This window comes from Dicentrarchus labrax, unplaced genomic scaffold, assembly GCF_905237075.1.
Source record: "Dicentrarchus labrax unplaced genomic scaffold, dlabrax2021, whole genome shotgun sequence".
Classification (NCBI taxonomy): Eukaryota; Metazoa; Chordata; class Actinopteri; family Moronidae; genus Dicentrarchus; species Dicentrarchus labrax.
The window spans coordinates 8,301,784-8,373,872 of NW_026136713.1; the positions used below are offsets into that span (position 1 = coordinate 8,301,784).

General features: G+C 40.2%; 1 protein-coding gene and 2 long non-coding RNA genes across 4 annotated transcripts; 2 read left to right on the top strand and 1 right to left on the bottom strand.

Moving 5' to 3' along the window:
- The first annotated feature begins 2,841 nt into the window (after positions 1-2,841).
- Positions 2,842-37,027, top strand: tsc22d3 (TSC22 domain family, member 3). Of its 2 annotated transcripts, none has more exons than XM_051419554.1 (3): positions 2,842-3,632; positions 34,527-34,578; positions 35,282-37,027. In XM_051419554.1, exons 1-3 carry the CDS (start codon positions 3,292-3,294, stop codon positions 35,549-35,551), a joined length of 663 nt encoding a protein of 220 aa, XP_051275514.1. In that variant the 5' UTR covers positions 2,842-3,291; the 3' UTR covers positions 35,552-37,027. The 2 variants fall into 2 exon arrangements, with proteins under 2 accessions (XP_051275514.1, XP_051275515.1); XM_051419555.1 differs by lacking the exon at positions 2,842-3,632 and adding an exon at positions 33,647-33,967.
- Positions 37,028-47,261: 10,234 nt separating this feature from the next.
- Positions 47,262-47,984, bottom strand: LOC127374353 (uncharacterized). The gene is made up of 2 exons (XR_007887026.1): positions 47,918-47,984; positions 47,262-47,559 (listed from the first exon to the last, which is right to left on the bottom strand). It is a non-coding gene; the product is annotated as an uncharacterized LOC127374353 (long non-coding RNA).
- A 2,669-nt stretch (positions 47,985-50,653) lies between these two features.
- LOC127374351 (uncharacterized) lies at positions 50,654-55,745 on the top strand. Its single transcript, XR_007887024.1, has 4 exons — positions 50,654-50,809; positions 53,303-53,532; positions 53,937-54,023; positions 54,108-55,745. It is a non-coding gene; the product is annotated as an uncharacterized LOC127374351 (long non-coding RNA).
- The last annotated feature ends 16,344 nt before the right edge of the window (positions 55,746-72,089 follow it).

The window sequence follows — 72,089 nt, forward strand, 5'->3', positions numbered from 1 at the left end:
TCATTTGTGTTGCTTCCGCCGCTGCAACGTTGATGTGTCCTCAGATCTCATCCTGACACCGGGAGAGTCAGCTAGTCAGTCGAATGTTCTGTTGCTCGTAGCAACCGCGGCTGGCACAGTTCCATAGCAGTTACAGTTTAACTAACAGTGCTGCATCCAGCCTTTTCTCTCATAGATGCCCTTGTTGGACCATTACCAATATAATATTACTGCTGTTTTGTGATTTGTGATAAGCATTAAGATTTCCTGTGATCAGGTTTATGCCAACCAAGGTAGCTGTTATGCTAGCTGTCTGAGGCTAATGTGTTGCATATACATTTAGTTGAGCTTCTTATGAGGAGGTATTGTTCAACATTTTGGGAAATATGTTTTTTGGTATAGAGAGTGCGACAAAAAGATTGATACCATGCTCATATCTGTTGTCAAAATGTGTTACAGCCTGGGGTTAACACTTTATATGTTATTCATTTAATCCGTACAAGAATGTAAAAACATTTTGCTGTTTTACAGGGCATTATGTGCAGGACTATTTCTTGGCTGCAGCCGTCGCTGCCTGGAGTCTCTGCTAACTGCTGGCTCTGGCCCCCAACTCTTATGTTTAACACAGAGATAGGAGAGAGGTATTGATCTTCTGATCTAACTCTTGGCAAGAAAGCAAATAAATGTATCTCCCAAATGTCAAACTATTGCTTTACTGTTGCTTTAATGTATTTCACTGGTGATACTTTGTTTCCTGGCATGAAAGACAATGTAACTAGAGTTGGAGGTAGAACAGTTAGATTGAATTTAGCACCCTTGTTACTGTACTAATTCATTCTCACAATGCCTGCAGTCTTTGGTCTTTTGGTTTGTGGTATCTAATTTTTTTTCTGATCTGTAATACCCATTATTGAATTTGCTGTCCAATAACTGTTTTCCCAGTTTCAAAAGTGCTTCCAGGAAAGGCCAACTCCTGTCTTCCACCTTTACTGGGCTCACTGCACAGCTGTACACTTCCATGCCTGTGTGAGTAAAATGTCTCCATTATTCAAAATAATTATAAAATAAATACAAATACGACTATATAAAAACAATCTTGAATTCTGAATGAAAACATGTAAATGCAATCAGTCATCATGTGTAGCATTTTTAAAAAGGTCGATGCAGCAATTCCATAACTCAGCTGTTCCTTTTGACTGCACAGAACCATTTTATTCTTCATTTTCACCAGATATGAACCCTCAAAAAAATCAGTTTATCCACCTTTGACAGGCTATGTATATAAATCAGCATAACTTGAATTCAGAGTTTACATTCCAGTGATATATTATACCATTGTCAGTAAAGATAAGAAATGTTTTATTTCGGAAAATGCTTTAAACCATGGCATTTTCAGGTCAAGGAATGGCATTTTTTTTTTTTACTGTTCTTGACCTCCACATCAATGACTATACTCACAGTTTACCACTAGAGGGCAGCCTCTACCTGAGTCAGTCCTCAATCCCATCCTTCCACCAACCAAACTGCAGCAGCCCTGCTGCCTGAGGACATCATTACACACTCAATAAAGCAATAGTCAGTCATTTTCTCTGCTTAATTGATCCCACTGCTAGCCAACAATGCGTGGTGTGACATTTTTTACTGCAGCAGAAACAGCAGCATGCCTTAGAGTAAGACATGCTATTTGTAATTATCTTGTTGTTGTGTTCTTGCATGACTGGCCATCTGTAGACAGCATGCAATACACTTGTTGGTCAATGGCCGAGGTCAGGGGCTCAGCAGCGCATTCCTCCTGGAGCCGTGTGTATGTAGCTTGAGAAACAGTCGTCTGGAGGACGAGAACACAGCACGCTTTTACCCAATCCAAAACAGTTTGGAAACAGATATGGAAATGTACCAGATTATAAACAAACACTGTGGAGGTCTGATAAGATGATGTTTATGTTTACTGTGCAAGTTGAGAGCACACAATCAGTCTCACTCTTCCATCCTCACACACATACACACTCGTACGCACATGCACACGCACAGTGACACAAATTACATAATTGTGCGTATGTTCATTCTATACTAATTGATATTTAATATGATATTAATTTACAATCTTCTTGCTGTAAGGTGGAAGTGCTAACCAATGCACCACCAAAAAGTATTTATTATTTATTCTTATTATTATAGTAAGATCTTTTATTTTATAGTTATAGTTTTTGGGTCTTTTAAGGGATAGCGACAGCAGAGGAGGGAGAGAAAGAGGGGATGACATGCAGCAAAGGGCCACAGGTCCGACTTAAACCTTGGGCCACCGCAGCAAGGACTCGGTTTTGGGACATGGGGCACCAGTTCTACCAGTTGAGCTTTCCAGGGTACCAGGGTAAAGTATGATTTTAATTTTTTTATTATTTAATATTTACTGTGTCTCCTTTCAATACCTGGGCAAAGATATCTATGCCTAGGCTATTACTGACTACTATATAAAAACGAATCAAATCCAATTTGTCTTCTTTTCACAGATTAGCATGACAGACGTGTTATGGTGTCTTTGTGTGTGTGTTCCTGCAGCCTCCCTCACTCAGCCACTCCTTGTGCTGTCAGCATAGCAGGGTGGAGCTGGCAGAACTACACATGCTTCAAGCATGCTCTGAAGCTTCACTCCCTCTCTGTCTATTTCTCTTCCCCTGTGCACAGCTAAGAGGAGGGCCCAGTGCATGTAACCGATGATGCTTTATACCAATCACAGGGGTTTCCCCACCCTCTCCCTCCCTCCCTCCCTCCCTCCCTTTTTTTTCGCTCCCTCCCACTGTCTCTAGGCACACCAACCAAAGAAAAAAAAGTGCAGGAAAAAAAAAAAGTGATAAGCAGCAAGCAGCTTCTGGGTTTTGCTTTCAAGCGCACTCCTGCTGAATCGGTGTGAGTGAGTGTGTATGTGTGTGTGTGTGGGGCGTTCACTCTCTCTCCTGCCACAGTAGCAACACATTGCAGCAGCGTCGGCCCCGAACAAAAGGCTAAACGCAGCAGAGCCACAGGAGGAGAAACTCAGGGATAGAATCAGGCTGAGTGGCCCAGCGTGACTGCACTTCTCAGGGAGGAACTCAACCTGCCATTTAGCCCTCCTGGTCCCGGCGTGGATACACTAGACCAGCCCTGGCTGCCTGCGTGTCTCTCTGAGCTGAGGAAAACACCCTGTTACTGACTGATTTCTCTTTCACTTTGTCTTTCATTCATCCACCTCAGTCTCTCTCATTGTTACTGAGATTCCTGCACCTGCCCTTCTACACCTGGGCGTCTTTCCTCTTCATCCACCTGTCCTTCAAGATGTCAGACGATGACTGCCGCTCGCCCATCGGCCTCGACTGTTGCAGTTGCTGCCTGGACCTGGCCAATGGCTGTGATGACTCCTTGTCCAGCAGTCCAGCTCAGGGCCTCAGTACGACCGGGGGCCTGCCAGCAAGCCCTACCAGCCCCAGTGTCAGTCACTTCCGCCAGCTCCGCAACCAGCTGGTGTACCAGAACCTGAACACGGACAAGCTGAACAACATCATGAGGCAGGACTCCCTGGAGTCGGTGGTGAGGGACCCATGCTTCCTGCTCAATGAAGGGATCTGCAACAGCAACATTGACCAGACCATGTTATCTATCCTGCTCTTCTTTCACAGGTATGTGTGTTGTTCACTTATCAGATGTGCTTAACTGGTGAGGTAATGACTGAATATAAAGCTTCTTTCATTAGGACATGAAACCTGAACTTTAACTTAAAGTTATTCTCTATTCTCTCAAGGACATTCAGTACAAAGTCCACCATTTTTCTTCTGGATCTATATTTGTCAAATTATTAGATGAGTGCTGCTTAAGAACCATATTTTGCTTAAATGAACCAGATGGCTAATGTTTACTAATCAGGTTTCTTGGATCAGCACTTCTTCTAAAAAGGCTGACATCAGCATTTACAGTCATGGATTAAGTATAGGCTAGGACGAGGGCATTCATTTTGATTGCGTTCCAGAAAAGAGTTTCACGTATGAGTCAAAAAGCACATTATTAGTTACTTCTTAAGAAATCTTAGGGATGGTTGACATGTTGAATTTGGTTGTCTTTGTCTATTATACATGTATACACTTAAACTTTGTATTACTTAACATCTAAAGTCATTGGAATGTGGATTCAAAACACTCAACACTGTCCAAATATTTATGCAGCTCACAGTGACTATTTACATCTACCATCCATGGTTTTTATGCAACATATTTCATATGTGACGTGACACTGACAATGATATGTGCATGTGCTGTACCGTATTAACAATATAATGTGATTTCTTTAGTGAGGCTGTTTAGTTTAAGGGCAATTGTTGGTATTTGAAAGACATATTTGAACTCTTAGAAAGAACTGGAGACTCCTAGAGAGATTTACTTGAAAACAACAAAACATGACACAGAGAAAAAAAAAACAGAGGACAGAGGTGAACAAAATCTAACCTAGAAAGAACTCCATACAAAAACACAAGGTTATTCTAAATCAACAGTCTGTTTTCATATTGATTCAATTAAAATGATCTTTTATTGCTGAAGGTCAATTAAAGCTGGCCTGACACCTTCTCTGTCGCTGCCAAACACTGTTTATAAAACAGTGTTTGGCAGTTCACCTCGTAGTGTTTGTGAGAAAGAGAATGTCCTGCTACGAAGTTGCTGCCAGTTGGAGAGTTTGTTTGGCAGCTACTGTCGAATGACTTCAGCCTCAAATTAACAGTTACCATCTTTCCAGGCAGCTACAGTTTTGACCATCGATGAACTCCTGAACCTGAGCCAGCAGTCGATGTACAGTGCTGTAAAGCTGTAATAACATATGGCCGGTCTGGTTATCGGAGCAGTAAAATGTAGAGATCTGTAGGGAAATAGCAGTAAACACTAAAACAACACAAAGGTGTTATCATCTTCGGAGCCACCTTTGAATGTCATATACTCTCTAAGTTGTCGTCCATTGTGTCAGTAAAACAGGGATACGTGTTAAAGCATCATGACATGTTTTAGACATATACGTCATACGATAACATTAGTATGATAATTTGGCTATAAAAGAGGGGGTTTCTTCTTTGTTTATTGTGGTGTATGAGAGGAATCTTGATATCAGTACTGACCTTTGGCCCCACTTATATCACTTCTCATCTTGTTTCTTGAAGTTCTTGAGTTTTTCTTTTTTTTTCTTGTTCCATAAACATTTTACGGTAATTACATGTTTTTTTTCAAATAAATACTAGAGGAGAAAACCTTATGTAACAAAAACGGATTAAATTATATTTTCTAATATAAGTTTTTATTTTAAAAGGCAGTATTTACTATATATAACTTTTCAATCCCTCAAAATAATATTTTAAGTTGAGAATCATCAGAGGTAAAACCAGAGTTTTTTCCAAATTAAGTCTGATAAACTATCTGTGATAATATTTATCCTGATAAAATGTGCCTGGAATGAATATGGCAATGGCATTTGTTATCGCGAGTTCAGTTATTTGCAGACGTTATCATATCTGTAATGTTCTCTGGCCAAGAAGCATTATCAGTATTTTATCAAATTTCTCCAGAAGCTGAGCTGCCCCAGCATATCCCAGAAGGTTAAATTTTAACCTGTCTCAACATTGTAACTATATGCTATGGCTATTAAAGTCTGTTCTTATCTCCTGTGGGGATGATTGATACTGCAAAAGTACAGACAGCACAATGGAGGTAAAACCATTTACTGTGAACTGCAGCTGATGGGGCTGATGACAGCGATGATTAGACCTTACCGCCAAACTCAGAGGAAGTTGGGGAAAAAGTAACAGCTTTTTTTTATTCATTGTTTTTTATTCCTGACACACTACAGTATACAGCATGGGTTACTTCTGTCTGAATACAACATCACATCCAGAATTTCCACACACGCTTTACTTTTCAATCTGTTAAGTTACATAACAGCTGTTTAAATGCTCATTCATTTGACAGCTTTTTAGGCAATATTGATTCAATGAAAGAACACCCAATTCTCAATTAATTTATGATAGCAAGGGTGTGTCATTATGATACTGTGGGATGAAGAACAAGGGGTGAAGAAACTTTGGGTTGAGGAATTAGACTCTAGCTCTAGCTTTGGCAACGAGAGCTCACGAAAATCAGAGAACAAATAGTACTTTTCAAACAAAATGTTTTTATTTCAGGACAATACTTTCAACGTGTCCTTAGACTTACACTTGGATATGCTCAGGTGATTTATTTTTCACTGAATTCAGTGTTTACAGTATCTTAGCTTGAATAATGCCTGCTGGCAGGGCTTTGTTAAAAGTCTTACACAAGAGTTTTTCCTTTTCTGCTATTCAAACTTAGTCATAATGCCACAGCTATTTTTGCAGCCCCATGCGTTTCTTCACTAACCAAAGATTAATTCCATCAATTAAACATTAATTTTGTCAAAAGAAAAAGATTCAGTATTGATCTCCTACTCTCTATCTATTTATGTGAAAAATTATTGACAGAGTAGATGACACACAGGACTGGCATCTCCTTGGAAATGAGAAAGATCTTGTTATAAATGCCAATATTTCTGATATTCCTGACTCAGAGGCAATGTGCTCACCCGTGTCATTGGTCAGTGTGACCATGCGTCTGTCTGTGCCAGCTCAACTGTTTGCCTGACAAACAGAGTCTTTAGCCAGAACACTTTGTTCCTGAACCTTTCCTTCTCAAGAGGGAATCGCAGACTCGGATCATGTGGCTTTTTGTGGCTTTCTCGCAGGATTAAAACACTGATTTCAAATGTGTACCATTATGGTTTTTCATGCAGAAAGACAAATGCACCCATTCATTCAAACATGTACTCACAGTCTAATCCTGTCAATCTAAATAAGAAAGCTGCCTTGCTGAGCTGAGTTTTGCAGAAGTTCGTACTCACTTCGGGAAGGCTTCTGATGAAAGCCTGGCTGAGGTTTAGACTGTGACCTCATCCTGGGTGGTCAGTCTGCTGAGCAGCCATCACTCTCATTTGCCACTTGTTAACAGAATAAAATGTCCAGCATAGCTCAAGGACGCCTGCCAGGACATATTTTGGACTTGTTGAATATCAGTAGGCAGTGGCCAGCAAACTTGTTATGTAAATGATTTAAAGGTCACAGAAATTAGCTGAGAGGAAAATTTGAACTCATAAGTCTTGTTTGATGTTTGAGGCAGAGCCAGAGAGCCCCGAGGGGGGCAGGATTTGTGATTTCCCCAGGATAAAACCAGAGGAAATATGCTGATTTACTTTGAGGCTTAGAGAGCTACACTTGACTGGAGTGAGAGGGGTATACTCTTGCACACCTTCACCCTAGGAAGTCAGTCAGTACTCAGCAGCCACTAAACACCATCACATGGCAGGGTGAAGAGGGGTGAAGAGTCTGTAGTGATGACACAAACGTTTATCACAGGACTTGAGGTCTGTGACCGGTCAGTCAGTCAGGAAGCAGTCAAAATACAAAGGGAAAAGAAGTTAGCGGCAGCACAAAAGATGTCTCCAGGTGTCAAAGACCTCATAAAAGAGGTTTTCTCTGCGGCAGCCAGGACAGGGCCGAAGAAGAGTCTGCACACTTCAGCCTACAGAGCTCCATTTCAGGTTTATAGACAAGATAACAATGATCTAATAGTTCTTTGAGAAAAAGAAAATGTTGTTTTAAGTAATGTAATTGTGCAGATTTTCAGGTGTCCCTATATGTAGCCCATAGTTGCGAAAGAGATTAAACTTTAAAACCCGTTGAAAAAGTCTGTTAGTAATGTATTTAAAAGGCCAAGAAGCTGCTGAAGTGCAGGCAAGAATCTGCCTGGCGTGTGTATGGATGAAATAACTTTAATTTCTTGGTTCAGGTCTCTTGACTGAAAAAGAAAAAGAAAAGTAATTTTTCAGCCTAGCTGGGAAAGACAGGGAGGTTTTTTCAGATAAAACATCTCTGACTGTCTGGAGGTTAACTTTGTGTACACAGACTCCAGCTTTGTATGAAAAACTGTACAAGAAAAATGTCAGTAAAAGGATTCTGACAGAAGAGTTACAACCTCTGACTAGGTTTGATTTTGTTCTCTGGCACAACTATTTATCCTTCTAACATTTTGTGGCCTTGCCAATCTAGGCCTCATTACAGTAGTAAAAGGTCCTCACTGTGGCCTCAGTTGATCATTGGCCTTTGACATTTGTTCCACTGGGCTACTGAACATGACCTAGCCCTCCCACAATGGAATGGAGACAGGATCCAGCTGTGTCAGAGACCCCACTGAGCTCCACTCTGTGATCAAAATATAAACCACAAAATAGCTTTGCTACAAGTCCAAGACTTGTATTTAGTGATCCATTGTGAAGGTTTTAGAAAGTGTCTTTGCCATGTGTATATTTAAACAGTTCTTTTTTTTTTTTGTGAAACTACTGGAGCTTTTTCAGTCTGCATAATGAGTTGGTTTCATATTTTAGTTTTAATTCAAAACAGTGGATCACTTCTCTGTAATACAATAAGAAGTAAACACCTTCTTTATCTTGGATATTAGCATGGAGGCCACGCCTGTAAAATTATCTCTTATAGTCAAAGTAAAGTTGAACAGGGCCGTTCTGCCTGCTCAGTCCTTGAGGGAAAATAATTTGCATAGAAGAACGATACACACTTTTGGACAACTTGTACAGGGATCATAGTTCATCCTGTGTCATCCCTGCATCTAGACAATGTTGTTGTGTATACATGCTTCACAGGCTTTATGCTTTATTATTGGAACTTGTGATACAATATGTAGAAAAGAGAGGAGAAACTTGTGACAATGTGAGTGAATGATATTTCCCCCGTGGCGATAAGGTAGCACAAACATCAACCACGTCAAGATGTAAGGATAAGGTAAACATAACACTGTTTACTCTGTAGTCTCTGTTGCTGTCAAATTGGCCCCATTTGCAAGACAAAGGCCACACAATGAAAAAAAACATCCCCGGAGCATATAGGACATACTCATTACAAACATGCAGCACAATTACAGAACAGCTTATGAATTATTATATGCACGCTGCTACAAGCTGTAACAGGCACAGGGATCGGAGTGAAACTAACTGCTGCAACAGTGTTTCCTGGGAGAGAGCGGTATAATCTGCATAGACACAATACATCACGAGGGAGGCGAAGCATGCTGAGTTATTCTTATCATTGCTGTTTTTTGCCCACATAAAAGGCTTATACATGTAAAATACATCCTTGCTGACGACAGAGCCTGTATCCCATTTCATTTTCTTCTGATCCAAACTCTTTTTTTTGTAAGAAAGCTGTTTTGATTTGGCATCTCTTGTAAAAAGGACAAAAGTACGTGCCCTAAAGAGAGTTACATAACTTCAACTCTGTGGGTTCCAGGTGGCAGGGGAGACAAATATAAACAAAAAACAGAGATTAGTGGCGAGAAGGCTGCGGGAAGGATGTTGGGGTGGAAGAACAGATTCATGGCCAGACAAGTCTTAAGAGCCAATCCCTAACAAACAAAGGCCACGGAGGCAAGGTCTGAGCAATGTCAGGAGAGAGAGAGAGAGAGAGAGAGAGAGAGAGAGAGAGAGAGAGAGGGAGAGCTACAGGGAGAGATAGCTAGAAAGAGTCAGACGTAGACAAACAGCCAGACAGGAGGCCGGTGCAAAGACAAAACATAGACAGGACTTGCTAAAAATAGTGTGCTGTTGACACAGGGTGGGACTATAAGATATAGGTAGACTGCAGACGTCTGTGTTAAAAACCTTTTTCTATAGCTAAAGGAAGTCATTCTTTAGAGGCAGTAGGAAGTTAAAAAGCCATGACAAGTGTTTATTTTACAGTTGTTTTTATGAGTTTCCTCAATAACACAGGCTCTGTGTTGAAGAGAGACATTCAGAGAGCCAGGGGTGGATGCACATTATTAGGAACCTCTGGATTTCCAAACACATGTTGGCATATATTTGGTGTTTGGACCACAATTCGGCCCTGTGCTTGATTTTATCACTCAGGGACCAATTTAAAGGGGGATGTACAATAATGGCTTTTTAATGGACCTCTTGAGTTACTGCCTTGTTGTGTTGTGACTGTGTGAATAGCCTGCCCTGGTGTTGTGCCAGTGGATGCCTGGAACCACTGTTGAATGTGCAAGTGTGTGTGTGTGTATATATGTGTGTTGTATATGTGTCTGTAGAATACTCTTCGGTACCTATTACTGGACTGGAAACTGTCTGCTCTCATTAAAGTCGTGATCAAGTTGTTGGTAATCTTTGTGGAGAATACACACAGTTCCGCATGCATACATGTACTTTCTAAACACACAACATCCATCACAGCAGACAGAGATGTGAGTTGAGTGTGTGTCAACTCAGAAATCCACAGACACACCCTGTACCATATTGATGTAACCTCCTGTGTACAGACCGCTCTTTACCAACACCGCTGTGGTTCCATGTTCAGTTGCGCCTAGCAACATGACAAACATAACATGCTTATCAGATGGTATCTCTTTCTGTGCTTTCTCTTCATCTATTCTATATAATCAGAATAACTTTATTCATATGGAACTTTTAAAACACAGTTTACAAAGTGCCACAAAGGTTGTAAGGCCAAACAAAAGCAAGACAAAATGAAGGTTAAGTTAAAACAAGAAGAAAACAGACAGAGAAAGTAGATAGAAGACAGAATGAATGATAGTAAAAGCGATAAAGAGAACAAAAAAACTTCTGATATAAAGTAGATAAATATATAAAAAAAGAATAAACACAACAATAAAGCAATAAATAAATGACATCATATGAAAGCAAGTCTATAAAAAGGGTTTTAGGAAATATTTAAAAGAAGTCACTGATTCTGCAAGCTTTATATCCACAACTTTAGATTCAAGCTTCCACTTTAGAACAGGGGCCCACCTGAGGATCTAAGGCTGCTCATACAACATTTCTGCTATGTAGCTTGGAGCCAGACCCAGACGTGTTTTAAGAGTAATCAGTAAAATCTGAAAATCAAATCAGGCTAAATAACTTAATAGTTACCTCTCTCCTTTGCTTTTTTAATGGATTTATCTGCATTCATAGGCAGATATCTGTTTAAAGAGATTAGCTGAAATGTGTCATTCTTATCATTCTCGTGTATCAAATTGATGAGACTGACACAGAAAGGTTGGGGAAGTCAAGAACCTATTTAAAGATGGACTAATGGGTTTTTCATTTTGGTCTTTTCATGGGAATTGTTGGTAATAACTTATATAACCAGCCTTATTGTTAAGAACCGGTTAGACAAACTGTGATAGCCTTGATAGCAAATGTCTTTTTCTAAATATGCAAGGGTCAGGAATGAGTGATTAATCTGTCTCGAAAACATACCAACTAACTAAGCAACGCTAACACACACACTCTCACGAATATCCATGGACTTACAGTATACAGCACACACAGGTGACCCACAGCATTATGACTTTCTTGACACAGCAGAATCCAGCTAAGCTCTTTTGTCCTGACTGACAGAGAGCGGAGATACAGTTTGTACTCGAGGTGGATTATAAACCTGTAAGCAACACATCAAGTTTGCCATCTGAGTCAAATCCTCAACATCAGAGTGTGCTGGAAAACTCTTTAAGAAGGGATTTACCCCATACATCTGCTAAACGTATTTGTCACTATCAAATTATGGGAAATGAGTCTTTTTGACGAGTAATTAAATGCATTAAAAAGAAACACTGTCTGATAACAGCCGTTTAAAGCACCAAAACTGACTCATTTTACACTTAGGTTATTGCTAATAAAATACACTAAACATACACTTAATAGATCTTGAAAACCAACTTTATGTGGCATTTGTGGCAAGCTTGACACACACAAAACAAATTAAATGAAAGTGAAAATAAGATCTGCACTTTGTGAAACATCACAGGGTAATTTTCTGATTGCTTCACGCCTCTTTTATGATTGTGATCATGCAGTTATAAATCATAAACATCCAACTTCCAAGTGTCAAGGAAATACTGAGTTCTTTGTGTTGTGGTTATGGAGCAAAATTTGTCCAGAGCTGCGGTTTCTGTTGAAAACTCTTTGTACCGAAGCCCACGAGGCTCAGCTTTGCCACAAAATGGTGAAGAATTCCTAAAACAACTCCACGGAAAATAACTACGTAGTCAAAATAAATACAGGGATCTCAACCCCACTACAGCACAGCCGAGCACAGACACCTGTAAGATGGCTTTGGAAAGTGCAAATTGGGCAATATTACAGAACAACAAAAAGAAGGAAACATTCTTTAAAAGTGATTTCACAAATACTTCAAAACAGGAAAGCAGTACCACCCATCCATTAAAGTCCTTTTCTTCTTTGCTTCATGTTTACGCAACTCTCTTTGTCCTTCCCTCTTATTTGCCACATTTCTTCCCTCTCTATCCTTGTTTTTTCCTCCCTCCCTCTCTCTCTTTCTTCTTCTTCTTTTTTTCTCCATTTCAGTTGATTTAGCTGGCAGCTACTTGACTTATATAAGTCTGATTCAAGGAAGGGTGGTTGGAGTGACCATGCCTTGCGCTCTCTGCCTTATCTGTTTGGACCATGGCTATGGCGCCTATTTAGATAATAAGGAGGCCTGTCAACACTTGCCATCACTCCCACTCCCACACACACGCAGCCCTGTACTTGAGAGTGAGTAATAGTGTCACATACAGTCAATATGTCAGAATTACACTCTTTAAATAGGCATTAGACAGTAATATTCTTGCATAACGCTTGATATTAGAGGTTAGTGGACTATGATTTACTGCAGCTCGTACACGACAACCAGCCGTGCCAAAGCAAGTCATGCAATGGAAAATAGTTGGATTGTCTCCAGTATAGTTCATGGTGTAGATGCTGAAATTATGGACTTACTTGCACTCTCCATACCACCCAAGCTGATGGCTGCAGGGCATTAAAATATTCATTCTGTGCTATTTTCATTAGCATGGGATTCCCACTCAGACTTTTTCTAACTCTGCATGAGAAGTGAGAATGTGTAACCCGCACTGCTACTAGAGTTTGGCTGAGGTGAGGAACAGTAGATCTGGAGTGGAAACAAATGCTTTTCATGAGCATGCTGTGTCCTTTTTCGGGATCCCTGGGGGAGAAGTACTTCAGCCATGTGGATGACTGAATTTTTTAAAAATTGATCCAAAAAGAGTTTGTGTGAAAACTCAGATAACACTCTTCTTTTTTTACAGCATCCCTTAAAAGGACTGGCAAAACCCGACTTCATTTCAGCTTCATTCTGAAGCGTATTCCATCTGTTTCTCTCTGGACGCCTATTTCATAATCCCAAGTGTTGTTGTCCCACACTGACTCCGTTTTTTTCTTACCACAATAGTCTTCCACACAATGCAGCCAGACAGTGCTTTTGTGGAGCGAGCCTGAGCCAGGCCCATCATTAGCCTATCTTATTCCTCCCTGGGCACTATTCACACGCAGGTTGGATACATGATGTACCCTGGGTGCGCACACACACACACACACACACACACACACGCACAACTGAACACACACATACAAGTAGCTAAGAGAAAAAGACTAAAATGAAGGAAAAATAGGATGCAGATCAGAGCTCTCTGTTTCTCATCTCAAAGCATACACATACCACCACCACCTTGGATGCTACTGTATTTTATTGCATTTTTTCCAGTAAAACGTCTACAGCCTTATCAAAAATCTATGTGCACCACACACACACACACACACACACAGGCACATACACACTTACACACACTCTTACGTTATACCCCCCCCTGCAGGGCACAGAGCTAGCATTAGACATACTTTAGCAATGTTGTTGCCACAGCCGATTACTGAGAAGTGCTCCTTGAGTCTCTGGGAAAGAAAACAATTACTTCTCTGGACTTCTGCAGGTCATGAAGACATGCTTTCCAGAACACAGGAAAGGTTACCACACCGGTCCTTGTGTGAATCGCATGTTCTATTTTTGAAGTTACTGGACATCTGCTGTTTGGCAACATATTGTGTTTTTCTTTCCTGACTTCAACTTCTGTGTTTTCTAGTAAACAAGTTTTAGCTCTTGGGTGTTTTGGATGTGTAATTTAAGAGTCAAAACTAAGTGTCCCAAACCTGACTAGCCTGTCATGCAATGGGCAAAATGGTAATGAGCTTGGCAGTAATAAGCACAGTTTTGGTCAGGGAGCATATGTCAAGCTCAGTTAAGGTTATTTTGGCCCAATAAACAATTATGTAATGTTGGTGTTTAAAGGTAAACGTGTAATTGGATTTATACTGGAGTCTCTGACATCTGCTCCCCATCACACAATCCTATCCTTAATTAATCCTACAGTACCTGAGTGGCGTTTCTGAATTGTTTACCTTACTGTACCCCCATCCCGACTCCTGTGTTCAACTGTCATCCATAATTGCATCATTTAATTGGGCCTTTGCAAAACATTGAGAGGATGAGGAAAAATAAACAAGCGAGAGACTTAACACAGCTGTCAAACTTGGAAAAATTAGTTGAGAACATGTTGGGCAACCTGCTCACGCCTCGGTGCAATGAGTTGGTTTCATCAGACGTATCTAAGTATGTAATAAACTTCTTTGCTAAGTCGAGAAAACACTTTTTTTTTTTCTCTGTGAGGGCAAGAGCAGAGCTTGGCAGAAATTGAATGTAATATAACTGTCAGTCTGAATTACAGTTTACAGTATACATGCTCTGAAAAGGCCAAATGACTGGCAAATCCCCACGAACCATAATCAGACTCTGACTTTAGTGTAATGAATATGGTTTCCTGTTTGTTACTGGTGAGTCCAAATTTCCAAACTCTCACTGGCTTCAAGTGTTCCTGCACAACTGAAGAAAGGAAAGAAAGAGAGAACTGAAAGATAAAACCAAACAAAAAGACAGACACCTCCAAACACACAATTTTTCTCTTTTGATGACAATGCAGTTTTCATGGTGACTCACAGACCATGAAAAAACAAAGCAGATTATATCCGCATTTTATTGCCCACAACCTTGGCTCTTAAAATCAAGTCAGTTCTGCTCAATGTAACTTCAACAGAAAAAAGGAGAGGCTTGCCGGACCGGACCGAGGACCAGTTTGGTCTCGCTGGCAGACATCAGTGGCTGAATGAAAAGGTTGACCTGTTCTGCCAAGCGCCTTTTTTTCTCTCTCTCTGGATGCATTTTCTGGCAGACAAGAGCCAGCGAGAGAAAGAGAAAGAGAGAGAGAGAGGAGAAAAATTAATGTACGGGTATGTGCCAAGTTTCAGTGTGTCTGTGATTTTTTCTCTGGCCATTTCTCAGCAGAGAGAGAGAGAGAGAGAGAGAGAGAGGGAGAGAGAGAGAGTGAGGCACCAGCACACTCAAATGAGCGAAAATAACAAGATGCATCCTGTCCAAGGCCTCACTCCTGTCTTTGTGTGACTATGTTTAAAAGAGGCGGTCGTACCATGGAGAGGCCCGGGCCGGTCGTATCTGATGGTGCATTATGCCCCCCTGCCATCTTACTGTGCCATCATGAGGAGCAATTAGCACCAGTGACATTAAACGACCTCTTTCTGCATTCCTTCCAGTGTGCTGTCATGGAGAGGAATGAGCCATAGATCATCATTATGTATGCATGCTGTGGTGTTTACACAGTGTGGGATTAGGCTAAACAGCAGTCCTCTGAAAACATGTAGCTGCTTCTGGAGCAAGGTAATAGGGCTCTGATGCTGGGCTTAGGAACCAGTGAGGCCACTGCCAAGAAAGTGTGGAACTCTGGGAGGAATGCAGAAAACTCTCTTTCCCTGCCTTTCTTCAAATGTCTCCCTCTCTTGTGCATACACTGGTGCATGCCACACATATAGGCAGGCCCTGCACAGATTCCATCCAGGCTGCCATCCACATCCCTGACACAAGTCTTTCAATGCAGACAAAGATCTATTTATCACTGAATGCAAGGTGTCGTACCAGTGGAAGCGGAGCCTGTGCTGCTCTGGCAGAGAGAGAGAAAAGAGATGGATTTATGTAACACTCGAGGTCACAACCTTTCAGTACTTGTGCGCCAGCAGGGTGGAAGTTTGTTTGGGTCGGGAGGTTTGTCTTGCATCAGAAGGGTTGCCTTTTGGTGTGGAAGAGCTTGTGGTGAACAGGAAGACAGCTGCCCTTTTTTTCACCTATAAAGTCACAGCTCTGTGCTCAGCAAAGGTCATGCTAAACAATTCAAGAGAAAAACATGGATCTACTTTAAGCAACTAATGGGTTAAATGTTGGTGCCATTTTTAGTTAAAGGGATTTCATTTCGAGAGCTTTTTAAAACAACAGTTCACACATGAATCCTGTTCCATGCTGCTAAAGCAGTGGCTCACATCTTTAGGAATTCGACAGGAAGCCATCTGTGAGGTGCATGACTCTTCTCTCTCCTTCTCCTACACGTTTTCCATCTGGGAGTTTCACACACACTCTCTAATGTTTTTACTGATGCATCAACAGGCTTGTTTAGCATAATTTAAGCATTGCTTTGCTATAGGCTCATATGCCAGGTCAAGGTGTGTGGGAGGACAAACAGTGCACAGAGAGAATACTGTTACAAAACCTCGCTTTTTCTTTCGAGTGTTAATGAGTTGTGAGGATTCTTGGGTTAGAATGTAAAGTTAAAACAAACATTGTTATTTAGCATTTAGTGGCTTTGAGGTTCATTGTATTCATCAGAATAAACTGCTGAGCTGCATGCAAGAAAGATGTATCTATCCAAGTTAAGTAAATTTACACAGAATAAAACAAAGAGTAAGTATCAAAGTATATGCCACATAATGCATCATCTAAAATGGAACAAACCACAGCACCGTGTAACACCTACGTGCATGAAAGTAAATCCAGTTTTCTGTTAACATATGGGTGATGAGGGTTGTCCTGGGTCGGAGCGGTCAATAGGTGAAGGTTCTGACACACCAACCATGAATAATCTGTACGTCCACTGTAATGGCCTAGCGCTCCTTCTGATTCACACTCCCGTTCTCATCAGAGGTTACGTAACAAACGGACAGACATAACAGTGTGGAAGTGTTGGCAAAACACTCGCAATCCTTCCGTGCTTTCTTTCAGGATTTTACCAGAAGAATCATCAGTTTAAATAAGAATGAACGCGCTGTCATCTAATCCATCTAGTTGTTTGAGTGAGAGGTATGGTGTGTTTTTAGTGCTCTTTTTGTTCATGGGCCTACTTCCCAGCCCTCTAGAGGGAAAGGATGCTATTGTAGCTCGTATCAGTGGGAAATTCAGAGAAACACCCTGATAAAAAACAAAGTCCCTTGCTGTTCCAGCCAGCAAGAGGTGAATATAAAAGAAAAAAATGAAAAGCAAGCAGGATACTTCCTTCAATTCATACTGAAATAAGCTTTCTAGAAGGAGATATCAGATTCAGACAAGGCAGTACTTGTCCCCCTCCGTGTTTTCTACAATAATATCTAGGCCATTGCATTGAAAGCAGCATCACTAAGCACCTCTCCCGGGGCCTGCGTTTTTGGGAGAGTCTCTCATTTTCCCTCTCATTTTGGCATCTTAACTAAAACTGGCATTTTTTTTAAACAGATGGAAACAAATGCAATGACTCAAATTAGATGATCAACATGCAGTGAGCATTTTGAAGTGCTCCAAGATTTGTGATGTAAAATATTTGATAAGATTCTTTTGCATATTTCTTGAAATGAACATTTTGTAACTACCATGATTATCATATTTTTTTCTTTGGACTGTGTGAGTGTGCAACCAGTTCATTAAGCCAAGTTTATAGCATCTTGCATACATGTTTGTGTATTTGTTCTGTGCAAACTTTATTTATTCAAAACAGGTTTCCACATTGTAGAAGGCCATAACAGTAATAACAATATAATAATTTTAAAATCTGTGGTCCTGCAGTGTTAAAACTACAACAGTCAAAGACACCTGCTGTCACAGACAAATGAGACGTGCAGTAGGACAGATTTAAGACTTAAATTCTGCTTATCGTCTTGATCCCACGATAAGAGGCTAACACGTTTTGCAGATGTCTGCACTGTTCCTTCTGCACAACATTGACTGAACAAACTCTAAGCTGTGTCACCTTATAAACACAGACGGGTGTTTGATCTGGCATAATAACTATTACTTATGTGGAGTTATAATACAATGCTTAATGACAGTGTCATTAGTATCCTGTATATTGTTACTATTAAATAAAAATGTTTCAAAATTAGTGTTTAAACTTGACAACAGTCTATGTCTGAGGTTTTCCGGTGGATTTCACCTGATCATTTGTGATTCACTAACCCGCCAGAGGAACAGGTCAAATAAAATGTTAAGTAAAACCTTTTACTGACAGTGTCATTTTAGCATTTAGATTTTATGTCTTATCGTATTAAGACTCAATCTTTCTTCTGTTTTGCAAACACACCAGCATGCCCCTCTCATATCTCAAGGTAACCATGTTTTTTTGACAGTTTATCTGAAGAACTGGGAGTACAGCCAAAGCCTCCTATCAGAGGAAACACTGCCTAACAACAGCTGTGAAAGCCCTCTCCTCCCTCCCTCTTTGTCCTCCTCTCCTTTTCTCTTCCTCATTTTTGCATTTTCCTGTTTTGGTGTTTGGTAGCTCTCTGCTCAGTCTTTGATACAAAGAAAGGGGCTGTCCTCAGGGTGCAGGGCACAGACACAGTATCTGGTGAACTGATGAAAGCTGATACGATGGATTCTTGTTATTGCGCTAATTTGCGTGTCTGTCTGCGGCACGGTTCTGCATCTTTGTCCTGACTTTTTTTTCCTTCCATACAGGCAGACAGCTTTGACAGAGGAGCTGAGAGACAATAGAAACCAAAACAAATGCTATGGGTAATATTGTGTCACACAATTACACAGTGTCCTTATAGCCAAATTGAGGAAACATTGCCTCAAAATGTGCTTCACTGTATCTTCATATTACACATGCATATCTGACAGCACTTCCTTGACTTCCATGGGCTGGTCAAGAAGTGTTAAATCTGCTTGGTCATGATACATGCTCATTCACATATATAAATATGTGTATATGTATATGTGTGTATACATGAAATATGTCATACAAAAGCACATCCTGTGCACTTTCTTTTAAGCAGTCTAAATAAGAAAACACCTCAAGTTCCTGCATAGTGTGTGTGTGTGTGTGTGTGTGTGTGTGTGTGTGTGTGTGTGTGTGTGTGTGTGTGTGTGTGTGCTTGGTTTGTACTTTGCTGTCAGCACTGAAACTGCTCCGAAATTATTTGTTTTATTTTTTACACAACAGCATGAAGGGCATGACCGGGCAGCATCCCTGTGTTCACCCTTTATTCAGGGATACAGCCCGAATATACACTAGCAGAGTATATAACTATCTAAGTTCATTGCGCACCTTTACCCCTCCTACCTTATGCAGTTCACACCTGTGCCATAAATAAGTGTACCAGACAATGACTAGGAATATGGCGAGACAGGTCAGAGACAGGATAATTACCTCGAGTCAGGGTTAGGCTGTCCTGAAGCATGTCAGTCAGATAGGATTTACTGCTCAGAGACGGTGTGAAAGAACAAGAATAACAATAGCTGTTAGAGGAGGAGATGTGCTGCACAGACAGAGGAGGCGCGAGAGGGAGTGAGTGAAACCAAACAAAACAGCCAGAGGACACATAGAGCAGGACAAATGACTGTGCACAAGGTGGCAGACAAGATACAGAAGTGACATGAAGCCAAATCAGCCAGCCACTATACTATACTCTAATAAACAATATTTAAAAAAAACAATGGAAACATACTGTTACTATTACAATTATGATTTTTTGAGGTGTGTCGTCCATGTTGTAAAGGTTGGCAGCTACCTTGCTGGCGCCACACTGTGTTCCTACCTTTGCGGTCAGGGCTATAATTACAGTCTTACCAAGAGAGAACGCCACAGTCATTAAACTGGTGTGAAGAAGACAATCAGTCACATAGGCTGGAAAACAATGATAATGACTTGCTGTTTTTGACTATGTGTGTGTACTTGGTGTGTGTGTAAGTGTGTATAGGTCAGGAGTTATCCATTGGGTGTGGGAACCTGTGAAATACCCGATTTTGTTTCAGTTCTGCAAATCCTGAAATAGTTCCTCAAAATAGCTCAGATAGCTTAACTGATGTTAGTTTCATTTACGATTCATAGTTTAATTTACTGTAATAGCAAAGAAGGCTGGATGTTTCAAATATTTATTTAAAAATCACGTGATGACAAAAACATCTTACATTGAACTAATGCACTAAAAGGACGCAAGACCTGTTTTGTATTTGTATGACATTGATCAGAAATGTGTCAATTTAAATTGAATTGGCTAAGTAATACATCCATTATATTGTTACAACACATTTGGATGGACTGAATGATAGATAGATGTTTTGATTGCAGGGAGAAAATATATTAAGACATAGCTTTTGCTGTCTCTGACAAACATACTGGCACGTACCTGCTCTTGTGTGCAATAGTTCTGCAGGCTGAGCGTTGGCATATTTCTCCCATTTCATAATACAGCGTGCTCTTGTGCTGTTGCAGAGTGGAAGCCAAAGATAACCTTTGATCAGGATGCTGCTCTGGAGTACAACGCCTGAGTGTTTGACCTCCCTGACCTCACCCAGTCTTTAAGATCTTTCCTGGCTGGTTTTTTATTTCTTCCCAGGGAACACATTTGAATGTTTTGTGCTGTACAATTCATACTAATATAAATGAATCAGTTAAGATCAAGCAATTATATTTGAAACTTTCACTCTCAACTTCACCTTGCAAAGCCGAGGCACTAACTTGCTGGTGGGAACCTTCTCTCTCAATGCCTGAACTATGTAATTTAAGTGTGAAGATAAGGTGACAGCTTGCTGGCTTCTAAACACTGCTTACGTCAGCAAATCTGTCCATCTCAAAAACAATAAAGGGCTGTTACGCACTTCTCCTTGTCAATAGGCCAGATCTGATTAGAGATTTTACGTCAGCCTCTGCCTTTCGTTAGGGAAGATGTCAAGCATAACCATCATCTTCTTCTTGTTCTTTTATCATGCACCTTCAAAATGTTTGATAGACGCCAGAGGATTACGTTTTCATAATTAAGTTTGTCATCTTTGTTCGTTCTCGGCTCCTTGCAGCATTAAGGCTTAAATCTCCAAGAGCACTTCTTTCAAAAGTGTATTTAATCCAGGGTAAAAAAGAGTTCAGTGCTACGAAAGGTGTCAACTTGGCAAAGAATCTCTGTCTTAAGAATGTGAACGGTCGCCTGCCAAACACTGTAAATCTACACGTCCAGACAGAGATGTGTACAGAGTGTGTGGTACTAGTGCATGCTTGCTTGTATGCGTTTGCCTGTTTTGTCTGCAGATGTCAATGGCCTCAAATAATCGTATGCATATGCATTTCTGTGTATGTGTGTCTACGTGTCTTGATGCACGTCTGTCCTTTTTGGATGCATACATGGATATGAATCTTAATGTTGTCTCCACGCTTGAACGCACACCTTTACTTGCACAGGACTGTGACTAGGTACCTGGTGTGTGGTGCGTGCGTGCAAAACAGATATGAGAGTGTTCTGTGGTTTTATAAGTGAACTTTGGACCTCTTGGGTACACGCTGGAGGCAAGCCAATTTAACATACATTGTTTACCCAAGCCTTTATACAATGACTGGGATGGCAGATCGTGTTTACTCGCTCTTCTGTGCAGCTTCGAGAACAGGAAAATGACATCTCTAAAAGACAATTTGTCTTGTGTACCCTGACTGTCTCCAAGTTCAAGAGTCGCTTCAAGTGGAAGTATTTCCTGTTTGTTTCTTGGAGGAGAGCTTGGACCTTAACTTTTGCTGTCAGCCAATCATCTGCTGTGAAACCCTCAAATTTAAGATTCTGAGAAGGTTTTGTTTGTGGAAATCGAACTGACATAAAATTCAAGCTGGATATAATCTATCACAGTTACACGTGTTTGTATTTTAAAGCAGCAAATAAAAAGTTCCCTATGAAACTTGTCCCAGACAGAAAACCAGAAACAGTTTTGCCATTATTCAAAACCATTTTGTTTTTGCAAAGTAGTTACTCCACCATAAGTGAGATTTCTCAGCAGCTACAGCATAACTAACTTGCTTAATTCAAACATTTGCATTCATTACAAAGCAGCATGCTCAATGAGCTGTTGCTCAGACAGAAGTGTTTCAAGGAGAATTGCATTAGAAAAAGACAATCTCTCCTCATTTGGCTTGTCACCATAATACTTACTGTTCAAAGCAGCTTAAAAACCACACTGATGGAAATGTTATCTCCAATCTCAGTGAATGTTTTGATACTGTTGATGCTTATATGTTTCTTTTATTTGCATTATTGTATTGTCGATGCGAGCTAAGATGTCACCTCACAATGCATTTATCATATTTTCTGATATATATCCTGAAGTTAAGTTCTCATCTGTTCCCTTCTCCTTGACTCTGCTGCACATCTACAAATGGGCCGTGACCAAAAGAAAAAAATTAAATAAATAAAAATGACCAATCAGCAAAGCTTACAAGACTTGCGTATTTGTCTGAGAGGCAGCCTTTTTGGCTTTTTGAAGGCAGGATAGGCTGGGGTTCCTGTATACTCCCAAACAACCTCACAGTGCTGGATATCACTATGTTCCCAGTTTATTTGGATCACACGGAAGCTTTTGATGCTGATCCTTCCCCTGGCTGAGTCACATCCTGAAATAGTGCTCTTGTGTTACACTATAAATCCAGCTGAACTGATGTCAGTCATGAGCAAAAGCAAGAGTTGAATATTTGAGGTCTGGAGAATTTGAATTTCCTTCAAAATGTAGGGAGAACTGAGACATAACTAAATGGGTGTTAGCTTCAAATGGCGAGTGGTAATAGACATAGATGCTATCACCACATTGACCAAATCAAGTTAAATATACAGTATGTATATAATTAGGACATTACATATTTAAAATATCATGGAAAAGTCAATCAAAGTATAAATATAACAAGGACACAGTGCTATTGACGGTGCACTCTACACAGTTAGTTAATCAATAGCCATGTTATCCAGTTAATCTCCACTGTTGAATTATATAAACCGTCTCTGCAGTGACTGATACACTGTTACATACCACTCACAGGGAGCCTTACAGTTTGTTGTATAACTGCATGCCATCAATTACAGATAGACATCCATAAAGTACAGGGCAGATGTGGGGATGAACCATAAAAAACAGTAAATCCATGTCAGGAACGGACAGCCATGCAATGTTGAAACAGTTCATAAAAATAAATCTACATATACATGTACATTCAATGTTATTACATTACTATTATTATTATATTACCATAAATAATTTTATATTTTATGAACAATAATAGTGGCTTAGGAGCTTTTAAAAACTTTAGGGTATTTTCACCTCAGGGTTGATATAATATAATGTTATGTTATGTTATATTATTACATTATTCAACCATTTAATACCTTAAATACTTGGACAGATTTGGTCCATAGCACCTAAGCAGGGATTTAACAAAACAGATAAAGCATCCTCAAGCCTGCAATTCTATTCCATTACTTTTTATTTTTAAATTGGATCGTAATTAACACTAATAAGTCCTCATTAACTTTCCAGAACAGTGAGAATGATGATGTAATGTGTGTGTTTATAGCCTGAACATATTTGTTTTACAGTCTTCACACGGGTGGCCAACATCTGGATATACATTTCAGTTTTTCTCCTGCAGGAGATGTGGCAGCCTTAATTGCACTTTCTCATTAATGTTTCTTGAAGCCTTCTTCTATTAAACAGCAACATGTTTCTTTTTAAGACTGTAGAATGGAGGCTTGCACATCTGGTCCAGTCCACGTCTGTCTCGGCCTGTCCTCTGACAGTAGGGGATCCTCACCACGCAGACAGGCTGAGGAAACATTGTGTACACCATGTTCTCTCCGTCTTCAGCCCTCCTCTCTGTCTGCATGTGATCCACACTGTACCTTTGTGAGACTGTACAGACCTATTGCCACTGTGGGTTTTCAGACTCCGAAGCTGAATGGTTTTAATTTGTGATGCTATTTGCAAGGGGAGAGTTAAATGAGGTGCTGAATGTGAGTTCCCTCACCACTTCACAGCTGCACTTTGAGTTATATCAGGTTCCCCCTTGAGAGAAAGCAAAAGTGGCTTGTGAAGGGCTTTAATACAACTGTATAGCTTGGCTAAATTTATGTGCATATTTACATATGAAAACAGCTGAACTTGATGTCCGACTGCAAATGCTTTGTCTGTAGCAATCAATCTAAGTTTCCAATAGTGTTGCACCAAGTTAAAACACAAAGAGAGGCTAAGATCCCTGGAGTGAACGTTTAAGATCTGGGGACTACATTTATTATCAAGAAGAAGTGCTCCCTGTCCTGTTCCTATTCACATTCTTGCTTAGACCCATGTTAAGTGGCCTGTATGTGCGCTTATAGATGAATATACTGTATATCAAAGGTTTTATATCTACAGACGCCATGGGTCACCTTCCATGGAGGCCGCCCTGCTGAACTGCCATGTTTCCACAGTAGCCCAGAACAGACAAAAAAAACAAGACAAAGTGCTGCTTTTGAGGGTTTCACCTCACCAATATCTTCACATTTCAGCCTGGTTTTCACAAATTAAGTTGCTACATAACTCAAGTTGATCAGTTGTTGTGTGTTATTCTGTCATCACTGTTAAGATTTACAGCTCTTTTGCTTGTCAGAGCATGCTGTGTTGAAAGCTGATTGAATTATGAGTCATTCCTGTGGTCTTATTGAAGTAGAATATGATTTGTTTGGCTTGTAGAGATCAATGGATGGCAGGCTGATGAAACTTCCTCAGGCTAATATTCGTAACTTAGTGGAAACACGGCCCTGGTCACTGCTATCTATGACACGGAGGCCATAGACAAAAGTATCGCTACAAAAATACTTCACCAGAGTGATTCATCATGAGACGTGGATAGTACTATGAATCCTTGCACCCCAGGGCAGAAAGGGATCAGCAGATTGCACCAAATGAAAAACTTCTTGAAAAAGTATGACGAAATAAAAATAAATACAGTTAATTCTTTGGTTTTATCAAACAATAGTTATTGCATACTATTATACTTTTGCATCTGTTTTTTCTAATGTGTTGCAACGTGCTGTTTTAGCTGTTAATGCAATTTCGTTCAGCAGTGACCGCAAGTGACTTGTCTCAAATTATCCATGGGAAATTAGTCATTGCCACATCGTTATCTCGCAGGTGACAAAGGATTAGCTTTAATGCTCAGCAGAGGAGCCTGCAGGAGTCTGTGGGAACGATTCTGTGTTTGGATGACACTGACAGCGAGAGTTAGCAGGGTGCCTATCATCCAGTTAAATCCAGATCATGCTGACGGGGCCAGACGTGCATGAGCAGGCACGTATGCAGGCGTGCGGTCAACCGCACACATCGACGTACACGCGGGCAAACAAAAACACAAGCGAGCACACAAACACACACCAGGGGATGGCTCATTGAGGGCCAGACTCCCTCCAGTGTCGTCCCAGTTGCTGGTGACTTGGGTCACACAGCTGCAAGCTCAGAAAGACACACAGATGGAATGAGATGAGGAAACTGGGGATATGGAAAGAGGGAGAGATTGAGAAAGAGGAATGGATTGAAAGAAGAAAGACATTAGAGTGATGGATACTTTAGAGAAGAAGAAAAAAGGGGATAATGGTATATGTGGGCAAGGGGCAGAGGGGGAAAAAGGAGAATTTAATCATTTAGTTTCTTTCATCTGTTTGATATGAACCAAAGACTGACTGCAGTAGGTCATTTTAACCATTTTTTCCAGGACACACAAATTAGTAAAATGACTTTTTATTTGTCATGAAAATACTGTTGCTTCTTGTCATCTCTAACTGTTGTTTTCCACTTAAAGATATTCTCAAAGTCATCAAAGATGCTCAGCCATCATTTAGCTGCATCTATTTACTTACAGCACAGATGCTGCCAATATTCTCAGTGGCAGCCTTTTTCGCTTATGATTAACATATGGTGCCAAAAACCATTTGTGTAATGACTTATTGATGTTAAGATTCCAGTAGCCCAACAGATGACACAGTTTGCAGTAAAAATAAAACCTGCCTACTTAGAGCTGATGGCATGGTATGGTATATGGCCCATTGATTTATCAATCCGCTTCAGATACAGTAGATTTCCATTTCTCAGCGTCAAAGTGATGGATTTCGGTGCAGTATGTACCCATTAGTCTAATGTCAGCATACCGTAGCGGAAGGCAACTCAGATTAGACATAGATAAACACAACTACACCAACAGCTGAGGTATACAGTACACAAAAGTAACATAGGCAGATGAATATAGACAGATGGTGCTGAACTCTGTAACCTTTTGTTCTGGGACATGATCCAGCCAACAGTGTATTTATCCATGCAAAGTGGCATCAATCCAGTCTTTTGAGTATCACTATTTATGCTTTGTGACAAGTAAACACTGCATGTTTTTACATTAAAATCAATTTTATTTTTTAGTGCACAGTACTCCAGACAGAAAAAAATAATGAGCAATCCAACAGCTCTTTCATATCTCTAAGGATCTGTGGTAAACTAGGCGACCCATAACGAGTCAAAGGGCTTTGACACAGCTAATAACAAAGTTCACTGTTATTTAACACTGCACGGCCAATTGAGCCTACAACCTTTGACCTTTTGTAAAGCATCCACAGAGCCTTAAGTGAGATCACTTAACTGCAACCCTGAGAGTCTAATCCCTTATCTAGCTCAGGCAATCTTGTGTGTGTGTTTTCATGTGTACACATTTTTGCACTATAACACAAATGGGAATCCTATGGGCTACGGACTATAACTTACTATTATTTCTTTTTCAGGGGAGGTGGAGTTGGGGGATGAATGTGGCATGACAAGGGTTCAACAAACTGCAATATTCCCTCAACACACTCCTCTGGGTCCCAGCTCCGTTGCAGTATTTTCACAGTAAATTTAGCCAGGACATTCTCTATGTTATAACACAAGGTAAATCTTTACATTATGGCCCGAAGCTGTCTGACTTCTGCTGAATCACAGCCTGGTGCCAGATGCTGAGAGGTCCCCCAGCTTGTTAACAGTAATATACTACACACAGCACCTTTTTGCTATAGTATTGCTTGTCCTGTTGTAAACTGCTATTAGTGTCGGCGAAGGCTACTGTTAATAAACTGATTGTCATTTAGTAAGAACTAAAATTAAGACCATTCATTTGTAGTAAGGAAAGTGGGTCTTTGTGTTGTCTTGACTTTATTGAGACAACACAAATGTCTCGAATCAAGGCAAGTGAGAAGCAGCTCTTCTTCCTGAACACACACACACACACACACACACACACACACACACACACTCACACCTGCTTGTGGTGTCCTCTGATTTCATAACAGCTGCCGTTAAGGACAGGGGAAGAAATGGTTTCTATGTTTCCTACCATGGAAATCATAATTAAACCTTTCGCTAGCTAAGTACAGCCTATTAAAAAGTTGGTCTTTGGCGCCTGTAATCAACATTTATCCAAACTGCTTAACACAGCAGCTCAAACTCATGGTAATGCTGAATTCATGACATAATGTTGTAACTTTTAAAGTCTTAAACTAATATATAATCAGGCTTGGAACCTGTCTTTACTGTAATTCCATACATACAGGATGTATGAAATAACTGCTATTATGAAATGCTATGGCAGCAAAAGCCACATCTATTTTTCTCTGTACCCCTCATTCATTTGCTGCCTTTCTTCAGAAATTTAGCAGAATAAACTGTTGTCACTAAACACCACAGGATTAAGCGATGTCAATCACTCCTGGTTGTGTGTGTGTGTGTGTGTTTGTGTCTTCCCATGTTTGTACAGACAGTATTGGGCGCGTGTGAGAAGATAATTGTCTGTGGACATGTAATTACATGGCACCACTTGTGTGGCACAAGAAGAAAAACAACTCACTATGGTTTGCAACTGACTGTAAAGAAACATGGATATACAGTATCAATGATATCTCCCATTTCAGAGGGAAAGTTTAATCTTGTCCCTTACTGGAGGCAAAACAAAAGTGAAAATACTTATATGTTTGAACATCAAACAGAAAAAATGGCTTGATATCTTTTCATGTTTTGAGCAATGTCAAACCTCATGAAACTGGAGACGAGCAGAAGAAAAAAACATCCAACTGAGTTTGAATGACTTAATATGAAAGGATTAAATGTTCTCAATTTTAAATAAATTGCTCCCAACGTGATGGGTGTAAACATGCCCAATAGAAGCCATCCATTCCCTCTGCCTACTCACAGGCAGCTGAACTGCTGTCCCAGGCAAATAACCCTGAATAATGATTGTGATCGCTGATTGTTAGAAACTGAACTGAGTGAACCTAAATTCCCCCGCTACAAGGAAACTTGGGACAGGACAGAGTTGCTAGAAGCTCCCTGCAGTTTACATTTATATACTTTTGTCTTCTGAATTTAGACCTTAATGGCACAAAAAATTCCAACATTAAATCCTGTCTCTTGATAAAATGCAAATGTTACAAACCAAATGATACCTGTTTGAAAAGACAGCATGTAGAAACTGGTAAACAATATTAAATGTCAAAACCATCAGATGATTAAATGGAGACAGGAGTTTGCAAGTGCGGTTTACTTTTGCCGTTACACCTTTGGCTCTGGAAATAATAAGACATTAACTACACCCCTGATTACAAAAGAGGCTTACTGTAACTGACAAACCCACTTAAACAGAATTTAAAGGTGTTCAGAGATTTGTTAACACCACACACGTAATCTGATGTTACATAAAATACCACTGAGCTAATTCCTCTGACTCAGCTTGATTTTACATACTAAATTATAAGCAGTTGTGTAACAATTTATCTGTGACTTAGAGCCAAGGCCATTGCATATAATAAGTGAGCAAACACTATGATTCTTGCTCTTATTTGGCTGCCTGTAGTGTCTTGGTGCAGAATAGGGTCATTATATGGAGAACAAGTTTTGTTTCACAACATGGAACAATGGCCCAACTATGCATTTAGTACACACGTTGCCACTGATTGAATGAGGTATGGATATAGGCGGGATGATTGTTCCCTTCAGGTACACTCAGAGAAAGCTCTTTTGCTTTGGCTGCCTGAAACAGACAGAGATAAAACAATTCAGGAAACTGTCATTTTCATTGTGATTCTGGGGCCATTGTGTTCCACTGGATTGGATACACATCATACAAGTGCCAGTCTGAGCATGGCACTCACAGTTATGGCTACATATCCAGGAGGTATCGCCAGCGCTCAATTGTCTCTTTGTGCTCTGAGAACACAGTTGCTGAGAACAAACAACAGCAGAGCAGTGAGCAAACAGTCAAAGGGCTCCTGCCTCTTGTGCGAACAGCCTCTTCATTTGGAAGCCAAGATGGGACAGTCTCAGAGGCGTCCCACTGAATTTCCCCCTGTTGGGGCTATGCCACCCTCTCCCAGGACGGTGTGCGCCCTCCGCCTGGCCGAACCGCCCCACAGATTCTGCTGTCACTACCAGCACTTCAGCTATCCTGAGAGAGCTATGAGCTACTCGCCCCCTTACTCACCGAGTTTCTTCAAGAGGCCAGATCGGCGGTAAGTGGGGGGGCCGCAGAGGATAGTCAGAGTTTGTCTTGTGTCTGGCATGACAGTGATGTGTGTCAGTGACAGATGTGCACATTAGGGACAGTTCAGGAGAAGATGGATGATATCTGCAGTGTGTCAGTGTCTGCATGATGTAGGGATGTGGATGCAGTTTTTGTCATGTAGGGGCTTGTATAACAGTTCACATGTATGTTCACATGTATGTTCACATTCAGAGTCGTTTGAAGAAGCACTGGAATCTAATTTACAAAATCAGTCTTGGCAAAAAGAGAACAAAACAGAACTAGAAATGACATTAACCTTGATGATCATGTTGTTGTATTTTCACTTCCACTAGACTGATACACATTGTTGGATGTTGTGCCTGCAGCGTAGAAAGCAGACAGAGAGTGATATCTCTATCAGCCCTTGGATAACAATGTCAGTCCTGTTCCTCTTTAGCATGCACCTCATGTTTGATACAACCTATATTACATACAATCCAAGTGCAGAAATTGACAGCCTGTTAAATTTATTGAAAAATCTTATGAGCAAGACCAAGGCCATGAGCCCTTTTTTTTATAATAATGGCTCAAGAGACTTACAGGTGATGTGATGATAATGACTGCCTCTGGGTGTCCTCGTGTAGGTATAGTGTTCAGTATTCATTGGCCGTAGCCTGTCGTTCTGCCCATACTGACAGTTTCCTCTGAGACAGCTTCTGGCTACAGCCCGTGGAAGGTCTCAGGTCACACTCATACGTCATGTCATGCATTCCTAATTGCGAGGGTGCAGATAAATGATGGGACATACACAGTAAAAGGAAGAGGCATTCCTTTTGACCAAGAAGCAATATCAAAGTGATAAAATTATTTTTTCTCTGTGGATTTGCTGTCTTCTTACTGGGCTGTATTGTGTACATCTTGAGTTTGGTGCGTCAAATCCCCAGAATGCTGCTCATAACAAAAGCTGGGAGGCTGGCGGCATGTCTCAACCTCATTCTTCTTCAGTCATTGGTGCAGATGAATCACGGCATTATATAACGCGGCTGGCTCTTGCTCAGGGGACATCTGATGGAAACCGTGGCCCATCGCCTAGCTTTAGAGTGACTCACTGGATTTGGCACTCGCCAAACATGGTCAGGCAGTTGGAGTTCTACAGAAATGTGAGGGACTTAATTTCTTGAAAAGGCAGCATAGGTCAGTGTCTGTGGCACTTAAACTGTTTAGAAACATGCAGATACAATTTAAACTATACTTGCTGTGTGTGAAATATCCTTCACTTGTTGAGATTTGTGTTGGAGCAGTTATAAAACTGTGAATAAAGCAGGCAAAGCATAAAGGTCATGAGCATCCTATTTTACGCCACATGCAGTAAGATAATGACAATCTTACTGCATGTGCCTCATTAGGTATATTTTACTTGAACAGTGCAGGAAGGCCCCCCACTGTCTGTAGTCTCCATCTGTGCATCTCAGCTGAGACACAGGTGACTCCTCGGCTACTAAATGGGACTATCACAGCAGGGAAAGGTAATTCACCAGCCCCTCATCGCCAGAACAGGGCCTGATATTAAACCTGGCAGCTGTACTGTCACAGCACGAAATCTGAGACGACAGGCACTATGGGCCCTAATACCCGGTCAGTGTGTTTTCTGCTTAGCCTCGTTAGGTCTACCAAAAGTCCGCCTTTCCACTCTAATTGTTTTGTTACATAACAGAACTCCTTTTTATCCCCCCCAAAAAAAACGTGGCAGACCTTCGTTTACCATGCAGAGATTAGAAAGGGCACTGGGTCATTTGTTATTATTTTAAACGGAGCTTTTCTTTTCCCGTGCAGTGCAATCTTACAGGAAAAAACATAGCGTTAGGTTTTCCACATTATTCAATTTATAGATGTATGCATACTGTGGATTCCATGTATAAACCAAATGTAATAGCTAGTGTTGGACACTCAGCAGAGAATTTCCATAAAAGTTATTGTGTCTTGCTGGTAATGCTCTATAGTTCGTCTGCGTTTTGGAAAAAAAGATAATGGTGCAACAGAGGTTCTGTAATAGAAATTTAATTGGCTTATAATCAGTACTGAATCAGATAATTGTAACAACAAAAGGGAACATAATGTGGCGGCTGAGAGGCGCTGAGCAATTACATTAACGCTATTAAAACCTGCATGGACGCCTCGGTGAAAACAAGGTCTATTGCTCAATAGCAGTCACAGTCAGTACTCAGAGAAACTGCTGTGGAAAAAATAGATAACAGCAGGTACATGTTTTTTTCTCTAGTGTCTTCTAAGGTTGACTTCTAAAACAAATTGTTTATTACACTTTGCAGGAGGCTCAGTATGGTTGCGTCACACGTTGTAAAATGCACGTTGAAAAGACCATCTGAAGTGCAAGAGGTCACACACCAGAGAACAGTGCTTCAGCTCTAGGGGATTTTTGTATGTCCTTCCAATGAATGGTGGTATACACAATAAATGCATTGCAGTCTGCTCCTTTTGTTTAGTCCACACATTAGGGTGAATGTGAACAGTTCGATTTTTAAAAAAACACACAATTAGTATGGCATATGAACAGTACTGAATACACAAACAAATAAATAAATAAATAAATAAATACCAAGGCAAATTCCTTGTATGTGAAAACCTAATTGGCAATAAACCTGATTCTGGTCATCTTTGATCAGTTTCAATATGTTTCCAGAGAAAAACAACCTGGAATTATTCAATTGTGAATTCAAGGCCAGGAAAAGCTATATGGAAAACTCCATATTAAACACTGTCCAGGAACAAAGCCCCGGTCATAAATACTGTCCCCTACGGGCCGGTGTATTATACGTTTTCACCACTAGAGACCAATAGAGTTCAAATATAGACTGAGGGGAAATTTACCGGGAGAGAGGATGGAAAACTACCTATGCGGATGCAGGACTCATATACATATGTGTGCACATGTACAGGACATTCCGTTATACCATGTACTGTAACAAACAACAATAAATTGATGGGGACAAAATGTTTTTGTTGTCATAATAATGTCTGCTAAGTAGACCAAATCAAGGACAGCTCTCCAACTTATTTTAAGTTGCAAAAGTTTACACTTAGAAAGTCAATAACTAATAGCTAATGACTACTTTTAAATCACAGAAATAAAGAAAACATAAGTTTAGCCTACTCTAAAATCTATTGATAAATAAGTGAAGTCAAGTGGAAATCATATGATACAAAAGGTCGCGACATGCGATCTTCCTGTGGCCAAATCGAGTTTTTATTTATCAGCAACACGAGTGACTTATTTGTGCAGGCCTCCGATTGTTCAGTTGGTTGTTTTTGTTGCAATGAGTACGGATTTCGGTCTGTGGGTTATGTGCAGCAGCAGAGAAGTTCAGAAGCAGGGCAGACGTGATGCTGCATTCAAGTGCTCCTTTAAAACTCGTTATTTAGGCGATCGCTTTTGTTTACTTCTAATAAACTATAATGCGAACTAGAATTAATTAATTAAGTGATCTTTGTTTTGTAAATTAACTGGATGATGGGTGCACTTTACAGTGCATTGCAGATTAGTGATGAAAAATGCGTTTGTTGTTTAAAGAAAAAAAAAAAGTTTTAGTTGACCAATAACACCAGAGTAAAAATCTATCACACTATCAATTGAGCAAGGATTAAACACCTAGTAAGTATAGTGTGCAATGGTTGTAGGTTTTATTCTCCATTGCATAATATTCTATGGCTTTATGTGTTACATTTGAATCTTCATTCTGCACAATAGTATCAAAACATAGGAAAATAACACCACCCTGACTAGTAGAGCAAGTCTCATAAAACAGCAATACACTACTACAGCCAGCCTCGTGAGTACTTAACGTCCCCCCCCCCCCACCCATGTTTATTACGTTAAAAAAAACAAAGTTGTTGTGTACCTTTTGTACAGATTCCTTTCACGGTCCAGGTCCTAAAAACCAGTTTAACCAACGACACGGGAAGGCACCATAAAATCTTACCCGCCAACTCATTTGACTAATATATGCGCGCGTCAGGTGACGTCAGAAGGCGAGACATTGAAATAGCCGCCGGTGGCAGAAATAGCATCAGACAGTCGCTTGTAAAAACCGGCGAAGCTCACACACCGACACAGCACCGCAGCTCAGCCAGCAGCAGCGACTCAGTGCATCGTAACCCCTACGGACGAAACTAATCCGGATACACACTTAGGTGACCCAACCAGTCGCAAACGTGGCGAGAAGTATAATCCAAACGAGTCTGGTACTCAACATGAGCACGGAGATGTTCGCGAAAACACCCATGGAGGTGGCCGTCTACCAGCTGCATAACTTCTCCATCTCGTTCTTCTCCTCGCTACTCGGAGGAGACGTTGTATCCGTCAAACTTGACAACAGGTAAATATCGACACAGTCCCGCCGTATGTCTGAAACCTATATTTCGATAAAAAAAAAAAAAAAAAAAGAGGCGTTTAATGAGTTATAAACCGGAGCACGAGCCCTCTTCTCGTTCTATTACAGGCCTCGAGACACTGTATTTCCATACCGCGGTTCGAATACAATGCGCATTTATTAGCAATGTCTGATATTTATTGTAATCACCAAACCCTGTCTGCCCAGCTGTGTTTCTTTCTGCTGCTGTTTATTTGGACTTTGAGCAGATATTCTAACGCTGCTTTGCCACTTCCTCCTACACTCTCTGTCCTTATTACACCACGACCTCATTTTACAATCAGAGCAGTAAACATGCTGTTCATACTTCACAAAAATAAACTAGATTACAGACGAGTACAAACGGTTTTCCTTTCTGTTTTGCAAGCTTTCTGTTTCACTGTCACAGAGCGAGGAATTCAAGAGACACCAGTGTGTTTCTTTCAGTGTTTCTGGGATTGAGTTGACTATTAAAGTGTGGCTTTGAACTCTTCATTTATGGCCTGTCTTTCTTTCTCTTCTGCAGTGCCTCTGGTGCTAGCGTTGTGGCCATCGACAACAAGATTGAACAGGCGATGGTAAGCTGAGATGACAAAACACTACACAAAGACATATAGGTTGCACTCTAGAGGACATGCCCGTCTATTAAAACAAAGTGTATTCAAATCCCAGTTGACTGACTTCTACAAGTCGACTGCATGTAGGAGCTGCTGCTGTTATTCAGAGTGACTTACAATGACTACCAGTGCATCCACATTGCTACACGACCTGTGACCTTTTAGATGGTCTCTTTGACCACAAGAGTTTATCCTGTGAGAAACATCAGCATGTATAGGACAGTTATAAACCTCCGACCTCCCCAAAACGCAGTTTCCCCAACGCATTCGGCACGCAACCGGGCTCTCTATGAATGCTCTGGGAAGTCCCTGTTATGTGAAGGCAGTGCAGGCTGTACGCTTTATTCATGTGACACAGTAGAAAACAAGTGCAGGAGATGACAGCAGGAAGTCCAAAAGAGAAACACTGATAACATTTTTGCAGCACAGAATTGTTGAAAAACGCCCTTGAGTCAAAGTTAAAGTGTGTATTTTACTGTATCTCACGAGAGATCCCTGTGAGTTAATACACAAAATGCAGTATAAGATCCTCTGACAGCAAACCCATCATTCTTTCAGCAAGCACATCAGCTGTGCAACCGAGCACATCGACCTTACAAGTCTTAACATTTCTCTGTTTTTATATCTGAAACTGATCCGTCCTCTCTCTCTTCTGTTATGACAGGATCTTGTCAAGAACCACCTCATGTACGCCGTGCGCGAGGAGGTAGAGATCCTAAAAGAGCAGATCAAAGAGCTGGCGGAGAAGAACAACCAGCTCGAGAGGGAGAACTACCTGTTGAAGAACCTGGCCAGCCCAGAACAGCTGGAGAAGTTCCAGTCTCGCATCCCAACAGATGTGCTGTTGGACAATCAGAGCAACCAGGTGACCCCCGACCAGCAGCAGCAGCAGCAGCAGCAGTCCTTCATGCACAGCACTGGCTCTGCTGTGTAAGTGGCTCTGCCTTGGGGCGGGCAGAGCCACTGTCTCTTAACAGTAATGGACCTCCATTTTGAATGAAGCGTTACAGAAATCGCCGCCGCCGAGAACCCCTTCGACACAACGAAGGTGAAGCATCGGGGCAGTAAATGATCGATGGGACACAAAAGAACTGTTGACTGATAAGCTCAAAACAGAACATAAGACGCTCTGACCGGTGCGGTTTCAGGCCCGTCCACTGATACCGTCCAACTCTTTGTCGTAGTCTCTGTGTAGACAAAAGCGCTGAGAATAGAGCGAGAGCTGACTAGACACCAGCAAGCGCTTGCTTTCAGACAGGTGGGGTGGGGTGGGGGGGGCTTTCCCCGCCTAGCCGAACCCTTCCAACAAACACCCTCTGCTCTAGTTAGGGGTTGTGAGGAGGTGTTGATCGGGCTGGCCCTGCTGGTGCTAACTTGGAGAAGTGTGAGAGGGGTCCTCACCCAGAGGAGACCCACCAGAGACAGTCCTCCATGTCTCAACGAGAAGAGCCCCATCATGTGGATTTGTTTAATCTCCAAATACAAGTTTTAAGGACTCCCAGCCGCACATTTCAGCCACATAACGAAGACTTTTCCTGTACCTACAATGCATTGCTCATGTGTTAGTGTACATTTAAGCATAACAAGAATAATCAACAGGATAAGCTTAGGCAACAGAGGTGGAGGTTAATGCAGTATAGCCTATTAGAGCTGGTGAACCGCTGCAGTAGACTGATCAGTATACTGTAATGATTCAGAAAATGTAGTCTTGTATTGTCTGCAGTTGGGGCTTGCTGCTTACGGGGGAAGTTAATCCTGCTATCTCTTCTGTTTTTGTTTGTGATTCTGAACAAAAATCAGTTGTTTGTAAAAAAAATAGGAGTATTGTACAGAGGTCTTAAAAAGTTTTTTTTGTTTGTTTGTAATCTAGGGGGACAGGCATATCTGCCCACCTTGTTTTCCTAGCTCTTCACAGTAAAGGATAACTACAGTGTACATACAAGTTGAAACGTCCTGAGGTGAGCGTAGTGGAGATGGCAAGCAAGCAGACACGGGCATTTTGTCGCTGCAGATGCACTCCTGATTTTTAGCAGCGTCGTCCAGTACCTGGTCCGTTTCTTGCTCAGATGCCAACTTGAAAACGATGGCATGACAACAGTGCCTGTCCGTAGTAGTAAGAAGAACACATTTCCACACCGAGCTCTGTTGTTGTTGTTTTTCTAGCTACCAAAGACTTTGCTTTTTTTTTTTTTTTTTTTTTTTTCTCTTTCAACAACAGGAACTGAGCAAACCAGGACCATGTGTAAAACTTCACAGGGAGAAGTTATGTTTGTAGCTAGTGCTAAAGTTTCTATGTGTTTTTGTAAAGATAACGGTATTGTTGCTGTAAAGTATCCTGGAAACAGTTGTTCACTATGGTGTTTGGATACGACTGCACATTTGCAATAAACCTTATGTTTACATAATACAATACAGTGACACTCTGTTTTTTGTTCTTTAACTGCGCTCACACAGCTCGTGTTTGATCCACAAAAGGAAAAAAATGTTTGATTTGATGTGTGGCACCATCACAGAGTTCAATTCATGATCTAACATTGTGATTTTACAATATTATGGAAATATAATATGTATTTAATGTCCTTAACTAAAATAGTTGTTAAGCAGGTGTAATGAATGCTTGGTTATATTTATTTTTGGAGCAATAGTAAGCAAATGAGCATGTGTAACTTTATAACTGCCTTATACACTAATACACTTTAGTAATAGGGAAATGCCGCTGACATCTGACCAGATTTTTAACATTTCCCTTAAGGTAGTTTGTTTTGGAGGTGAGATATTCTATAAAATGGAGAGATTTGTTCAGCAGAAATCCAGCCGGGGAAAGACAGAAGAAACGGCTGTAACAACACCCAGGATGATTGCATTTTCTGGTGCTGAAATAAGAGTCGGGAGACAGTGAAATTCCTCTCATTTGAATTTCAGCGTAAACAACACATAGCCTGTTTGCAAAATGAACCTCACATTCTTGGAAGTCGGAGCCATTCCACCACAACATCTTTGAATATATGCTGATTTCTATTGAGCTCTCTGAGCCTTGTTTTGTGTTTACAAGGTCAGTTTGACAAGCATGTGATTTGCAAAATCATTGCCATCAACAAAAAAACGTCGCACGGAGGCCACGAGGCTCCTACTTCACACAGAGGTACTTTTTAATCTAGCATGCTGGCTCTTCAAGCCTTCAGGAAAAAAAAAACCTTTATATATTAGTAGGTACACATTTTTTTTTCCAAAGTCAAAAACAGTGTGACCACTAATGATAGTGAAGTAATAATAGCTGGTTGACAGTGGATTGGAATCTGCCAGAGTGAAAAAACATTTTGTCCTAGTAGCATTTCCCTTCAGACAGTTTGGCAGCCAGTCAGCGCAGCCTGTGTGTAACTAGATATGTTGTGGCTTCCCTGGTGTGTAGACCAGGCTCAGATCCATCTAGTGCTGAGAACAGAAACGCTCATCTTGGGCCCAGAATCACCACCGCAGATCAAATAGCACTGGAGTAAACACAGTGTCTTCCCCATTGCTCACTTTTACACATGAAACTGTGGTCTCCTCTGGTGTTTCGTGTCAAAACAACTGATTCTATGTGAAACCGATGGTCCTGATCAATACGGCCTGCTTTGAAATGCATACTGCACTGAATTAGTGGCAGGCGGGATATGCAGCGTATTGACTGAGTGGGACTTTTGTTTAACGTAGCGAAGAGGAGAGGGACAGGCGTTTATTGGCCCTTTTTGCCCAAGATAATTGGAGACAGTCTTTCTGCTTCCCATCCAGATACCTGAACACTGTGTGCATGTCGATCCAGGAAGTGGTGCAGTAGTTTAATTATAGTTGTGCTAATGGCTAATGCAGCCTCTAACACAGTGGAAAAACTTCATCTGGCTGTACAGCTAGCATGCACACGCCACAGGCTCTAGAGGCTCACAAAATGTCTGAAGACAATTAGGACTTTGGCTTGATTTACTGTTTTGCTTTAACACTCGTTCTGTCTTTCTATTTCGGGACTGGGTTAGTAACAGTGTGTTCTAGAATCACTTCAGTGCACGTGGCTTTTTATTCGAAACTGATTCGCCATAAATCTTCAGTCATAGTTGGCAACTGAGGCCCAATCAGGAAATATTTGTCTCTTTGCCAACGCCATGTTTTCTGTTTAGGTTTTTTCCATTGGTCTTTTTGTTTATCTGCTCCCTCCAGGAACCTCTGGAAATCAGTGTTTTTTTAAAGTCAGGATTTGGTGGTACTATTCTTACCTCCTTCTTGTAACACACTTTGTGCGGATATAATAAAAATGTATCAATGAAACACTAAATATGTTTTCCATTTTCTAACACTTCTAACCAAGATGTTCTAAATTACAAAACCCAATTTCAACATGTTTACTCTTTCAGGATGATATATAAAACATTGATCTCACCCCTCTGGTTAAAAGCTCACTCTAATGTGTAGGACGTGCTCACATTCATTCATTTGTTAATGACTGAAGACTTGCACCCATTTCTGGCTTCCACCGGATTTTCTAAAAAGGCAAGAACACAGTCAAAGCATCATCGATTCCACAACACCTCCCATAAAGTACAGTTAAATATTAAGTGTGGGAAGAGCCTTAGGTGTGGAATTAAACTTTAGATTGGAGCTCGCTTGAAACCAGGCAGCCGAGAGAGGAGGTTGTATTGGATTACAAATGTTATGCAATGAAAAAAAAAAACGAAACAAAAACATCTGTTTCGGATGGAAATTCATGGGTTGTGCTGGGATAGGCGAGCTCTGCCTCAGTGTGGTTGGGTTCGCATGCAGGGGAATAATTTGGTCCGACTGCTTTTCATGCAGACGTATACAACTTGTGTGTCCTCTAAATGTCAACATATTCATCATGTCAAACATTAAAGCCAGAGCTGACTGAAACAAATGTCAGATTTTAGCTGTATGTCATACTGTAATGCTGTGCCAATTATTGCACATTTCCTGTAATATGAACAAGGAGTTGCCCTGTTTTTTCCATAAAAAGCGGTTCGAAAAGGGTTGCAAATTGTTGATGGCAGATGGTTATGTAAGAGGAAAAATGGGCCTTTATTGCTCTCATGTAAGATACTGCAGAGACACAACACTTTACACAACTTACAAGCATGACTCATTATTATCTCCCTTCACACCACTTATTTCATGTGTTGACAAGGCAATGTGACCTCTTTGAGGTGGATGTTGATGTCGACCACTGAAGCCGAGAAAAATTACAATGCACAAGCTCATACAATTGTTTAGTTACAATCCTATCTGAGTTGGAGTGAGTTATTGTTCCCTTATGTCCTGTTAATAATGTTTATTACTTTATCGGTTTCTTACAAGTACTTTTTCAGATTTATGTATTTATTGCTGTCTGGTCAAGACTGTTTGTCAATTACTGCTTCACCCATGTGATGTTAAGTGGACACAGTTCTTGCTTCTCTAACCAAATGTACAAAGTCCGATCGCAAAGACAAAGAAGTTGTTGCACCACCACAGACAGATGCTGGTTAGGCCTTGAATCATGCATAATCAAATGAATCTTTGTGTGAGCCTTACACATTGCTTTCTATTTTTGACCACATACGACACGATGGACCAAACAATAATCATCTAGGCTGTCAACATTACAAATGAGGTCAGAGGGTTGACATGAGGAGGTTTTTGGCTCAAAGAGAAAAAAAAGTGCTTGCTTCATGTCTCTCTCTGGTAAACAAGGGGGGTTTTTGCAGCACACACGTTTGCAAAGCTCATGTTGCATGCTGAAATGGTGGGAAATGAACTGTTGAAATACATTTGTTTTGGATTTGAAATGTCTAGCATCCTGCCTGGATGTTAAATCACTGGAATAGCTAACGGTATTTGGAAGACGAACCTGTTGAACCTGTGTTTATGGGGTCTGTGGGTAAGGTGTCTGGAGTTTTTCATGTTTCTAAAAACAAGATGTAAAATTTAGAATGTTTTTCACTTCTGAGGATGTTGGAGAGCTTGACCTTAATCCAATGTGCTGGTTTGACTTATTATATTGACTAAATCTAGTTAGTCCCAGTCCGTTTGATGATAAATTAAAAACACAAAGAAGCCATTCCTAAAACTGTGCTTTTGTTCTGAACAGTTCATCTGTGATAAAAACTAACATTATAACTCAAAATTGATTCTGTGGTGTGATTTTACCATGACCATATAAAAAAATCATATTTAATCCAATTTGTTGGTTTTTTTTTTTTTAGAAAGACTGAACATTAAAGACAGTAAAATTAAAACAATACACATTTTAGTGGCTTGGGTCATGTGAGTGGTCACTTTGAGGACCTCTATATTTTTCTTCATGATGTTGTCCGCTCCCAGCTGACCAAAGCCACTTTAGGAATGCTTACTACTCAGGGCATCTTATTCAAAAAGACAAAAGGTCAGGAGCCACTGGTTTCAGATTTATGGTGATACCCCGGTTCATGGCACCAGTGCACAGCAAGAGCCTGCACATAGTTTAAAGCCTTGCAGACCCCCACCCTGACATGTGACACATACACGGTCAAAGGGGAGACGGTTGCATAACCTGCACAATACTGAAAATGTACGTTTCCCAAGCTGTGTTCCTTCACAGCAGTGGTCACCAATCACAAGACTGTCTTCTCGGACATATTATGACACAACTGAAAAGAAAATGTCTTATTTATTTAATATTTATGAAATAAAAACAGACAACAATTTTGTATTTTGTTTTTTTAGGTAGCTGAAATGTAAAAGTTTAAAAACCAATTGAGTCTAGTGAAAGAGTGTGTTCTTTTATTGGGTGCTGGGTGTGTGTCTCTATGTACACATAGTTTGCGAGTTCATTTAAAAAGCACAGAAGGGCCACATTGTTGTTTTAAACAGTGCAGTGCTGTGCAGCTGCCTCTTGATCTATATTTATCATGTTGTGTATGTGTAAGAATGCAAGTGAATATAGAAAGAAGTTGAAGTTTTTTGTGGCAATACTTAGAGATGAGGTTGAGACTTCAGTAAACCGCTACAAATGTACAAAGACAACAAGGCAGTCTACAGTGTTTATGGATCAGTTTACTGCAGTATGTTTACGGTCGTACAACTTTTTTATTTTTTTACTACAAATACGGGTTTAATAGTTATTTGGTAGCGTTTTAGAAGGATTATGCAACTCTCCCGCCTCCATTGTGGTCTATTTGTGTGACTATGCCCTTTGTGTGGTAAACATCCCTCATCCTCTGTTCTTGATTTGGCCCATGTGAAGAAATGTCAGTGGGCTGCAGGAAGTTTAAGATGTAAACAGGGCAGGGAATGAACTCTAGACAACCTTGGGAATAGATTTATGTTATAAAGAGCAGCTAGAGGGTTTCCCTTTGGACCGTCATATATAGATGATAAACAATGACTGTTTAGTTCATTAATAACATGTGACACAACTCTGAATATTATCTGTTACATGTGAAAAGATCATCAAGGTATGATCATACATCATGAATCTTGGGGTAGACAGTCTTATAAAATATGACAGCATCAACTGAGAAATTTTATACATTTGAATGTGCAGGCATTAGTGGGATGGCTATCCTCGTGTATGAGCCATCATACCATCTGACATCAACACAATGTTCCCAAATCCAGGTTTAGTTTCTTTTTATTATGTGCTGCGGGGCGGAGTTCACTGGGTGGCCACAGCAGCAAGTCATGTCAGAACCGAGGCATGTATGTCAGATTATGAAAACAGATGATGATATTAACCATCACTCTGTGACTGCCCCATTTTTGCTTATACAGAAGGGAGATTGGGGAAGAACCTCCTTAGTTGTGACGTGCATGGAAGCAAAAAACAGGGAAAACAATAACTGACAATTAACAACTGACAATTAAATGCAATGTATTATAATGTTAGAGATGCTGGTGCACCCTATTTAATAATCTACATAATCTATAACACTGCTGTAGTTCATTTACCCAAACATATTGCAAAGTTGAATCTCTGGTACATATTTCCTGTAGCAAAACTGTAGCACTGTAACATGATTACAAAGCTGTTACAATCTGCTGTGTGCTATGATTGCGGTTTTAAATTCAATTTAAAAGCACAGGTGTAAATATTCAAATATATGAATTTCATTTAGCTGCTTTGGTTTCAAGATCCGGGTAATGTGCATGCTGGCTCACTGTTACATTATCATGATTTAGTGCAAACAAAGCCATGTTAATGTTATCAGTAACACCTGTGCCTTAACTGCTATGACAAAGCAAAATATCTTCCATGAAAACAACAATGGGCAAACAAAAAGCCTATGTATGCCTTATGAATGTTTTTTAAACTTTCTGCAAACCAAAATGACAAAACATGACAGAAAAATATAAAACAAAGAGGTGAGCCGTGTCAGTAAGGTGTTTTTTTTTTTTTTAATGGAGATAAAGAGCAATCAGTTCTGACCCTTATGACATTTTCACTTGTCATAGCATGAAAAGTAAAGATGTAACTAACACCACAAATGATGGCTCTGTTCCATTAAGTGTCAGTGAGACATAAATAATACCAGGGCCATATAACTGCCTCACCAAAATGTAATTAAGTTGTTAGTTATAAATTAAACCCATGTTTGTCTTGCTGTGACATATCAAATGTCTTCCATGAAAGAAAATCCACGTGATGTCATGATGGGATTACATACAGTACCAAAAAGGTGGAGGATAACAAAAGAATCAACAGGCTTTCTCAGAGTTAAACCTCTTGTTTGCTACAGGATTCCTGCAGTCCAGGTGAATGCAACGGCTGAAGATAATTTACAGTTATAGATAAGATTTCCATTCTGTCCCGTGAATGTTTGCGTTCTGTCTGGAAGAATAGTTTGTCTCAGGCTCTGTGTTTCCAAAAATAACACAATAAACCTTTGTTCAATTGAGTAGGGGTAGGGGAGTATTATGTCATTAGTACTGTTTGTCACGGTAACACATTCTACTTATTGATGTGAGAAAGCAGTATGTGGAAAACATGCTTTTGAGTGAATTTTGCTTATGTTTAATAAGAAAACAGCTTTGAGATATGCACCCAGGCTGTCAACTGTAGGTGCCTTCTTTCTCATGGTTTAATTGTGTGGCAGTCGTGTGCACTTACAGTTTCCACACTCATTTCTTGGAAATTCACAAGGGAGATATTGTGGAGAAAAGAAGCCGACTCAGCAGAAGTTCCCTCTCTCAGTGCTTTCCAATTTCTCAACTCATCATACTCAAGTAAGTTTCAAAACTTCCCTAATGATAATCTGTGACCTGTCATTTGTTGCATGAGCACAGTTGTGTGAGGCAGGCAGAAAGTGGTACAACAGGCTGAGGACAGACAGCGTGGAACAGTCTTTTTCTCAGGCGTGCGTGACAGGTTGAGGTCACAAAGGTGAACGCGAGGCAACTTTCGGGTCAAACAGGTGAAACCTTGTGCAACAATACAAACAATACTGGTTTTATCTGGTTAATTATCTGGTTAATTTCGGTCATAGCTTATTGTTAATTCCACTTGTTGCACCTGAGCGATAATAATAGATATCTGTTTACGCCGTGCTGCACAGCGAATTTGAATAATAAAGTTGGGAACATATCATTGAATCCCATAACCATACACATATAATTAAATCATATAATTGCTGGGTGACAGACAGAGTGAGCTTGAGGCATCCTCAAAGATCACACCTGTCCCGTCCTGCTTCTACGTTGGCAGACCGCCTCCTCTGAGCTCCTTTTGGATGGCAGAACAGCATGTTCTCTGATGGTTTATTGCCTTCCTGCGGTTTTCCGGGGTTGTGAACTTTATGAGGGTTCTTTACAGCCGTTTAACCTGTCTCCAGCTGTGTGGTGCTATTGTGGATAAGAAAGGATTGTTTGCCAGTGGGCCAAATCTTTATGTTCCCATATATTGGCAGCTACATGATTATATTTTTGGAAATTACAAGTCAGGCCACCCTGTTTTTTTTTTAGCTTACTTTATACTGCTGTTGTTGTTTGTGCTTTTTTCTTGCTCACTTTATGCTGCTGTTGCGAAACAGTTTCTTCACCACAGATGCTGTTTCTTCGAGGGCTAACAACTAACAGGTTTTAGGACTCTACCTACACAAACGATCCAAATTAAAAGTTTTCTTGATTTTTAGGACCATGATCCTTCTCTTTGTTATACACTTCACATTTCAGTTGTCACAACTGAGAAAAGTAAATTACAATAAACGGGTGTAGATTTATCTCATTCAGACATGCACACTCCATTTTGCATCTTTTTTTTGTACATTTCTATTTTATATGGAAGACTCTTAACTTTCAGTGCTTATTTATTTTTCTTTTCTCTTATTATATTATAGTAATGTTTATACACCAAGATGCCAAAGCAAAAAAAGAAAAACTACTTGGCAATAAACCTGATTCTCTTTCTGATTCTGAGAGCAAATTAAATCAAATATCTAAATTGAATCTAATAAATAGCAGTGGCAGCGGTGAATTACAGGATCGGCCTGATCTGTTCTATACAGGCTAATATGTTAGGAACAACACTTGATGAATGAATATCATTATAATGCACTGCACAGCCTTTATTAGAAAAAAACCCCAAAAAACCTTCCACTTGCATAATTCATATATTCTCATTTAAGATTGTTCTGTTCGTTTAGTCTTTGTATTGACATGATACACACTCTCAATAATGGTTGATATTCAATCTCAGAACCTTATGACAGCTGCCTCATTGTCTCCCCTGGGGATGAATGAGAAGTGCTAACTGTGTCATTGAGCTGTTTTTGTCATCCTGAACAGTGATGTGCATTTTACCTCTCACAACAGAATATAATTTACAACATTCAGTCCCATGAGTGCAGTTCCTACCTGCAGGGAGAAAATGAAAAGTGACAAAGACTGAACTGAACAGAACTTCTGTCAGTGAAATAATATGAGATGAATGAATGGTGGCTGTATGTATGAGCTAGTAGTTGAGTCTGCATATAAAATGGATCATTATATATCATTATAGGTAATGTGCATTTTCGGGGGGGGTCACTCCTAGAAGCATGAGATAAGGCATGAAAGAAATTAAAAGTGGGCTATGCAATTCTAGAGAAATCCAATACAATGACAAATATCACAATATAATGTGAACAGTGACACACCAACTAATGTAACCAATGTTAGCTAAAATCCTGGCTGGAATAACAAGTTAGTGTCGTGTGGCTCGGTCCTAATCACTTTCTTTTTATTTACAGGGCCAGGACTGTGTACAAACACCAGATTTTTTTTCAGCACACACAGAGGAGAAAGTTAGCAGCCCATGAGGAGATATTTGGTAAATTTGAAAAGAAGTGTGTTGGAAAAGAATTGCATTACCTAGAATCGCTTACACCACCTTGAGGTTACTGTCCTTCCATCATTACTGTAACTCTGTCATTGAAACTATTCCCTAATAGTGATCAATTTTGATAAATAGTACCTATCTATAATTCAATCTAATAAGTATTCTTTCAGATTTGTAAGGTATGGGTGAGCCTGCAGTACAATGAAATAGTCGGAGTTCGCCCAGGTAAAGTGTTTCAGCAGAGCGGTTCACACTTTGCGTTTATTACATAACACATTTTTATTGCCAGACGCACAAATTAACACTCATTCTGGACCTCAACCCCGAGTGTAAAAGAACATGTAAAGACACATATAGAGACACACAAGCTATTTGAGTCCACGTTTCATACTTTAAAGCAATTACACCGAGATTTTACTGCCAAACACAACACCTGCTAAGTGCCTGCAGACACAATGAAAATGAAAGAATTAATATCACCTGATAAGGCAACATCCTATATATTTAGATTTATTACTCTATTTTGAATGTTGTTCTTTAGTGGATGCAACAATATCAAAGATACACAGATTTGCATTGTTTAAACATGCTTGTTTGCATGATGATGATGAAAAAGTACAATAATCTATGGACACAAATGTCCGTGAGGCAGTGAAAAGACCATGCATATGTGTTTTAGTGTTTCTGCAAATAGAATGTTGTCAATCCAAATTCCTAAACAAAATGATTTAAAACAATATATTTGCATAGCAACTACAGCACAAATTAATCAGTGCCATTGAAAGACCATACGCTTTTTTGTAGCTCAAAGTGCTGAAAAAGAGACAGTGAGAGCAATGCAGAAGTGATCATATTTGTCAAAATAATTTATATAATTGCTTCAGAGCTTAAATAGTTGTGGACCACTGTGCTAATGCTACCACTGCAATTTATCAGTCATAAACATGTGCATGTCTACAGGCTCTTTGATCTGTAAATCATTTGTCATCAAGTAGTGCTGGTTAGCTTTGAGACTACGAGGTGTCGATTTGCAGAGGAGGCACATTATCAAGCAACATTCCCAGCTGCTTCGGGTTCAGGTGACTGACAGCCTGAGAGAATGAAGGCCAGACAGATAACAGCCCGTTAGCGAAGCAGAGTTTGAAATGTTCATATCACCGGTATGATGGGTTTGACAGGTTTCTAGGGTGCAAACTCACGCAAGGAGTACATATTGTACATACCCCGAATAAAAGAAAACACACAGCTGAAAACCTGTCACTGGGTCAAACATCAGTCAAACCTGGAGACATAAAATTCTTTCCCAATGAGATCGCTAAAAGCTGGAGTGTCATTTTTAGGCCAAACCATGTGTTTTATTGGATAAGTAGTACAGAATCAGCAACAATATATCTGTTTCAGTAATAATGTCAGTGTGTTTCATCTGATGACTTCATTCACTTTGCCTCACTCAGCATTATTGCCTATTTAGGCGGTGTTGTGGTCATCCCTCCGAGACTGCAGTTGCAGAGGTGCTGAACATTGTGATCCAATTCTTGGCATCGGTGGAGCTACAGTTGCAGACGATAAGGTTAAAAGTATAAACATATCTTGGCCAGGGTTCAGGAGTACCACCCTGCTGTGTCGCCCTGCAGATAAATGGGAAAGGAGGCGTCACTGATGCCAGTTGCGTGAAAAAACACTCATACACACATTAAAAATAAACTGCTAGTACTTTTCTACACATGCATTCAACTCTAACACAAATGTCCCACCACACATGCAACCAAGCAAACCCACAAACAAACACAACTCTGCTGGTGCACATTCTCTTGTGCACCCATGCTGAGGCTTATGCAACGGTTATTTCAAGGTCAGCAAAATGCAGCTTGTTTTCGTTGGAATCAAAGAGTTGACCTCCACCTCCGACCATTAGTTTGAAAGGAACTCAACAACCAAACACATTCCCCTGGACTTAGAAGATCAGAAGGCGTAGGAGTGCTCTACCTTTTTTAAGTAGCTGAATAGACCTGTTTGGTTCAAAAAAGAGAATGCGTCAACGATAATGTCAACTTCACCGAAAGCTTTTAAGAATCGAGCCAATATTTGCGAGGTGTGGCAGGATGCGCTGCAAGGAAGAATCTGCTTATGAAACTGAAACTGCAAAATAGGAGAAAAAACAAAAGGTCTGACTGTTCCATTCCACATGACACACATACACACTAACACATGCACATATAGAACCCTCATGCAAGGGTTACATAAATGTGTAACATTATCCCCGAAAGCAGATTCTTCACAACTTTAGATCACACGAAGACGTTCATCATCTTGACAAGATAGATGACTTCAGGTTACTGGCCCCAGTACTCTGTGGCATGGTGTCTGTCAGTCACGACAAACCTTCATTCAGAACAGCCTGTTTCGAGTGCTTTAAGACAGTGTCTTAATTAGTTATTACGCACGGTGAACACAAAGCTAAGAGTAACAGTAAACCATTTATACTGACAGGCACTTAACTAAACAGAAACCGGTTGTCATCGTGCTTTCAAGTGGTGGGATGAGATTTACTGAAATAATAGGTTTCGTGTTTCTGTTAATCTTTGTTTTCCAACTAGTGACTGGGGTCATTTCATGCAATTCTTTAATGAAAACAGCTTGCCACAGTTTTTGTTTCTGTTGTTTTTGAGAGATTTCTCTCATTGTGTTTTCCGTTCGCACAATAAAATGTTTTGATTCAGGTGTTGAAATCTAATTCATATCTGTTTAGAATGATAAGTTGCTGTTGTTTTGGTTTGCACTGTGCACTTCATCGAGCTTCAAAATAGATGGATCACTTTTAATGATTAGATGACAAGTTCATGTTCATGAATGTAAATTCTTATGTTGTATAAAACTTATATCACCTAAAAAGTTAGAATTAAAAACAAAGAAAACTTAGAGGTTTTACAATCTGGAAAAAATACAATATCCTCTATCCTTAGATTCTTGATTCAGAAACTACACAAAGGAGCCTGAAATGTTTGTACAAAAGCACAGAGCTCAAATCACTCTGGAGTTGGACTATTTTATTATTTATGAATGATGCACTGTGCATTTATGATAATAATATTCAATTTATACATTATAAATCAAACAGTTTTGCTAAATTATTTGTGAAATGTAACTTTTACTTGACTCTAAATTTGAAAGTTGAATCTCATAAATAAACATATTTTTTCTTTATCAAAGAATTTAATATGTGAATTATGATGTATCCTTGCGCGTACAGTTGCTGCAATTGTGACCAGGTACAATTCTAGTTATGCTGACCTTGATGCTTGACGTGTCTGCTGTTGTGTACAATAAGTCTTATTGCCGAGGGCATTTGCAGGTCAGACTAGGTAGTATGTTCCCAAAGTGAAAAAACCCTGTTCAGAGCAAACCACACTCATTATGTACACACACATGAACATACACAGACTTGTGAGCCAACATATGCTGCACGCTGAGTGAAGACAGTAAAAAAAAAAAAGCTGCACACGCAGGCACATGCATGCACACACACTCCTGACCTTCTTTCAGCTTGCTGTCTCTCTTCCTGGGTCTCTAATAACTCACTGCACACTTTATACACTGTTTGATAGCACGGTATTATGAATTTGTGTTGTCACATCATAAATAAACCCAAAGAGATAACCTCGGGGGCGACTACTGAATTAGACCATTCTAGCCAGGGGCATAAAAGTGTCGTCTGAGTGTGAGAATATGATGTATGATGTATACTGCCTGAGAGGTCTTGAGTGTTCCAGCACTCACTGTACCTACCGAACAAGTTGGATACAGATGCCTTTGTGTAGTAGTCAGAAGGTGCGTTTGCTTTTCCGTATATGACTCAGCCTTTTAACCCAGAACTCTTATTTAACCTCTTTAGGTCTGCCAAAGTGCCACTTCAGCAGGCTGAACGGCTGAAAAGATCACAGTCATTTCAAACGTACAGCACGTAAACAAAAGTCAGAATGAAAAACTCCAGGCCTCAAAAGGAAACAAAAAATCTGTACAAAATAGCTAATTTTTCTTGCATGAGTGGTTTTGAAGAAATTCTTTCTGTTGGGGTTTTTACTGTTTAATTTCAAATGTATAACCTACATGTGTCCATTATATTACTATATATTACTTATTAAAACAAAAACAAACGACTACTATGTAATAAAAAAAAACACTAGTATGCATTATATAAATACCAAAAATATGCAGCTAAAGACTTAGACAAAAAAGTGTATTTTATTAATTGCTCATGATCTATATGATCTACATGATCTATCGGGATATGACAAGACAGACTTTTCAAGTTATCAGAAAAGAATTTCAGACAGACCGTGAATAGAGCAGAATTTTTTGGTTGACCCTGTGTCTCTTAAGCATCGAAAATCAATATCTGATCTAATTATTAAACATTTCTAAGAACATTGCCTCGCCAGCACAGACAACATGTTCAGGGAGTGATGCCAGGCAGGTCGCTGTCCTAAGAGTTTATCATGTACAGCTGTGTTTGGCATCAAGTATAGATGCCCTGTTGACTGGTGTTGTGTTTGTTTTAGACGGTGACTCACCTCTGGACCAGAAAGACAGGGAAAGTGACAGGCTTTTTCATCCAATTCATTGTGCTACTTTCTCTGACACAGGTTGAGGACAGGCCGTTTAATGCCATGGATTGATACTGGCATGTTGACCATTACAAGGACAGGAGGTCAGACAGGATGGAAGGAGGGGTGCTTCTAGGTCACATCTGTTTCTGCTTCTTAGACCTGTCGGCAGAACTGATGTGTGCTTTCACACAATGGAGAAATATACTGGGAGGACGAGGTGAATTATTTGCTGAGGCAGTTGCTGTTTGCTTATGCAACACCGGCGGTTTTGGTAATTGAGAAGAAAGTATAAGAGTATTACAACCATGACATGATTTTGCATGTATGTGTATGTGCAGGCTGCCAAAGTAAAAGCAAGCACAAAAGACTTCCTCAGGGTTTTCTCAGTGCATAACAAATATTAGTGCAATGTGTCAGCAATGGGCCCGAGTCTAAGCATTTCGGATTGAAACTGTATTACTTTTTTCATGAAGAGAAGGGTGTGGTTTATTTCCCTCTTAATGAACAGCACTACATGGGTGTGTGTGGTTTTCTTCCCTTGTTTGGAAAGTGCACCTGATCCATGTCTTGCCGTGCAAAACAGAATTAGGATTAGAAATAAACATGAAATGTTATATCTTATGAAAGACAGCAGTACTTTGTAAAAAAAATAAAAAATAAAAAATAAAATGCCTTTCCAGGAATCACTGCACGGATTCTGAGGGACATTATGTCTGCATCACAAAATAACATTTTCCAAGGGTGTTAGTCTTGCCTGCTGCCTTGTCAAGTGAAATGCAGCATGAAATAGCCAGTGGCCCATTATGTTCATAAGCTGCAACCAAAATGAGATTCTTTTTAATGGTTAATAGTTGACAACTTTTCCTGAGGTTCTGGGCTTTGGTCACTCTATATTTGGTCTTGGATGAGGGGGTCGAACAGAAAAAGAATATTTCTCCCATGCAGTTTCATCCCAGGCATAAGCGGAATTCAGATTCTTATGTAAGACAGCTTTTTCATTGTCACGCTGGAAGTGCAGTTCCCTCCCATATTTGATTACACTACTGAAACCAGAACCCAGAGGAGGTTAGATTTGTTGATCTAGCTTTATGTTTCTCCTCCTTTTTCCTTCTCTCAGTTCACTCAGTTCACTCCCTCCCAGAACAGTTAAGAAGTATTTCTTTGCTTGGATCTCCTTTGTGTCCAACTGCCAAATAAAGAAGAAAAGGTTGGCCTTTAGAAGGATGCTTTTTTTTTTTTTTTTTTCCAGTGGTGTGGATGTTCTAAAATGAAGTACAGTCATTCATTCAAAACAGCCCTACTCTCAGTCAGCTGAACTCCAGACAGAAACCGTTTCGGGGGAAGGGTATTCAAATCAGTCAGTTTCATGAAGCCAATCAGAAGGCAGCGTTTGGTGAGCCTATCTTGCATAACCTCTAAGGCAGACAGAGCTCAGAGCACAGAGTCTACCTCTGCAGACTCAACAATCTTCACACGCAACACTCCCCAAGCAGAGGGTTTGTGTGTACATAGTGTGTGTGCTTAAGTATGTATGCTTAAGTCTTACTTTGCTTTGTTTACTTTGATTCCCTAAAGAACACCACAGCATATAGTTGTAATAAGGTATTTTAGACATTATAGGTCACTGCAATTTGAATGTAAGTTACATTAACATGTCATGTTTTGCAGGAAAGATTTTGACAATGTGAACATTAAAGTAAAACACATCCGCAATGGTGATTTTTTATTTCACTTTTTTATTTATTTTTATAGAATAAGACTTTTTTAGTCAGATTGCACAGTAACTAAATAAAGTAATCTAAAATATGGAAAATAGCGAAGGGAAAAATACACATACACAGGATGTGCTCCATTGTTTTGCTGGTCAGGATATGGAGCCATTACATTCTAAATTCATTAATCATACTAAAGCCCCTGAATGTTACCTGCAGTGCATGCTGGGAAAGGATCCAGCTCCCCGTCACTAAAAGGAGCAAACAGATAAAGGCATGGAAATAACACTGGGCATATTGTGACACTGAAATATAAGATGTACTACTATATGGCTGACAATACCTGATTCTTGGTCCTCTGAGTATTAACTGATCCAAGCAAAACGCTTTATTACACAACTTTCCAGACATAAACACACTGTTAACCAATGTTTTTAGTGTAGGAAATTATTTCTACATTTACAAATCAGTGTCCCATGCTGTATACTGTTCACGTTAATTTTAAAACTCTATATATTCTAAAAAGGAAAGGGTATGAACGTCCACATTAATTCAGTGACCAGTAAGTGTACAGTACAGTAAGAGAAGACATATAACTCTTCTCTTTCTTGGAGGTTCACATGTCCACTAATAAACAGCAGCCATATATTTGTTTGTAATAGATTCATTTTCTTTAGGGATGCATGAGCTTCTCTAAAAGGCCAGGACGCTTTGTAGAAAATATCAATGACGGAGACCTCAGTGCCAGATGATTACGTTTCAATTGCTCGATTCCTGTTATTTCCTGCTACCTGAGCTATCTATTAACAATAGGCTCTCACAGTGTCACTGAGATGAAAATAAACAGATGAAACATTTGAAATCCTCCTGGCTTTTCCTGGTGCTGCCTCAGCTGCAGTGTAGGACTCACAAAGCACTATTCAGGTCTGACTGTGCGTTTTCAAGGAGTTTCCTGAGGGAACGATATTCTGGCTCACTGACAAGACTAACATGCTCTCTCTCTCTCTCTCTCTCTCTCTCTCTCTCTCTCTCTCTCTTTTCTGCGGCCACAGGGACTTATTGGTCTGTGAATTGGATAGGAAGGATCACCAGCCTACTTCAGAATGATTTCCTCTCAGCTGTCAAAGCACCGGTCAGCCACTGAAGAGTGGGTTAACTCCCTTATAATGTCGAGGTAGAGCAGTGCTAGCTCAGGGCCCAGCTGCTTCCTGTGTCTGCGGAAGATGGAGCCTCTGCATCTGAGCTCGATACCGTCACTCTTCAGAAGATACTGGCATTCTTGGTAATGCTTTGCTATCATTAAAACAAATAAACAAACAAAACTTTCACTAGTGGGTGTGAGCAAGAGTCACAACTGAAATGCCTAAATGACATTATTATCACAAACTTTTTCAATATTACAAGATTTTGTTGCATTAGATTTTTCAGTTTCTTTTATTTTGTCCAGAACAGCTACATGTTTGTCCAAATGTGTTATTGCTGTGTTAGTGCTTTCTGTGAGTTTGACTTTGACCCATTAAGGTGGCTATCTTTCTTTCCCTTTGCTGCTTTGATAAACTTTTACCCTTCCACTTAAAGTTATGTCATGTGACACTGCATAGTGCTGGGTCAACTGACCTACATTCATTCAAACGTACAGCATGGAGACCCTCACACTGATCTCTGGCTCAATTGGTGTGTTTATAGGTCATGTGGACTGCATATGAGCGAACATTCCTGCTAATCGTCGTTAGGTTGAATGTGTTTGAAGGGCGCAGGTTCAAGGTGGACTGGGTGAGTTTCATTCTGTATAGCACAAATACAACAGACATATTAAGGTCAGGGTTTCATAACTTGTTCTTTTGTATCTTCCTCCAGTGTCCCTGCATCAGTTCTTCACCCTATAGGCCCCCCGACTAATCCGTTTACCAGAGCAGAGGTCAGTTTCTCTCTTGACCCGCCACACTCAACACACAGTTCAGCTCAATCTTGACTCATAACTGACGACAGGAAACAAATCATGTCTATGTCTCATCAAACTTACTTATATATCTACTCTGAAGCCACATTTTTCACCCAGTAAAATGCATACATATGGGGATGAATACTGTATATTTCTTCTACAAATGATACTGTATGTTGATTTTCAGTGATCCAGATCAGGTTTTTAGTCTGTAAAACTAATAAAGTTAATTTCATAAGTAAGGAAAACATTTTGACTACTTCATGGGATGTTAGGCAGCTGATATGGATTTGAGTTTCGCTGCTCCTGCTGGGGACCAGAAATTACATGCTGGCACATTGGAGTTAATTTCCAATAGTCTGTGCTTCTGTGCATAATCTAATCCAAAACTTGAAAGCGGATCACGGCAAAGTTTACCTCTTTCTAAGACCCCGTGTAAGGCGCTCAAATGTGCTTATCACGGCAAATAAGTTTATTTGTAAATAACAGTGACACTTTCCCATGGTGCTTAAGAGCCTGTTCTGTGCAACACTCACCACCCTCAAAAGCATGTACACACATTTACACATGCAGCATAAATGCATAAATGGATGGATATTGATGATTGTCCTGGCAATACACTCATTTGTATTCTGCTTGTTTTACTTAAAGAAAGATAATCAGGTTTATGGTAGCACTCCTGTACATTTTTCACATTTAAAAGCATGTCCCGAAGGCTGCTGCAGTTAATTGACTCTATTTATATGCATAACAAATATCACTAGGAAAGGGGGAAGCCTTCTGGTTTAATTTGGCATAGAATGCATGGGGAGTTTTATACCCCCATTTAAAATGATTTTGCTGGTTGCGGAGAGTAGCACAATAAATGTTAAAAGATGACGCCATGCCTTTTGGATTTAACTCAAACAACCTCAAAGTTTCAAAGTCCTAAACACACTGACATGCATCCCATTTATATACCTATAAAGCTAGTCAATGAAAACAGCTGCTGAATTGGCAGAAATAATTTTTAATGGGTGTTGGATAAAACACGTGCACAGTAAAGGGTTGGTGTGCAACCTAAGTCTAAGTAGTAGTGAAAGTGTTATTTCTCATCAACTTTACAGCTCTTTTACTATCCACCATATAACTAATTGCCAAATCTAAATTGAGATGTAGAATCCAACATACTCAAAGTACTGTGGTGTATAAAAACCCTTGTGAAAACTCTTCTCCTGTGACCTACACTGAAGATGCTGATGGGATTTGATGCCAAGTTGTCACGCTATTAGACTGAGTGTGTTCCCAGTGTGCACAGACAGAGAATGTCATCCTTGTTGAGAATGGCACTGCATGGTATTGGCCCATGTGGGAATGCCTTCATAATACAACAGTGAAGGCTCTTGTTCATACTGGCTATGACTGCATCCTTGGGAGGCGCTGGTAGTTGTCTGATAATGTCAAACTCTGGCTGAAGAGTCCCATTGCGTAAGCTGGACTGAGTCACTGGCTGACAATGCGTGAAATGTACCTTTGTCTAAAAAAAACAAATAAACAAAAAGGCAATAAATTGAGCAGTAAGTTGTTTGCTTTGGTCACAATATCAACATATGATAAAGATTTTGTTGCAGGACTGTCGTGGACATCTTAATACGTCAGAGAAAGGGGGAGAAAAAACAAAAATAACTGTATTCAGCGACCTGGATGGCCTTTTGCTGAAACTGCTGAAAAGCATTGTGCCACAAACATTTTAGACATTAATATTTACTGGCAGTATAGGTGTAAATGACTAATGTTGGCTGTTAGCTAGCTGAAAGTGTTTGATGTGGTGGAACAAAATGTTCTGGTAGTCATTAGATGAATTCAGCCAAATGGCATTTTTAAATGTGTGCCACTGACCAGTAGCATGAAACACATCCAGTAAAATGTTCTGTAAAAATTGCACTCGCCGATTAGTAATATTTTTTTCATACGAAATACAACACACCACACATTCAATGTAAATAAATTAGTCAAGACAGGTCAACACAAATAAACTCTAACATACAATAAGAAATGATTTTAAACATACGTAACTAAGGTAGAATTTTCTTCTAAGTGACAAAGCAAATATTTTCCTATCTTTAAGGTGAAATGTGGCTCAGTGCAGAGTAGCCTCGTTCGATTATATAATAGTTTCTATTTCTACCCCCTGAAGCTGTGCGGATTAGGCGAGTGAACGCATTTTGGATTGGTTTCCCTACTAGTTGGGTGCCTGTCAGAGGCTGGTGGTGTTGGGGTTTTAGTGTTCATTTTAGTGTTCACTACCAGCTGTAGATAAGTTAAACCTGCTTGGCACAAAGATGACTGCCAGATCCGGATAAGATAGATCTGGATAAGCTTAGGATTACGTTGCTATTGTAATCACAAATTTATTTTATTTTACTTTATTTTTTCTCAATTTAAGGGAAGGACCTGGAAGCGTACAAAATCATTTATATACAGTAGATTTAGAATTTAGCAACACAAGGTCAATATACAGCAGGCGAAAGAAGACATTTTTAGTGCATAGCTTTGCTGCGGTATTTTTTCATCCTGTGGTTTTAATGCAGCCATCAGTGAGGCATTATATGGGTCGTATTTTATTGGATGCTTTCTATTCCTAGATCCATTTGCGGTGTCCCCCAGGGCACTCATGGCCATTTTTTAAAACCATATGATAATGAGTTAAAATCGGCCTGCTTAAGTGAGTTATTTTTCATGCAGATGGTGCTGCAATGATAGTGCCACATTAAAATTTACAAATAGACAATGTGATAGTTATTTCTAACTTTTCTGAGAAAATGAAGGATTATATGTCATAATGTGATTAAACTGGTTTGCTGAACACATTTCCAGGCTCTAACCTTAACGTCTAGTGTTTTTAAGTGACCTCAGGTAACACTTCAGCTTTAGGTTCATATTATGTGTAGGGTTCTAAACTTCAGAGGTACTCTTAAACTAATACGACTAAAACCCAAACAAACACAATATAAAATGCAGAGGTCTTGCTGTGTTCTCTCTTCTTTTCCCCTCAGGGGGTTTCAGGAGTCAGAGTGGGGAGAGTAAATCAACAGCTAAATAGAAGAAGACACCTCATCTCTGTAGCTCTGCTGATGTTGTCGTATGTACACAGCAGCAGGACAGCGTGTTATTTTTGGTTCATATTTTTCAAAACAAAATCTTTTAAAAACAATATATACTCTGCTCCGTGCCATCGTTCCCCACCTCAAAGAGTTGAGTTGACACCTCAAAGAGTTGAGTCTGGTGGCCTGGCGCTGAAGGAAATCCCCTAATTCTCTGCAGAGGAGAGCGCCCAACGCTTCCTCCGGGGCTTTGGTCTGTTGATCTAGCAGGGATAAATGTTCTCTTTAGAAACACAATGATCTGTAATTTAGAAAATACTGTAGGTTAATTTTAAACCTCACAACTGTTTGCATGTTGGTGGCCCAAAACAAGACTGACAAGTTAATTGTTTGAAATTTAAGACCTTTAAAACCCCAAAATCATGTACTGTGACACCAGGACAGTAAATTGCACACTGCAGAGTCATGCCAGTCTTTCATCATTTTATGACTGTACACCATGGTGATCTAACACGGCACGATCCAGATTTCTCCAGACATAGCTCTCACTGCTTTTTGGGGATTTAGTAGCTATTTCCTAAGTTTTAATTTCTCCCTTCATGAAGGGAGTGAAGCCTCCATACCTGACACAACAGCTTTGTTGACAAGTATTGCAAATCGGCATCGTAATTACTGTTTTCCTTTGCAGTTTACAGTAATAAGTCTTCAAAAAAGAAGTTTGTGTAAAACAATAGTGAAGCTCAGTAATGCCACCATGACATGTTTTTGTTTAATTTCAGTGTACATGTCTGAAAGCAAGCGATGTGGCAACAGTCTAAATTATAACAAAAAATGTCACGTTGTCTGTAAATTATAATTTGTGGATTTTATGGCCACTGCACAGGAGATTACATGTAAGCTTCTACAAGCAAAAAATGGTGCTACATTTATGTACAGTGCACTGTTACATCTCTTTTTCTCATGCAGACCGCAGCTTTGTGGACTCCCCTGGAGTGGCACACAAGGGGAGATTGCTCTCCCTGACTGTTCACGGCCTCATCGGCTATTTAGACAGCTGCACACTCAGCCTGGTCTTAACTAGGCTCCAGGGTTATAGCAGATTAAATAAATCCACTGCATTTGCATAGATTATTGCATAACAGACACCTGATCATGGGCACGGTTTGACCCAGGTTTTATTTATTATAGATTCATTGCAGAAATGGAGATAATCCATCTGCTTGTTTCAATGAGTGGAATTATTCTGTTTCTGGGCACCAGCAGAGACCTTACCAACACACTTTGGACAATAGCCACCAGGCACTGAGTGTGTATAAACTTTGTCCAGCTTTTCTATTGAAAGAAGCCGTGCCAGGACTCCTGGTGACACACATCTGTGCTGGGTTGGATTTCCATAGCTGACCAGGGTGTGACCCACTTCCCTCTCTTTTTTATGTCTCCCTCTGTTCAAGGCCTGGGAAAAAGTGTTTGATTCAATAATTTTCAACTGTCACTGTTAAATACAACAGTTCAACACCTCCTCGTACTCCCCTCCCCCTCTGTGATTCAGTACACGAGAGAACAAACCAAGCCTTAGGGCTCAATAACTTCTATTCTGGGATACGGCTGGTTTGCTGTCGTGAGCGGTGGAGGAATTTCTTAGTCAGATTTTGTCTGTTGATTATGGGTTTCCCTCTACCACCGTTACCATGGGGATAAAAGCAAGCTGAGAGACACAAACGCAGTTGGCGACAGACATGTGAGAAAATAAAGGAAAGGAGGACTCATCCCTGTTTGAGTCATTAGTCCAAAAATAGCCCACCCCAGGAATGAGTTAAGTTTTAATGTCGCACACTGAAACTAGGTGAGGATGAGGGAGACAAACCAAAACACTGGTGTGTATGTTCATCCCAGGATGATTTCTCTTTTTCCTGGGTGTGTTTTGTGAACAACAACTAGGCTCTGTATTGCTTCACCTCCTCTCCTGGTAAGTGCAGACAGACGTACAGAGTGTAGTAAACCACAGACCCACTTCAAGTGCTCATCTGGGATGATCTGCTCTACAGATAGTATGATGGTTGCCTATTACTAAACAGGAAGAGCAATGAGCTCATTTCTAAATGTGAACCCAGAGATGGAATCTAGTGTAGTGGGTGACTCTATTGCAGTGCCTCTATGTACACACAGTGCACCTACTCAAAATACCACAGATGTCCTTATACGGTACACTCAGACATATAGACATACACTCTGAATGGTGTTGCATAAGTTGTCTGAAACTAACTGGTCAATGCCAAGCACAGACCCATATTATGAATGACATTAAAGCATGAAACTGTATTGATTAGAAGATTTTCAGCATTTAAATATTATGTGTACGCAGACATGAGAACAAATACATGTAGTGTATGATGTTGATCCCACTCACGCTGAATACTTTTCAGATCTGAGATAAAGAGTCATGCTTTTGCCTCAAGTCAGAGTTCAGTGGAGCACATGTTGTACCTGATGTAACTCTAACATGACCAAGATCACATGGGTTCAGAAATAGATGTGTAAATCTCACGCACTATGGCAAGCCCTTTTAACATTTAACTAGTAGCTCTGATAAGTAGCTATTTATTTTCACTAGTGGAAATGTTGATTTAAGATATCTATATCTTTAAGATATATGTTACAATATAAATTTCATACATCACACGTAGAAATTACTTTTGCCTTACTTATTTACAGATATCTTTAATTCACTTATTATATCAGTATTTCCTTTCTGACTATTGAAGAACAGTGACAACTGAATTTCCACTTGTTGAGAAAGGATTGTGACCAGTGGCCATTTCAGGTATCAACAGTGGCATTTGCTATTTACATTGCATATGTCTGATAAAGTGGATTCTACACTAGTAGTGAGAAATTAACTGTTGTTATCAACAATTAACATTTTGACTAGTGAGAAATTTATCGTAGATATATTTGATTAAAACCGGCGAAATTAGTCAAAGTTAAATGTTAAAAGGACTTACCATAAACACTCACACACATACACACACAGACATGATACAGCAGTATTTATTATAATGGCTTGCATCAGTACAATGGTTGAATCAACAAACCAGCACATAATTACAATCATCACTATTCTGTTCATTCTCCCATGCTCTAGTAGCACAATCTACAGTGTATCAGCAACCAAAGTAGGGCGCTGATAATTAAGCAAATGATTGACTAATTGTGATTGAATTTCTGTCATATATCTCCAGACACAGTCAATTCTGCTGTTTGTTGATTGTGACTGCATATTCACTGTCAGCACTTTTTACTTTTTACTACGCAGCAGTAACAGCAATGTATGGGATTGACCCAAATGCAAAAGCTATTAGTAACACAAAGCTTCGGATATCTCAGCTGGCAGTTGCTCCAAAGTTACTTATACCAGGAAGTGCAGGCGTTATTGTGAATGGTTGCATGTCTGTGCTCAAACTGTATGTGTAGATTCACCTACAGGGAAAACATTTTATGTAACATTTCCCTCCAAGACCGAAGGTTACTGGTGTTAGGAAGATGAAGAATATATCTCTCTTTTTATCAGTTGACCTTCACATTCTCTTGTACCACTGGGTATATATGGTCCTGATAAGAATTAGTAAGCAATTATATACTGTACACAATACTGTTTTCTTCCCTCACGTATCACATTACACAAGTTGTCACATTACCTTACATTTGCAGTATGTGAATGGACAATCTGCTTAGCCTTAAATGATGCGGAAAGGCATTTTCTTAGCCAAACAAAATACACCTGCTGCAGTAAGATGAGCAGGTATAATACGTGTGACTACTGCAAGGCATAGCATTAGTTATGCAACAGACACACTTGTCAAAAGTGCGTGGCCTTGAGCAGGTCTTTGCCTGTGTGTGGCGTGCCTGACTGCAAACAGATGGGAATGTAAACACACAAGAGTAATGTCTGGCACTAAGCACACAACAGGATTAGTGTGGTTGGCTTGAGAAAAATAAAGGGTTTGTAAAAGAGGTTGCAGTTTCAGTCTCATTTTGGAGGAATGGATGGATGGGTAATTAGGTAATGACAAGAAGCAGCAAGCCTCATAGCCGGCAGTCACTGAGGTCAACCAACAGAAACCTTTTTCTTTCTATTTCCGTTTTTCACACACACATAAAAGACCAGATTTTTTCTTAGGACTTCCTTTGACACAAACAGTATTTGACGTGACATACTTGATATGTTTAATCCAATGTTATGTGGTGTATAACAGAAACACACCATGCCAAGACATGATCGAGAAAGGCAGCTTAAAGATTTAAATGGAATGTGACATGCAAAAGCGAACATCCATGCAGCAGATACAATGTTGTGTAACTGTTCTGGCAAGTAGGAAAATCGCAGAAAACGTTATCTTCTGCGGTCTGCAAGACAAAATGAAATATTTCTTTCCAGTCGTGGTTTACTAGACAACTTGAACTCTGAATACTTTTTCTTCACTGTACAGCAGCTTATGTAAGCTAGCACATTGCCCTACATTGTGGCTGACCTAAGCAGACTGCAGCCTACAAACACTCTACTCTCTCTGAGCTTCCTGTACTGTAGTACACCACAAGGCTGTGATTGCACCAGTGGCAGAAGCGTGACGACGCACCATATGGCCTTCACCTCTACATGGTGCATGCAGACTCAGTCAGAACAGACTCCTGGAGGAATAATGGACACATCATGGCAGAGCTAAGCAGAATGTGCCGAAGTCTTGTGGATGCAGCTTCGCAGTAGTTGTAACCGAGTGTGACAAGTTGACCTACGTGTTTAAAAGCCTGTTTCCTGGGCATGTCTCATTTTGTTTTAAGTGTTCTCAGTGCCGGTCTCTGCTCATGCCGGTAGTGTTGTCAGGGCCATCTGGCACTGTTTACTCTGTTCAGCATTGGTGGCTGACATTTACAAGTGTGTTATGTTTGTTGGTGTTTCGTAAGTGTCTAATCCTTTGTTACTGTTAAGTTTCATTTTCGGAAATGACTTATACAGTGTGTGGTTCAAACCTGGATTCTTTGGTATTTGTTAGTAATTTGGTCACTTGTAAGTTGGACGTCAGATATGAGGGTTTTATGCAATTCATTGCATAATGAAATCTTACAGCAGGTAACCGCATGCTGTCATTACAACTTGTTACTATGGTAACTATAGCTACATATCACAGTAGGACTTCTGATGTGAACACTAATATAAAGACTTGTGTATTATTTCATCATCTTTACGGTCTGTAGGCAGGGTAAGATAGGCGAGTCACTTTCTGTATGAGTCATGCAGCCCGTGTGTTGTACTCTCCCTGCATGCCTGGTTACCATTACCAACATCAACAGCACCACGCTGCTCCATGGCAACTGTGTGTGCCCAGGGTGGTGTGAGTTTACATTGCAAATGTAAGGTGGTACCATTGTTTCTGAGAAAGAATAAGAGACAACCTCCAAGAATTCAGCTCTGTCTGGAGCATCCTCTTATCATATCTGTTCTGCATCCTGAGACTAAATCCTCAGGGGTCTCATTCTAACTCTTATCTTACTCCCACAACTCCACCCCTCTTCAACTCAATAACCCCGCCCTCTCTTTTTTTCCCCCACTTGTGCTTTTTGTTTCCTTTTCCAGTATGTTCTGGAGTGCCCCACTCCTCTTTGCCCTCCGCCTTTTTCTAGTAATTTCTGAGCTCCTCTAGAATGCTCCATCGTCTTTCTAAACTATCTATCTATCGACTTACAAAGTAATCTACTAGGGATGTAAGGCATCCTGAAGGTTACCTTCATCAGCTGTTTGAGATGTCATCACAACTAGGTCATTCCCTTTCATGTGAGAAGGTCAAATCCTCTGTTTGGCTTTTCTATTTATTATAATAGATTAGGACCTCCTTTCATTCTCTCTACTTAGCAAATCGTGCTACCTTGAGGGAACATATTGAACATAATTAAGGGGAATCAAGGGATTTCCCAGGGGCTCTTGTACACTTAGATATCCAGGATGCCTGGCACTATTCATTACATGGTAGGCACGTGTGTCTGGTTCAACAGAGATGGGCTTGACTATGAGGAGAACTTTACTTCTTGCTTTTTTTTATATGTTGTGCCTGATGTTGTATTGCCCTGAAACGTTTTATGTTGCTGTCCTGGCCACCTTACCTGGTAATATTCAGTACCATCAAGCAATGAAGTTGCAGACTGTAACCATTTGAATTGGAAATTTAAGATTTTATAAGGCAGTTTTCCTTCTCAACACCTAATGAAAATCCCAGGAATGTAAGTTTCAATGTTTAAAAAGTCCAATCCAAAGTGAGAAACATGAAAATGACCTCCAAGATCTCTAAGACAATGGAATTATGAACAACAACAATTAAACAACAACAAAAAAATGAAGATGAGACTAATGTGAAATTTCGACATATCTACTGCTAATCAGCAAGAAGAGTATAATGTAATCTATCTAACTTCACTGTCTCACCTGTCATCACCATGTATGAACACATTCTACTAACGGCAATTCAAACCACTGTCAGATAAGCTTTGATGCCAATCTTACGGGGAAAGGGAAACAAAAAAGGAGAAAGAAAGGAGAATGAAAGAAAAACAAGGATAAGATCATTCTTTGTTGAAACTCACAGGCCCATTCTGCTGAGTGAGACAACTTTTTGTTTAACAAGCCTACTCCTTCCTCCAGACACACCAGACGAAACATCTCCAAACCCTTTAACCTTAGAAAAGAGTTGGAAAACAGATGATGATGTCAACCCCCGGGAGCACAGCAGCTTTTTTATCTGCTTCCTGTTTACCTTACTCTGTGTCTGCTTCTGCCAGCGGGAGCGTCGGGAAACACCTACAGCTCAACTCCCTGGGAGAGGCAGGGCACAGCAGCGAATGTCAGCAGCAGGCCTATTGTTACCAAACCCCTTACCAGGCCTTATAAGGACAGACCCCTGTTGGCTGCCACCTCTGAGTGAAAACAGAGAGGAGAGACACACAGGCTTGCAGGGGAAAAATAGAAACTGAATGGCTGATGATGAAATGGTTAAAGAATGACACGAGAAAAGTAACATTAACATAAAGGGGGGAACAAACAACAACATGGATGGTAGACTGGGGAAACCCCTACTGGTCTGAGTCACTATCAGGAAGAGAGCCAGACCCAGACAGGCTTTCCAACTAAAATCCTCCCTAGCCCCCCCTTTCTCCTCGACTACTAAAACTGTGAAGGCTGTCTGGTCTATAAAACGTCAAGTGGAAACTGCCCCTTGTTTCTTGAAGAGACACAAACAGAAAACGAAGCTACTTTGAATATCACCTGCATCGGTTCAATTTGAACAGTCGGGGAGTTGGGATATTTCCCCCTATTGCATGGTTATGTGTTATTTTGCGTATTTTGTCTGTTGCTTTTGGCTTTGTTGTTAAGTGGTTGCTATGACGTTACAAACAATGATGTGAAAAGAGGAAGTGCTTTTGGGAACATGGTGTTGCTTTCGGCACTGTAACTGCAAGCAACACAGATGGTACTTAAAAAGGTTTAAGAGAGTTCAAAGAATCATATTTGATGTTTTTGTGACGTGCTGATTTATTTTAGGAATGCCACATGATGTTTGAATAATGTATTCTCTGTCTGTAATGGCACATCGCCATCAACTTTGTCGACTTTTGCAGGAACTGTGCTGATTACTATGGCAACAAAGTTCCTCCTGTAAGCAATGACTGTGTTGGTGAAAACTGCTGAGACAGTGCACAGTAGCGCAGTGATATCACCATTTTCACAGCCCTTCCCTTCTTTCACCATTGGCCATATTGGGCAGAAAAAAAAGTAATTGGTGTAAAATGATTGGCTCTCGAAAATGTCATACCACCTCACTGTCACAAGCTCACACATCATTTTCTAAAGCGGGAACATTACGTCGTGGGCCACTTCTATATTGGGTGTTAACATCAACACTACTGGTTGTCAATGAAGCTCTTCATGCAGAGGTGGTGATACAAGAGTTTCATTCATCTACTCACCATCCTACTCCGCCCCTTATAACCCAAAAGATCCATTTCATCGTCACTGAAGGTGCCGTGCTGGGTACATGTTAGTTGATGAACTGTTTCAACTTTGCTGCTCTTGCCCCTCAGAGGAATTCACCTCCATATTTGGTTTTAGACGATAAACACAAATTAGTGTCCCCAGCAATAGCAAGAAATCCAAATCCACAAAATGTTCTTGTTTGTTTACTCTTAAAGATGAATGTGACATGTTATGTCACACAAGGCTCCTTCAGCAAAAAGATATTTAAACTTTGATCTCTGGAAACATTAGAGGTTGACAGCTACAGACCAAAGTCATGTGGGCACTAGAAGTCTTTTCTCTTCCTGATCACAGTGATTCTCATCTACAGCCCTGTTAATGTTTGTTTTCCTTTAGGGAGGGGAAGAGGCACCAATTATTAGCGTACGAAGAGAGTTGGGGGCCCCATAATGTCTTTTTCCAGTTATGACCTCACCTCGACTGGCCTCAACCTCAACTTTTCCCAACTATCTGAGTCAGCCTGTTCTCAGGTTCATGTGCTTCTATTTTAGGGCTCCAATTTCCATCATTCCTCCAGTAGGCAGACATATATAATTGTGCTGTTTTTAATATGGAAAAGGAAAATGACTGAACGCTAGGCACAACAGTGTTGGTGCTCTAGTTGGACAAAAGCACAGTTAGCCTTAAGACGTCTGATGCTAGGGCACCAGGATTAACCACACAAAGATGTTAGAAGTGACACCAGGTCCGCAGCTTGGATACAAGTTGACTACTGTAGCTGCCAGGGTGTTTAGGAGACGAGCCATGACTGAAAATGTGGGTCCAACCTAACACCCAGTAAATCCATGTGTCTGAAAATGAAATGAAAGAATTCATTAAAGCCACCATGAGCACACACAGAAGAAAACACACATATAACGCAAGTTTGTGACTAGTTTAAAATATAACTGTTAGAGTATCAGGTATGTTGTAACACAAATAATTTTTAATTTACTCTGCCCGTGTGGCTGGGTGACTTAATGATTCCTGTCCAGTGAAGCAGTGAAACATGGCCAAGTGCTCCTATTTCTCCCTTTTGTCTTCATTTAACAAGATGACCAGTGTCTCTCTCTTTCTATGAAACCAGTCCAGGGTTTCAGAGTTCCTTTCTCAACATGACAACCTGGCAGGTAAAATGTTCGGCCCTTGACAGACGGTTGCTAGTAGCCAAATCAAGAGCTGGACCAGTCCCAATCCCATTAACAAGTCATGAATGATGCTTCACTACTACACACTTCACTTTTTTTCCCCCCAGCACAGATGGAAGGTGTTTTAAATCAGAAACAAAAACATTGACTCACATCCTTTACCAGGGGTGACTCCCTTATTTTAGAGGAGGGGGGCGTTCACATGATGAGACTCACACACATCCATAAAGCTTTATTTACAGATATTTTTCTGCTCAAGATGATGGTTCTGAAAAACAGAGTGAGGAGTGCTAAAATTGTCTCACAGGAAGAATATTATATGTACAGGTTGGAAGCCATATGGTTTCAATTGCTTCCTACCAACGGTGTGTGTTCAGCTTAGTCTCATACATCTCTGTTGTTTTAATTCTGCTCCCATTTAGGCCAGAGTTCACTTCTTTTTGAGGTTGAACTAAACTCATACAAAAAAAGTTAGTGTTAGGTAAGGCAAGAAACTCCCCCCTCCCCTTCTCCACTGAATTGAATTAGCTGGTTGTCCACCAATGTGCGTAGACAGTCAGCTGATCAAGCGGTAAATGGAATGTAATTTATCTAAATTGAAGCCTTACGTATACAAATAAAGAGGCTATTCCTCTTTGCTTTGAATTATCTGTCAAATTTGATTCCATGCCACTGAGAGAACTAAATGGATTTTCTAGGGTTAATAATGTTTATAACCACACAGTTTCACATGAAACTTACATGTGAAATAGATATTTATCTAATAACCTACATACTGTATGCACAGACTGAATGCTTATACAGATAACAATATACAAACTTATTTATTTTAACACAGCAGCTGAAGAGTGACAAGAAAATGGGGAGAGAGAAAGCAGATGACAGGCAGCAAAGGCAGTCATTGCAATTGAACCCGGGCCCCTGCGGTAAGGACTCAGCCACCTGGGTGCCTCCTGAAAAGACATTTTGATAATCAGTTACTAAAATGGATGTCTTACGTTAAGTTTTATGTCTGTAGCATACAGACTTTAACGGGAAATTGGGATATGAAACAATACATTTACGTCTGCCAAACACAAGAGAGCAAGGTTCAGAATATTTATATAAACAGGATTTTGATACGATGCATATACAGTTATGTGCATACACAAGTAACAAGTTTAATGATGATTTGAGACTGTGTGCTTTTGCCCTTAGCTTCAAGAACTAAATCCCTTAAGACACAAAAATCTGTTACTGTTTTCCGTCTCTGTCTTCTGAAACTTTATTCCCCATATTAGTGGCAATGTGTTATGATATGAAAAAGCCTAAAGTCATTTAATTCAGTTTGAGTAGGTTGGTCCACACTTTCAGCAGTTTGTGTGTTTTCTGTCTCTGGTGGAAAGGATCTTTGACTGCTGTAAACATCCACAGACTTCCACATATGATTTACTTTTTCAAATGATATCTTAAGTTCTTTTGAGTTAGGCTAGTCAAAGTCCAAAGATTCCAAGAGAAGAATCAACAATCAGCAAGCTCCCTGGAAGCGAGCCTTAAAGATTCAGAGAAGTGAAAAAAAAACCTGTGGACATCAAAGCTATCCACCACTTCCACCCTTTATCATATGCATCAAAAGGGCTTTGATCCACTGGCGGGAACCTTATTCTTTAAGCATAGCCTGTCTATAATTAGTTCAACAGAAAGCAAAACATCTCAGATTAATCATTGCTAAAGAATGTGCACAGCTCTTCTGCTTCTGCTTAAATAAATGGCAAATTCAGCTGTATATAACTGCAACCCTTCCCTGGGTCTGACTCAGCAAGACTTAAAGCACAAAACAGCCAGTGAGCAACAGGAGTGGGGAAAGAGGATTTTATTTAGGGGCAGAAGCTCAAGCTATTATTAGAACAAGACCATGGGAGAAACAACAACAACAACAACAACAACAACAACAACCACTGTGTGCTTAAAAACAAAACAAAAAATAGGAATAAACATGACATAACACCTTCTATAATTACAATTTGAATGCTTCCGCTTATTGTTAGGAACTATTTTCTGTTTTATAGTGTTCCTGTTTGTACTCTAAAGGATTTTTTTTATCACCACTGCCTCTGTTTGTACAAAAAAAACCACAGTTGAGCCCTGAGACTGACAAGACGAGGCACGAGAGTTCAAAGCAGCAATGAATGGCAAGAGAAGAGAAAGAGGAGGCAGAGCGGAGGGATGACGAAGGAGAAAAAAGAGGTGGGACAGAGAATATCCAAACATTTCCAACATCGACATTATATGCATACCCTGGCCACCCTGTCGGCTGAAAAGAACATCTCTTTGGAAATATAAGCGTGTGCCCATATGCTGAGTGTCTGGGGAACCAGTGAGTCAAGGAAAGAAAAAACACAACGTGGATGTTTTCGAGAGTTCAAAGGAAATTCTGAAACATGTGATTGACAAGTTTTGACTTATTAATGCCTGGAACGGAGAGCAGGTTAAAACTTAAAAAATTAGGTCAAGAGAAATAAGTTTGGCAAGGTGGCATCACCGGTCTGAGAGAGCAAAACGTGCTGGGAGGAGGAAGGTGTGTTTTTTTGGGGGGGTAGAGTTTTGACAGAGCTTGCTCAGTGACGTTGGAAGTGGAAGAGAGGAAGGCGGAGTGGGGAGGGTGAGGGGTGAGAGACAGACAGAAACAAACAGAGAGAGAAAGAGAGAGAGAGAGAGAGAGAGAGAGAGAGAGAGAGAGAGAGAGAGAGAGAGAGAGAGAGAGGCTGCTCTTAGTTCCTCTGCTCCAGCTAGCCATCTATCTTTGGCTGTGCTCACGCCCCAGCTGCTGCTGGTTCAAAGTACGGTCACTGGCAGGGAACCAGCCACAAGGCTGCGAAAAACACCCACACAGCCACTTCACATACAGAGGGAAGCAAAAAGAAACAGAATGTCTTTGGAACAAACGAAAGTCTCAGACTCGTGCCTAGTGTCACATAGCTTTTTATGGCTGAACTAACAGAACGTCGAACTTGCGCTAGATGAGAAAAGTCTTTAATGTGTTCAGTGGGAGGATTGACAAAGTTAATGTTTAATCAGCCCGTTCTATAGCACACATCTGAATGCCAGGGATACTGGATAAAAGAGTTTATATTAGATGCATTCTGTAGTAAAAAGTATAGTAACTCAAAATGTGGTGACACAAATACATTTTCTGTCGTAAGTGTCAAATTTGCAACAAATGTAATGAACACAGTGCAACAAAAGTTGAGTGCAGGTATCTACTAGCACATAAGATTACACACACACACACACACACACACACACACTCTGTGAGACATGATGTGGGCCTAAGTGAGGTTAATCAGAGTGGGAAGCCTTGAGTTATTCAGCCCTCAGCGGTCATGTTGAAGTAAATGTACTTTAGTTAATTCATTTAGGTGATGGTGAGCCGCAATATGGAGGCTATTTGGCATGGCTTACATGAGCTACCTTATCCCCAGAGCACTCAAAAACGAATATATTTGAGAAAATCTTGCTTTCAATTGAAAGAATTGCAGTAGTTTTTGTAGACTCGCCTGATTCCAAGGTTATAAACATGCAATACCTCACATAAACATTACCTGCTGCTGCACGCTGACTTTAAAGTGATCGCTGGATTTTCTGCACCTTTGGTCTAGTGCCAGTATATCTGGGCCAAGGTCTGGGTGTCAACGTTAAGTAAAGGTGCTGTGGAGCCGAATGTGTGTAGGTGAGTGTGTCTGTTTTTCTCTGGAATATCGTATGACTGTATTCATGTATATGCACGTTCATACATTTTGTGCCAATGTCTTTGGGCTTTCTACTTTGTATGTGTGTGTGTGTGTGTGTGTGTGTGTGTGTGTGTGTTCTCCCATGCACGTGTCCCCTCACAGGCACTGCAGGTGAGCAGAAAGTCATGTTCAGCAACCATCCGGAACCTTATAGTGAGAGGTCAGACAGTGAGTTCAATGGTATAAACACACACGCACACACACACACGCACGTGCACACACCCCTACATACACCCACACAAACACACACTCACACACTCACACACACAAGTTGGAAGATTTCCTTGTAAGGCCTGGCTTGTTCTTGGAGTATAAACGTGACTGTGCCAGTGTTGCAACAGCTATTGTTTGAACTCGTTTGACGTGTCTGGGTCATTGCTGATACAGTGTTCTGTTTTGTTCTTCTTTGGGAATATGGCTGGTTGAGGTGCGGAACCTGAGACGCAAGGAGTGGGTGGGTGCCAGTTTTGGGGTGCGGCAATCAGCAGATCAAGACTAATGAGAGTAAATTCAGCCAAAAAGAGAGATGATATTGGAGCTCTACCGGGCAGGGTGGGGGGTGTGGGGGTGTGGGGTGGGGGGTGGCGTTCCAGTTACAACAATTTCTGGTGTGATTAATAACTGACTTCGGGGGAAAGCAAGGCTGTGCCTGTTAATTATATCCAACCAAAACAGGGTGGTGGATGTTCTGTTTTTCCATCTGTGTTCTTTTGTATGGCTTTTGTTCAAGAGGAGAGGTTACACTTGATGAATTTAGAGCTTACAGCACCAACAAATTGAACAGAAGATGAACAAAATTACACATATTCATATCATAGATATTTTTCCAAAACATCTCCTTGCTTTTTTTTATTCTCACATATTAAATGATAATATTAAAACATGGGATTTATTTGTCGTTGTTGTTGTTTATACTTACATTGGTAAGGCTGTGGATGAACAACTTGCTGCCACCAATCATGACAATGTCTTTCTCTGCCGGAGTTGCGTTACACATTATTGCTTGCCAAAACTAAATGGATATAATTACACTTCAAATTATCCGCATATTGTTTTTATTTCCTCACCGATCAGAGGCTTATCAGGTGACAAGATCAGCTGATATTTCAACCTCAGTGTCGTTCAGCCTGATCATGTTGTTACATGAGCTATTTGGGGTAATACGAATGTAAACAGTGTGAAATGTCTCCCTCGTTTCAGTGCATTGGATCTGTCACCTGCTTTGAACTTCAGGTGAGTCTTGAATATAGTGCACACAAGCTAATGGGATAAGTAGGTAATGTACAGTTATAGAGTAACATTTTACAGACTTTATGCAATGTGAAAACCTCAGTTATTACTGTCAATGAGAATTCATCTACGTGCGTAATTTTCTTAAGAATTTACATCCCAAGGGCAGCAACACTCTCTGAGAGAATGCCAAGTCTTCTCTTTAATTAGGTATGAGATCATCTCTCATTTAACTGTGATTTGTAACCTGTAAAGGTAAAACTGACTTATGATGATGGTTGCACAACCCGTGGACTAAACGTTTTAGGAAATCTCTCTTGCTCAATCTCTCTCTCTGAACCTCAAGAAAAGTGTAAATCTCAATACCTCACATACAGCACAGATTGCTGTTCAACAAACAGATCTTGCATTTATTTGTAATAATGAGATAAAACATATGACAAATAGCACTGTGTATGTATAAGCTACATACAGCACAGACAACAAAATGATATATTTAAAATGTAACACCTGTAGAATATGTAAGTACATATAGATCTACATTTTGATGCAATTGAAACAGAGTAATATATTTTGCCAACACAAGAAATTAGATGTTCACAGTAATCAT

Coding starts and splice junctions, on each gene's coding strand:
- tsc22d3 (XM_051419554.1), top strand. CDS start 3,292: ATGTCAGACGATGACTGCCGCTCGCCCATCGGCCTCGACTGTTGCAGT. Junction 3,633..34,526: donor ATCCTGCTCTTCTTTCACAG/GTATGTGTGTTG, acceptor TCTCTTCTGCAG/TGCCTCTGGTGCTAGCGTTG. Junction 34,579..35,281: donor ACAAGATTGAACAGGCGATG/GTAAGCTGAGAT, acceptor CTGTTATGACAG/GATCTTGTCAAGAACCACCT.